The 70,339-nt window shown below is 33.1% G+C and overlaps 7 protein-coding genes across 7 annotated transcripts in view; 2 read left to right on the top strand and 5 right to left on the bottom strand.

Moving 5' to 3' along the window:
• LOC133676777 (serine/threonine-protein phosphatase PP2A-4 catalytic subunit-like) overlaps nucleotides 1-3,013 on the top strand; it is a 5,145-nt gene extending 2,132 nt beyond the window's left edge. The window contains exons 6-11 of the mRNA XM_062098512.1: nucleotides 280-320; nucleotides 1,300-1,366; nucleotides 1,966-2,157; nucleotides 2,278-2,367; nucleotides 2,462-2,569; nucleotides 2,655-3,013. Coding sequence (XP_061954496.1) covers nucleotides 280-320; nucleotides 1,300-1,366; nucleotides 1,966-2,157; nucleotides 2,278-2,367; nucleotides 2,462-2,569; nucleotides 2,655-2,720 — 564 coding nt within the window. The 3' untranslated portion in view covers nucleotides 2,721-3,013. The remainder of the gene's footprint in view (nucleotides 1-279; nucleotides 321-1,299; nucleotides 1,367-1,965; nucleotides 2,158-2,277; nucleotides 2,368-2,461; nucleotides 2,570-2,654) is intronic.
• Nucleotides 3,014-3,109: 96 nt separating this feature from the next.
• Nucleotides 3,110-7,646, bottom strand: LOC133676776 (lipid phosphate phosphatase delta-like). Its single transcript, XM_062098511.1, has 8 exons — nucleotides 7,243-7,646; nucleotides 6,998-7,093; nucleotides 6,841-6,915; nucleotides 6,562-6,692; nucleotides 6,034-6,137; nucleotides 5,813-5,941; nucleotides 5,009-5,124; nucleotides 3,110-3,636 (listed from the first exon to the last, which is right to left on the bottom strand). The coding sequence occupies exons 1-8, from the start codon at nucleotides 7,402-7,404 to the stop codon at nucleotides 3,226-3,228; spliced, it is 1,224 nt and encodes a 407-aa protein (XP_061954495.1). The 5' UTR covers nucleotides 7,405-7,646; the 3' UTR covers nucleotides 3,110-3,225.
• Nucleotides 7,647-17,025: 9,379 nt separating this feature from the next.
• LOC133676610 (fatty acyl-CoA reductase 2, chloroplastic) lies at nucleotides 17,026-20,265 on the bottom strand. Its single transcript, XM_062098316.1, has 9 exons — nucleotides 19,790-20,265; nucleotides 19,598-19,701; nucleotides 19,285-19,484; nucleotides 19,051-19,151; nucleotides 18,655-18,868; nucleotides 18,347-18,508; nucleotides 18,162-18,243; nucleotides 17,503-17,900; nucleotides 17,026-17,391 (listed from the first exon to the last, which is right to left on the bottom strand). Exons 1-9 carry the CDS (start codon nucleotides 20,193-20,195, stop codon nucleotides 17,226-17,228), a joined length of 1,833 nt encoding a protein of 610 aa, XP_061954300.1. The 5' UTR covers nucleotides 20,196-20,265; the 3' UTR covers nucleotides 17,026-17,225.
• Nucleotides 20,266-24,474: 4,209 nt separating this feature from the next.
• On the bottom strand, nucleotides 24,475-28,517 carry LOC133676620 (uncharacterized). The gene is made up of 3 exons (XM_062098330.1): nucleotides 28,214-28,517; nucleotides 26,508-26,846; nucleotides 24,475-25,271 (listed from the first exon to the last, which is right to left on the bottom strand). Exons 1-3 carry the CDS (start codon nucleotides 28,427-28,429, stop codon nucleotides 24,747-24,749), a joined length of 1,080 nt encoding a protein of 359 aa, XP_061954314.1. The 5' UTR covers nucleotides 28,430-28,517; the 3' UTR covers nucleotides 24,475-24,746.
• Nucleotides 28,518-34,265: 5,748 nt separating this feature from the next.
• LOC133677725 (serine/arginine-rich SC35-like splicing factor SCL33) lies at nucleotides 34,266-36,924 on the bottom strand. Its single transcript, XM_062099859.1, has 6 exons — nucleotides 36,767-36,924; nucleotides 36,328-36,495; nucleotides 35,910-35,987; nucleotides 35,118-35,282; nucleotides 34,684-34,794; nucleotides 34,266-34,563 (listed from the first exon to the last, which is right to left on the bottom strand). The coding sequence occupies exons 2-6, from the start codon at nucleotides 36,474-36,476 to the stop codon at nucleotides 34,440-34,442; spliced, it is 627 nt and encodes a 208-aa protein (XP_061955843.1). The 5' UTR covers nucleotides 36,477-36,495; nucleotides 36,767-36,924; the 3' UTR covers nucleotides 34,266-34,439.
• A 10,509-nt stretch (nucleotides 36,925-47,433) lies between these two features.
• On the top strand, nucleotides 47,434-65,226 carry LOC133677131 (rRNA biogenesis protein RRP5). The gene is made up of 40 exons (XM_062098966.1): nucleotides 47,434-47,742; nucleotides 47,928-48,145; nucleotides 48,244-48,384; nucleotides 48,517-48,687; nucleotides 50,018-50,117; nucleotides 50,264-50,382; nucleotides 50,482-50,604; nucleotides 50,761-50,832; nucleotides 51,237-51,329; nucleotides 51,856-51,969; nucleotides 52,095-52,217; nucleotides 52,504-52,689; nucleotides 52,819-52,893; nucleotides 53,159-53,295; nucleotides 54,407-54,541; nucleotides 55,001-55,146; nucleotides 55,230-55,295; nucleotides 55,832-55,938; nucleotides 56,097-56,177; nucleotides 56,540-56,614; nucleotides 56,698-56,799; nucleotides 56,957-57,125; nucleotides 57,230-57,378; nucleotides 57,583-57,666; nucleotides 57,746-57,846; nucleotides 58,136-58,289; nucleotides 58,431-58,505; nucleotides 58,646-58,793; nucleotides 59,970-60,618; nucleotides 61,415-61,475; nucleotides 61,629-61,774; nucleotides 61,874-62,057; nucleotides 62,291-62,386; nucleotides 62,695-63,071; nucleotides 63,189-63,365; nucleotides 63,506-63,602; nucleotides 63,684-63,839; nucleotides 63,939-64,169; nucleotides 64,477-64,560; nucleotides 64,665-65,226. Exons 1-40 carry the CDS (start codon nucleotides 47,553-47,555, stop codon nucleotides 64,770-64,772), a joined length of 5,820 nt encoding a protein of 1,939 aa, XP_061954950.1. The 5' UTR covers nucleotides 47,434-47,552; the 3' UTR covers nucleotides 64,773-65,226.
• Nucleotides 65,227-65,426: 200 nt separating this feature from the next.
• LOC133677132 (strigolactone esterase D14-like) lies at nucleotides 65,427-66,485 on the bottom strand. The gene is made up of 2 exons (XM_062098967.1): nucleotides 66,038-66,485; nucleotides 65,427-65,945 (listed from the first exon to the last, which is right to left on the bottom strand). The coding sequence occupies exons 1-2, from the start codon at nucleotides 66,433-66,435 to the stop codon at nucleotides 65,513-65,515; spliced, it is 831 nt and encodes a 276-aa protein (XP_061954951.1). The 5' UTR covers nucleotides 66,436-66,485; the 3' UTR covers nucleotides 65,427-65,512.
• Between the last annotated feature and the right edge of the window lie 3,854 nt (nucleotides 66,486-70,339).

Raw genomic sequence — 70,339 nt, 5'->3', positions numbered from 1 at the left:
GATATTTCTATTTCTTTTACAAACGCTACTGTGTGAACTTGTAAGTTTGATGTATAATTTTAAATAGTTTAGTGTATGATTGACATCTCATCAACTATATTTATGACCAAATTTCAGAGAGGTTGATGTTCAATGTAGGCTTCTTTAAGATGTGATACTTAGTTTTATTTGGACAGTTGAAGTTAAATTTTAAGTTGCACTAATTGTGTTTACTTCAGATTGTGGGCCATGTGCTGCATATGGAAACACTGATTGCTTTCATTATTTTTCCCCTTGCAGATTACTCAGGTTTATGGGTTTTATGATGAATGTCTACGAAAGTGAGTTTTCTGTTTGCAACCTTTTTTTGTTGGTTATAGGTTTTAATAGTTCCAATATTTTCTAATATTGGCACATTTGAACATGCAATCTTTATAATGCACATGGAGTATATGCTGACTTTCACTAGAATATTCTTTTTTCTCCTTTAGTTTTTCAATTTTTTTTTGATGATTTTATCCGTTGAAATTTATCAGCATAAAAGTTTGTAAGGTTGCATTGAAGTTTATTTTTTCTTGCTCCAGTGATGACTTTTTGATAGCTGCTTAGGTGTTAATAATAGTAGTGTTGAAGTATTATATTCAAGTTATGGCATTCTACCCCCCTATTTGGATTAGCATGCAGCTCTAGCTTGTTTATCTCTATTCTTCTTCATTTTTTTTTCTTCCATGTATCAAGCTCGTTTGACTGCTTGCTCAAAGTATATAGTAACTTATTAATGTGCGTCACTTTCACTTTAACTGATCATGTTTTGCTGTAGTTGGACTTGTCTTAATCCAAATTAAACGCTCCTTTCGGAATTCTGTTGCCGGTTTCTTACATCTTCATTGCTTGTGAAGTTTCTTGATTATCTGGTCGAAGTTAGGTGAACTTTTTCATTACTGTTTATTCTTGTGCATTCCATTCTGCTTCTGTATGCTAATACAGAACACTTCTATCTGTTCATACATTTGACATGAATTTATTTTTTACTACAGATAACTTCACTTCTTAAAATATGGAATTTAATTGGTAGCACTTTGGTATAATTTAACATGCACTAATTTAGTGATGGAAAGAGTTAATTAATTTATGAAGTATTGTTAATAAGTAGTATTAAAGTGGGGGACTAGTTTTAATGTCTGAGCTGCTGGTGGTATACCCTTCTAGATTCTCTTCAATGATTTGACATGCTTAACACACTATCATGCAGAACTTTTGTAAATTTTGCTAGTTTCTTGCAAATATCTGATATTGCTCTTTTCTCATGACATATTACAGGTATGGTAACGCTAATGTTTGGAAGATCTTCACGGACCTTTTTGACTATTTTCCATTGACTGCTTTGGTTAGTAAGACTTGCTATATCTGGGGCGTACTGTTGATTTTCCTGTAAAAAACCCTGGGTGCGGGGGAAAAATAAATAGGGAGACATTAACCAGCCTACTCTAATCCTTAGCTAGATATAGAAGAGATGCTTTGTAGCTGATTCATGTTCTTTTTTATTCCACCTTTGAGTTTCACCATTATCACTGCTATTCTCACTTTGATAATGTTCTTGTTAAATTAGCTTTTTGAGCTTGTATCATTTGGTAAATCATGACTGTGTTTGCATTTCCTAGTATTCCGGTCTTTGGAAGCTCCACCTCACATTTCTCCATGTTCAAAATGTTCCCTCTAAAACAGTCTTAATGGCTATTCACTAACATAGTTATAACTTAATTTTGCATTTCTCACTGAATATATCACAGAAATTGTTTCATATTATATTGAGGAATCCCTTGGGCGAGTTTTTCAGCCTTTTATGGTGTTGTAGAAAGCTAGATCAACAACAGTGTTGGGACAAGCCAGGGCAGTAAAAACTAATGGAAGTTGAAATGAATCATTGTTTATTGGCTATGTTTAGTAATTCCTGAAGTCCCTTTTTTCCATATTTTTTTTTTGTAGGTCGAGTCTGAAATATTTTGTTTACATGGTGGATTGTCCCCAACCATAGAGACCCTTGATAACATAAGGAACTTTGATCGTGTTCAAGAAGTTCCTCATGAAGGAGCCATGTGTGATCTGTTGTGGTCTGATCCAGATGACAGATGTGGTTGGGGTATATCACCTCGTGGTGCTGGATATACCTTTGGCCAGGTAACTTAAGCTCCATGTTTTCCACCTCTATTTGTACAAAGAATGTCATTTTTATCTAAGTTACCATGGTGATCTCATTTCTCCTGAATTCTCTGGATCTACTTATGTTATTTTATGCAGGATATATCTGAGCAATTTAATCATACAAACAGCTTGAAGTTGATTGCTAGAGCACACCAGCTTGTCATGGACGGATTTAATTGGGCCCATGTAATTATCAATCTTAAAATTCATGGATGTTATCTGCACTTTCATGTGTGGACGAAATGTCAGGTTTGGGGATGACGTTGTTTCTTTGGCACAGGAACAAAAGGTGGTTACCATATTTAGCGCACCTAATTATTGTTACCGCTGTGGAAACATGGCCTCCATATTGGAAGTCGATGACTGCAACGGGCACACATTCATCCAGGTATATTTCCCCAGCTTATATTCCTCACATGATCATACATAATTTTAGCACGTGCTTCTCATTACGGATTTCTGGTGCATTACAGTTTGAGCCAGCTCCCAGGAGGGGAGAACCTGACGTCACCCGTAGAACACCTGACTACTTTCTGTAAGCAGCCTTTCGTAATACCACTTCCACTTCCTCATCCGCAGCCCCCCCCATGCTCTCACATACAAGTTTTATTATGGAAGTTTTATTATGCCCAGCTGAAGGTTATGAGACGAGAAAAGCTTGTATTATAATAGGCAAGTTGAATGCCTCTTCTTTCTTGTCTTGTACTTGAAACCATGCCGTATTCTTTGTTGGAATCGGCTAAGCTGATGCAGACAGCGGTCTAACATTTGAATGTAAGATTCCTGTTTAATTTCCAACTTTCTTGATGCTTTACGCTGGAGTTTTTTTGAATGGTGCCTCATCTCTGTGCTGTGATTGTGCATGTGGATGCTTTGTTGAAAATCTTGCTGGCAGGATCAGTTGCCAAGCAAGAGATGTAATCATCGATGACAAAAATTATACCATCATATACAAGAACAAGATATGTTACATTCTCGTTAGAACACGTTTTTGACCATATGCCTATAATGACACGCACAACAATAACAAGGATCATTACAAATTTACAACCTCAGATACGAGAAGAGAGAGGGAACAAGATCCACCACGGACCAAGCGAGGCCCGCGTATTGGAGGAATCTAATACCTGTGTCCACGTCAAATGTGTCCTGAGATGAGAAGAAGAAAAGCTTCATAGCATAACCTGTCGGCTTATTCTTTTCCGATTTCTTCCCAGTAACCGATCCATTTAGCTTGGGGATGTAGCTGGTTGATTTTATAGGGATGCCCAAGGTGTTTGAGACGACAGGAAGGATCCATTTAGCCAGGGCCTTGCTGCAGTACTTCACTACGAGTATTGTTGGCAAGCCCACGAGCACTCTTCCAAAAAAAGCTGGGATGGTGAGTTGCGGTGTAAATATGTGCGGCACTGCTTCATGGTGGAACTGGTGGTAGGTTTGCTGGACGCCAGCCACCTGACAAATATTGCAAAATTTTGCTCACGAAAGTTATTTACGTAGCTTGTTTCATAACAACAATGAAAAGCTATTTCAGACTTAACAAGTGAAGTTTAACAAAAACCTCAACGACATGTGCAACTTGAAAAAAAAAAATCTCAACGACATCCATGTTCTGCTTCTTTAAGTTCAAATTCACATGAATCTTCCAGCAGGCCCAAAGCATAAAATGCAAGACTGTTCTTTGTTTAACCTTTATTTATGGAAAAACCATAGCATATGGGGGATCACACTACCACGCTGATAAGTGGCATGCCCATGCGATCCCAAACTCCACCTATGCTCATCAAGAGGCAGATTAAATCAGAAAATTTCATTTCAAAGGATAAGACAGTGCAGTCTGCATGCAGTTTCAGTGTGCCAGCAACCTCTATCTACTAGCTGGGAAGATTTCATTAAGAAAGAACGATGATGCATGAGAAGATTTCATCATGGCGATACAGGAGAGATGCACTATAAACAATTTTAGGAAGTTGATACTTCATATTTGGTGCTTCATTGTTGAACAGCAGGACTAGCCATATTCTATTCCCTACACATTCTACTTGCTGTCTCTTTGATCTTGGAATTCAAACGCCTCAAGCTTTTTCCTCTATTTTCTTCCCACCACATGCAACCAGACATGTTCTCACTCTTGTCCATATCCTAAATGACTCTCTGCTTGCCTTTAAAGAATTTACTTGGAGACGTGCATGGCACTAATTCCCAGCTTATCCTTGGCACTACGTGATTGCCGATATGCATTAACAATCTTTTATATTGTCATCATGGATGTGGGAGCAACGTAGATTATCCACTTACCTTATAACTTGTCCCTTTTTGTTAGACCATTTTACCCCCTTTTCCATGCTTGGGCAATTAAGTTCAGACCACCTCAACCCCCCCAGCTCTCTTTCCTGTTCCTCCTCTCTTCACTATCCTATTCTCGTTTTTTTGTTCTATGCCAAGATAAGTAATGGTCTTGTACCTTTTGCCTTCCCTTCTACAAATAACGAGCAGAAAGATTGTGGTAGAGTTAATTAGCTTCCTTCGCTAAATCTATTTTCTTCTATGCATGGAACATGGGTTCACCAATGAGATTTATTTTTCCAATATTTATCAAGGTTAATCAAAATGCCTCCAAGTTTCCATTATTTCTCCTTTCAGATGTTCTATCAAGTCTCAACAATGCAGGCTTTCATTTCTCCCTATTTCAAAGAAAGATGAGAATGAAACATATAAAAGGGCAAAAACATCCCAGTGCGCATGATCTTTGATATATTTTGGTGACAGAAAAAGGCAAACAAGCTAATACTATAATCCAAAGTTAATTGGGTGAGTGATTGCTTACTATTCCAAATGCAACACCAGTGAAGGCTGCATGGAACTCAAAGCTTGGAGTTGGAAGTTCTGGAGTCGGATAAGCAAACAGCAATAAAAAACTTAGGACCCCCCAGAAGGTCATAACTGCAAGTGAAATAATATATACAGAATGAGAATACAATTCTTGTGAATTTATCTAGATTAAAAGTTTCGATGCTAGATATCCATAATCTCAACCAGATCCCACCTTATGTTAAACAATACTGCTAGTATTTGAACAGGGATCATGTGTTCATAATATACCTCCTTTGAGCAAGGCGAGGTTAAAGTGAACACAAAATTCATAATTCAAGCACTAAGGAATCATCCCCTGTAACCTAAACAATCCCAATCAATTATTAACAATATCCTTAGTCATGATTCCGTAAAAAGATGTGTGTCCTAGAGGGTAGATAATTAGAACTCTCAAACAGCCTTCCTATTTGTCAAAAACTTAATGTCCTGCTCACCAACTTCAGATCTGATGTGCTATTAGGAAATTTCGACTGGCATTCAAAGCCTCACAAGAGTTGATCCCATGGAAATAGGAATTTGTTCAATTGTGAAAAGACCAGAAGAGGGAAAAGGACTTCAGAATTTTGAAAACATGGAAAGGATGGAAAAGCCTCCTGTGAAGGCTTCACCTAATCATACTCGCCAAACACACATTTCTTCCATGAATTTGTGACACTTGATTGGTCAGGAAACAATTTAATATTTATAAAAGTAGCTTCTGCAATTAACTCTTAAAAAATTTGAAAACCATGAATTCTAGTACCATGAGATTACATACCATTTTGTCCTGAGACTATGAAACTGTCGACATAATCATGGACAGATAGCCAAAATGCAAGGATTGCAAAACCAATGGCAAGACCAGCTGTGATATCGATTACACTGTGCATTCCGAGGTAAATTCTTCCTACCAAGGAATGAAACAAATTTCATTTTGGAAATAAAAACAAGGAAAAACAGATAATATGTCAACAACTTATGAAAGACAAAAACACTTACCCAAACCAGTGAGGCAGACAATCAAGCAAAAGATGGCAAATCCCGCAAATTTCAAGGAGGCATCTTGATTTTGGGTATAGGATAGGACATAGTGCAATAGGTATCTGGCAAATTATTTGAAGAGGGTATATTTAGGACAATAAGAAACATGCTGCAGAATGTTCAGGTGAAAATTCAAAACAATATAATAACCTCATTGGAGTTTTTGAGGAGACAACAACCAAATAATTAATATTATACTCATACAGCTAGAACCTTGACAAAATTCAAAATACGAGAGAGAAAAATAAATCAGCTTTTTACCAATAAGCAAGAATCAGGAGCTTTACCACGGAAGCATACTCACTATTCTTGACTAGGGAAAGAAACAACTTCACTACTTTCTCGGTATATGCAAAAAGTCTAAAAAATTAGCTGCAACTATTCTTCAATTACTAGCATAACAGTAACCGGTATGATGAGTAAATCCTATGACACAATTCAAAAACCACATAGCAAAGATGATCACAAAAGGAGGAAGATGAATACCCAGATAAACAAATTGTGTTAAGAGTGTGGGAAGAAGGCAATCCATATTCCAAAGCATTCTCCTCCTCATCTTTCGTGGCAGTCATTCTCTTAACAGGAGGACAACTGGGTCTAGGAGCTGATACCACATCCTATAACAAATAAAACATTAACAGCGAACCAATATAATTTATTAAAAAAAAGAAAGAGCCTGTAGCCTTATAGTTCATCTTCAAAATCAAAGAACACAACAGCAGGGGAAATGGCATGGATCAGGTCTGAAAGAAAGCAAATAAGTACCTTGATGCAGTTTCCTGCATAATCACAGAACGCCATTAATAGGGTCATTTGCCTAGCCAATTTGCCATGTCCACTCTACATGGTAAACCACCCAATTACCACCAAAACTACCATACAAATCCAAAATAACCACTAGACAAAAAGAAATAAAGCATACCCAGAAGAGCAAAGGAAGAAAAGCAGTGTAGAAAGGCACAGAAACAACACAGGACAATCCAGAGAATAAAGCATCCAAAAATCCATGCTGGTATTTCTGCAAACAAAAGCAAAAGGAGAGAGAGGGAGGGGGGAAAAACAACAAAAATGGGAAGAAAAAAAAAGTGAGAATAAAAAGAACACCTCACACACAGAATTCAAAACAAAAAAAGGGTTCTTTTTATGATGATGAAAATTGATAGAAACCTGGATCTGGAGAATGATAGGAGTTCCAGTGATGACATGGTGAGAAACCCAAGGTTGGACCAAATTTCTAAGTTTTTGAGTGACATTAAGACATGACGATATAAAAATCCATGAAACAATTCCACAAACTGTCAAACCTTGCCATAATGCTATGCTCTCCATTAATTAATCCCTCTCTTAAATTCCCTCAAAACGAGGGATCAGAGAAAGCAAACAGAAAGGAAAGAAAACAATGGTAGCAGCGGCAACAAAGACCTTGGACTTAGGAGGTCTCAATGTTTACTTTTCTTTGCTTAATTCTTTATTGAAAATAATGCATTTGGGGTTTGTGAATTTTTCCGCGCAAGTAGCCGACAGGGCATTGTTGGATTTGGGTGGCAAAAATACGAACGGCAAACACGGAAAAGAACATTCCACGGATGCCACAGTCCAAACGAAAAAAGTTCGATAAAAAGAAAGAATTTAGCAACACTAATAGCAATTTATTGGGTATTACTTATTAGTGATCGACCCGGTTTAAAATCTGAGTTATAAGTTTTGATCGAGTTACCTTGTTCAACCTTAATTTTTTTTTTATAAATTAAAATGATATTATTTTAGTAAAAATAAAAAAATAATCAATGGATTGCAATCATATTTTTAACCGGGTCTTGTCGGGATGCCGGTCCAACCAGTTGAATTTTTAACTACCTTTATTTTTTTACAAACCCAACCCGATTTCAATTCTGAATCAGTTAAATCTCAGATTAGGTTAGGTTTTGAAACTATGATATTACTCGAAGAGCGTGCGTGGCTTGTACATTTTCTCCCGAACACCTTCTTATTGATGTTTCGTTAAAAATTAAACCATGGTTTTACTCGCAGACTCTATTATTATCAAATTCATTTTGTGGTACCACGTACTGAATTTATTTCTTATTTTTTTTTAGTTTAACATGGGTGTCCGGGCCAGTTTGCGCGCACCTCGACTAATCCCACAGGTCCTGAAGTTAACGACCATAGAAGCTTCCAGTGGCCATCATATGAGCAATCATATGACTCGAACCTACGACCACAACACAGAGGGAACAAATCTCTTGGTCCCAAGCTCTTACCACTGAGCCATCACCTAGATAATTTCTTATTTTTTTTATTTTTTTTAATTATATGTGTTATAGCTTCCTTGCACACTATTACAAAGAAGCTGATCTAATCTGTTTTATTAGTTTAGCTAATTAGGTATCTATTTGGTGCTTTGCTTTTTGCATAATTATTAAGACTTATTAATTCTATTTTTATAAAAAAATTATTATTATTTTGTAAAAGATTGACTTAAATTCTCTCACTGCGCGCGCGCGCGTGTTTTGTGAATTGTATAGATAATCTAAATAAATAATTTGACATGATGTTATGGAATTATGTGAGATTGTGATGTAAATGATAATAAGAAAATTATGAGTAAATAAATTGGGGTATGCTTGAGACTATCATGTGTCGATAATGAAAAAAAAGGGATTTAAATTTTATATAGATTATTAAGTATTGAAGAACTGGAATGTTAAAAATTAAAAGAAAATTTTATTGAAATCTTATTAAAGTATAAGAATTTAATGGGTCCTTTGAAAAATAAAATTGTGGAAAATGAGATAAATAGTTTAAGATTTATATATAAAAAATTGCCTTATTTCTTGTATATAAATGCTTGGATGAAACATAACTGCAAATAGTGGGATGTTATAAAATAAATCATAGAAGAGTAAAGGATGAAATAAGTAAGAAGGAGAAACAAAGAAAACAAGGTCAAAAGTTTCTTGATTTTATATAGGTTGTCATTCTATTTTTATATTATGGACTAATATCAACTTTTTTACTTTTAAATTTGTCTTTGTTTAGCCCATATTTGATTAGAAGCTTGGTTGCTTTTAAATTATACCATATCATGATATGTGTCAAATAAAAATAGATTTGGAACATGTTTCATGATATGGTTTGATTTTGGTTCAAGGATAACATGAACTTCTACTAAAAAAAAATACTTGTAAAAGATGAATCATTAGGTTTGATATGAAAATACATGTACAGAACTATATATGTATGGCTATCAAACCTAGACAGACGCATATAAAAAACTAAATATATAATCATAAACATTATGAGTTACTTATAATCAATAAAGTACTATAATAACAAAAAAAAACTAAATATAATATAATATTATCTTACATCCCCCTCAAATTCAAGATGGTAAAGTTGATACGAGCTTGAGTTTGAAAACTAAATCTGAAAGCGACTAATAAATAAAGATTTTATAAAAATATCTGCAAGCTAATCAATTGATTCAATAGAGAATAGACATAAAATTTCATATGCAATATGTTGTCAGATAAAATGATAATCATTTTCTATGCATCTAGTATGCTCGTGAAAAATATTATTGTGAGAATCTAGATGGCACTTTGATTGTCATGGTATGATGTAATTGCATCATAGAGTGATATTCTTATCTCTTCTAGAAGCTAATGCAATCACAAAGATTCTATTATAATATCTATTTGCTTCAATTTGAGTTCTATCAATTACCATTTGCTTTTTGCTATATCAAGAAATAAGAAAGTCTTCTAAGAAGAAGTATAAGTAATTGATAATCTATTGATGATATATGAGATCTTCTACTTAATTTGTATCATAGTATGTATAAAGTTAAAAAAAAAAAACCTATTAAAATAGTGAAGACCATGAAACGAAGTACGTTACACGTAATGAGGTATATATAACACTATAACATAATGAGTTGAATATGGTGCATCCATGAATTGGCTAATAATATGAATTAAATGGGTAATTCCTAACCATATAACTATAAGGTATACTAGACATTCAATTAGTTGATGATAGTGTAATATCTTCAAGTAGTATACTATTAGCAGGAGTAAGTATTCAATTATACTCACATTATTCTCCAAGTGAGTATGTGGTGTTTTTCCATCATTAAAGCTTGGTTTTAAAAGAAAGACACCATTGAACTAGCAAAGACTTTGAGGCCTAAGAAATAATTAAAATTACAAAGATACTTTATCTCAAATTACTTATGAGAAAATATTGAATGTTGTAGATGCTTGAAATATCGTAATAATTATATCATTAATTTATATATTAAAAAGGATAGTTTTAACATCTAACTTATGAATTATTTAATTATATCATTAATTTATATATAAAAAAGGATAGTTTTAACATCTAACTTATGAATGAATAATATAGAATCATGAGTGCCAGACTAGGATTCGATATAAGAAATAATATTATTAAATAAGTTTGTTTAAGACCATACAAAGCTTTATGATGACATTAGACTTGACTAGGAGAGATGATATGTTTGAAGAGATTGTATGTATACTTCTATACTAAGATCACCGTGTAGGAAGTCACTAGATTTGTAGCCTGTGATATGCTGCGAGCTGGGCAAAGTTTCTTTCAACATAAAAAAAATGCTAAGAAAAAAAATTCAAATACTTGAGTCATTGATTTAATTGGTAATTTAAATTATATAATAAAAAAAAGCAACAACAATAAATAAACAAATAAATAAAAGAAAGGTCAAAAGAACTCAATATAAGCCAACCCGACAACTTAATGATGAAGGGAAAAATTAAAAAGAAAATAACTCAATTAAACTGGTTAACTCACAAACTTTGTGACCATAAATATAAGATTGAGATAATCTCATAGAAAAAAGTGCAGGAAAAAAGTTTAAATATAAATTTTTAATAAATCAAATGAGATCATGATAACTCTATATAGAAAAAAAAGATGAAGCTCAATCTCTAGTAAATAAAATATTGAAAGATGAGAATTAAGGAAAAAAATATAACAAAATCAATTTAATTGAACACAATTTCAAGATCCTCTGTAAAGTGAAATAGACTAATCCAAACCCTTTTAGTTCAATGAAGTATTATTTTGTGAAGGTTTCCTAGTTATTAAAATTTAAATTTATAGTGCTTACTAATTATTATAATACTGTTAAATATTAATTAAAAATAATTAAATATTATTTTATAAATCATGGAATATAAAATTGTAAGGAATAATATTTTATGATTAATAATTAAATTAAAATTTAGTAAGTTTAAGTAAGTTTAGATTAAAAATAATTATAAAGAACATATGTATGTATGTATGTATGTATGTATCTTTCTGTGAATAGAAAACAAAAATAAAAAATAAAAAAATTGGATTTCTAAGTGGCTCTCATGTACAAGTTTATCAAATTTGTTTTGTAGTTATCCTCATTTGATTACAATTTGTTATGGAAATCATTGACTATTTTGTAATGATAGAAGTAGAAAATGTTCTTTATGGAAATCATTGAATATTTTATGGTAATCAATATTTTCTCTGTCGGAAGGTCAAATGAGGGCTATAGTACTTGTCGATGCTGGTATGATGAGGTCTTTTTCTTTTTCTTGTTTTTTTTATTGGGAGCGGGCTGGGACGAGGGGCGGAGGAGACGACGGTATTTAAGAGTTTGATCTGCTAGTTTCATGGCAGCCCCCCGTAACGCAACAATATTATTAACTATGGTGGTTGGCTCTTAGGATAGGGTGGTTTTTGCCTTCTTTTTTCATTTTCAAGCAAAAAGCAGTCAATTTTATCTGGTAAAAGAGAAGCTAATTGTGAGATCTGTGAGAATCTCATGTAAAAAATTCAAAAGATCATTATTCAGGGCCGTTTCAATTTTTCACTTTTTAAAGCATAGTATATTTAAAATCAAAATTTCTTTAACTTGCGTCTAATTGTTTTTTTTATTTTTGTCATGTTTTTTTTATTATAATCAAGTTAGACGAGGGAAAATTTAGTATTTTAATTAATATAAAATATTATTTAAATAAAAAAAATTAATACGTGCAATACATATTCCAACATGTGAGAAGTTTATACGCCATTCGAGCAACACTTGAGGAGTTGTTTGATGGCCAAACGATAACTTCTATGGCGGCATTACAATCATCTTGGCGACCCCCTCCATACCTGGACAACATGTGTGACCGATGGATCTCTGATCTAGTACTGACGACTTTTTTTTTCTTTTCTCTATTCTCCTTGATTTTCACATTTTACCCTATAATATTTTCACAGCAACCCTTCAATTTTTTTTCCTTCAGATTTTGTCAATGTTCTTTTGATTACTATTGGGCTCTTTTTTTAATTTGCTTTCCATAAGATTTTTTACTAATTTTAAAAATAACATTAGTTATCTCAGGTTGTTTTTTTAATTATCAGTCTTTGTTAAATTTAATTTTTTAAAATTAAATTAATTTATTAAATATAAGCATGATATGTTCATTTTATGATATTTTGCTAGATTTGCTTTCTAGATCGTTGATTTGAAGCCACGTGCGGCCTTTCATATTTGTGTTAGAATTGTCTTAATGAGTTTTCTTGGAAGGTAGGTAATGTTTATAATAAAGTAACGATGAGTCTTCATTGAGCTTCTCTTCATTCTCCTTCTTAGTGTGATATTAATAACTTATTTTTATAATTAATTATTGTTAATTTTTTTATTTGTTTTATTTATTATTAGTATTTTAAAAAAATTATACTATTAAATTAATTAAGCTTATTGAAATCATTGAAATGAGTTACCTACGTCTCGGATCTTTTCCAATAGCAAGGTAAAGACTAAAGTCTAAAGAGCGCTACGATACTCATTATATATAGCATCATTTTGCTAGAATAGCTAGCCAGGTAAAAAAGCAACAATACTCTACCTTTTCTCACTCACGCTAGCTAATTATAGCCAAGTATTGGGCTTGGCTGACACGTGTACGGATGCTCTTATAGCCAGGCTTAAAAAATTCCAACTTTGACTTTTCTTGATATGTTTGACGTCATTTTTTTCAATAAAAGAATAAATTAATATTAAGAAGAGAAAAACAAAAAAAACTCCAAATCTCTCTCCCCACCTCTCTCTCTCTCTCTCTCATTGTTTTCTCTCCCTTTTTTCCAATGAAATCCCCCCCTTCCTCCCTCCTCGTCTCCCTTCTCTATATAAAAAGAGTGTGTTTGACAATGTGATTATGAGTGCTTTTCAAATAGCTTTTCGTACCGAAATGCATGCCAATGATGTTTTTTCATTTTTTAAAAATTATTTTTGAAATCAGCACATCAAAACGATCTAAAAAGTATAAACCGTACTCAATTTTAGTAAAAAAAAAAGATTTAAATTTTAATAAAATACAGTTACAAACGCAATGTCAAACGTGTCGAAATCTAAATGGAAATCCAAATATTGTTGTAAGCCTTTATAACCACGAGTAATAACGTGGGCCCACTGGTACCTTGCTAGCCCAATGATCCTCTGTTGGGTCTTGGGGAGACTTGGTCGCACGATACTTCCAAAGGTGTGCTCTCCTCGATTTGAGATTAAGGGAGTTTAAAGAATAATGGGAGTTTTTAACTATTTTTTTTTAAAATATTTTTTATTTTAAAATATATTAAAATAATATTTTTTATTTTTTTTAAAATTATTTTTAAAATTAATATATTAAAACATGTAAAAAAATAACTTTTAATAAAAAAAAATTAATTTTTTTAAAATCACATGTTAATCCATGTTTCCAAGCACACACTAAGGCTAACACATCCTAAGACACTTCAACCTCAAACTGGACGAGATGCTTTTAGTTAAGTAAACCCCAAGCATATCTTTCACATCAGAACACACCATATTTTAGTCAAACTTTTCCATTTATTCTAGACTAACTCAATTAATTTATCATTCAGAATATAAGATAGAAAATAATCCTATAAAAAAAAACTAAATAAATTATAAAGCTCAAAGTTTAATAAGTCAATATCAAATGAAAAAAAAATTTAAATTTTTTTTTTTAAAAAAAATACTGAACTCAAACCATGTAAATCATTGAAACTGGTAGATCGAATCATGAGACTAGGAGTACCTTATAAAACACAGACATGAAAGAATTACAAAGTAAAATTTTCAATTATACAAAAATAAAAAACAAACAATGAAGACTAAATCTTGCACAAAAAATAATTGAAAGAAAATAACCAATAATTAAATTAAAAATAAAATAAATGAAGAAAATAATAGAAAAAAAGTAATGAAAAAATTGAGGACCAAAATTTGAAAGAAAAATAAATTAAAATTTTAAAGAATAAAGTCAAAAAAATAAAATAAATACAGAGGATAAAAAACCTAACAATTAAAAGAATAAAGAGCGGATTAGATACAAAAAATAAATTAAATTAAATAAGGAAAAATAAAATTAAAAAAAAACTTTAAAAAACATTAAAATTAAAACAAATAAAAATTAAAAAAAAATCAAATCCAAAACAAATACAAAGTGAAATATAACTGAGTACCAAGACCCAAGAGAGAGGAACGAAGGGTAGAAGAAAAAAATTTATCACCACTGAACCGTCGCCCACCTTGCCAAACATGCCACCCCAGTAGTTATATACGCAGGAGAAATAGAGAATTGACTTGTCTTCAAGAATCTCCACACAACTGTTTATTAAGAATTTTGGCAGTGATTATTTTTAAATTGTTTTTGTAAATATATTAAAATAATATATTTTTTTAATTTTTAAAAATTATTTTTGATATTAGCACTTTAAAATATTTTAGAAACACCATTGATAAATTAAAAGTATGAAATCGTTCATCATTTTTTTATATGATCAACAACGTTAAAAACAGATGGAGGAATGAAACGAGAAAGAGTAGCACATATGACTTGTATACCTCTTTAATATCCATACAAAAAACACCATGATATTAAACTATTAAAGCATGATTGGAAGTATGATTATGATTATTTTTTAAAGTATTTTTTATTTGAATATAAAAAATTATTAATTTAAAATAAAAAAATAAAAAATTTAATTTTTTTAAAATATTTTTAAAATATAAAAACAGGATAGTTGCAACCTCCAATCCTCTTTAACATCTATATGAAAAACACCATGATATTAAAAAAGCTCAAGCTCAAGCTTGTGCTTTTTTGTTTTTACCAAGTCCACTCATGATTTATTTTTTTAATTGAAGATATGATGTGTCGTGCACTGGAGACAGATTTTAAGATAGATTTTTATTACATGTGTTTTGTTGGTTCAAATTTCCACCATCTTTGGTGATCAAAATCAAGGCTTATAACTATTTAGGTGATGTTTCAGTAATAAAAGTTTGAGATTAAGAAATTTATTTTTTCTGTGATCTTAGGTTTGACCCCTGTGGTTGCTTATATAATAGTCACTGGAGGTTTACATGGTCGTTAACTTCAGGGCCCGTAGGATTAGTCGAGATACACGCAAGCTGACCCAGACACCCATTTAAAAAAAAAATCAAGGTTTAGATTTTAAAATTTAATTTTCAACCTGTTTTAATTCTTTTAATTCAAAAACATAATAAAAACCTTAATAATTCTATTTTCATAACTAAAACACCTTTAATTAGACTAGATATCTAAATTCAAACCAAATAAAATAAAATAAAATTAGATTATAATCTACCTTTTCTAACAAGATTAAAGATTAAAATCACCTCCCCTCCTCCAAGACAAATTTATCAATGCCAAAATCAATTTTTTATTATGTTCAGAAGCTTTTTATCTCCTCTCCCTTTCCTACCAGTCCTCTGTAAATTCACAATGATCAAAACGTGAGGAAATTAAAATTTAGTACTAAAACACAAATACCAAGAACTACATGAATCAAATATGAAAATTCTAACAAATTGAGGGATCAAAACATATTTTTTTTCTCGTAAAACAAAGGCGCTGCAATGAATGACATTTTATTGTAATATTAATTGGAGTTATTATAATTGAATCTAATATGCAAAATTATTACAAAAACAATTTATCTCAATATTCAATGAAAATAAAATATATATTTTATTTTAAATAAGTTCTTACATAATTTTCTTAGATTATTTTTTTTTTCTACAATCGCATAAAACTTATTAAGTCATTAAGTTTTTTTTTATTGAAACTTGTTTTTCAAATCCTAATAAGTTTTTAATAAAGTGAGTTTTGACTAAAGAGATATATTTTTTCACTTCTTAACTGAAATTATTAAAAAAAATTCTGAATATTTATTTTAATTACTTTTAGTTTTTATTAAAAAAACAAGTTGCTAATAAGTAAAAAATATTTTCTTCAACAACAAAAAATACATGAATAAAAAAAATAAAATTTTTCTAACAAAATATATTTTCTCAGAATTTAAATTATTATTTTTCTTATAAATATCTATTTTAATTACTATAAAATTCAACAAAATTAGATTTCGAAAACTGACTCGCGCATCTATTTTCAACTTGAAGGGAAAGTCTATAGTGCTGGGTGGTTCCCTTCGCTACGATGTGGTGCATGCTAAGTACATTCTCTGCTTCCATTTATGGATGCTGTTTTGAACCTTTGATGTGGTTGCATGTTTGCCCATGGAGCAGCACTCCCGAGTGATCTAGCCACTGTTCTTATACTATGATACCAAAATTAAAATAATCTGATAAAAAAATTTTAAAAAATTTTAAAATTTTAAAAATATTATAATTGTTTTTTAAATTTATGATTCGGGTTATTAAATTTGAAATACTCAATTTAAATAAAATATAAAATCTAATTCTTAATCAAGTATTGAATTATGAAATTAAAAAAAAAAAAAGTAACAGTTATACTAGAAAAGGAACAAAGCAAATAAGTTCAAAGCTAAGTAATTTTTCAAGGCCAATTAGATTTCGTTAATAATGGATAATGTGGATATTGGAAAGGACACAGCAAATTTCAATGTGCTGTTTGGTTTACAGTGATGATCTTACATGTAAAAAGGAACAGTATACCTCCCTTTCATGATACTCTCCGTTTCATAAGAAAAAAGAAAAGAAAAAAGAAAAAGGAATGCTAAGAAGCTTATTATTACAATTAGTTGCAGTTGCAGTGAGTGCTTGACAAGGTTTTGACAAAGTTACATGGTATTCAGCCACACATTCCTCTCCCCTTCATGACATGCCTCCTCAAGCCTGGGATATGAACATTTGTAATGTAATCTCTCCAGTCAATACTTCCCACGTCGAATCCGAATATCCCCTTCTCGTTTTCTGACATTCTCTCCATCAGTTTCTGAGTGTTGCTATTATCAAACCTGCATTTATACATTTGTTTTCTGTTTTCAAATTGATAAATCTTTAAGGTAGAGAGTTTCTGTAATGTCTATGAGGGTAAAGTAAAGTGAATGGCTCATATATATCCTTACCTTCCACCATAGAAAGTGTATGGCTCATATATACTGGCCAGGTACTTGGCTTGTTCCACTGATTTTCTGCATATGTTTTCATGTTTTTGTGACAACTTCCTGTCCGATGTGGCCATTCCCGCTAGCCGACTTCGCTGGGTGACATATCTCCAAAGATGAGCAGAGAACTCTTCCATGGAGCTGAAGAGCTTCATTGATGGAACTTGGATTGGTCGGCCATTTGAGTCCATGTATGGAGAGGAATTGTAGTGTTCATGGAGCAACGTAGCCAGGTCCTGGAAAACAAGTGGATTTACAACAGATGAAGCGATTTGGTAGACATTGATGTCTGGTTTTTGCTCCATCCCATGCCAAGCCATTGCTGCCAATGTTGCATTAACCACCATATCTGCTGGAACCTTCAACCGACAATTTTGACAAAGCAACAACTCTCCGTGAGTACTTTCAATAACCCATCACAAAAACAGGAAGAAAAAAAAAACCCTAATGTCTAGCTACCTTTGATTTCATTTACCAAATAGGCAAGTCATTTGTAAAACTTAAAATAACCTTAATCATTTTGAGTTTCTGAATTGTTTGCCATGATCACATGAACTAAACTGTCGACCCAGGCCGATAAGAGAAACAGAGGATTAATTGTGAGATTGAGTGCTAATTACCACATCAAGGACCCCATTTGGGTCTACTAAAAAACCTGTGAGCTGCCCTTTCCCGTAGTACAAAACAATAGGATCCATCATCCTGAGACGAAATGTCGAAGAGAATGAATGAGACAATTAGCTCAGAATTTTAAATATTGAAGCATTCAAACTGATGTGGTGCTAATGGGTTGAATAAAGGCTACCTATTCCCTTCCATCCATCCAGGGAATGGCTCTTTGCAAGTGCTCTCAATAACACTAGGTCGAATGATGACAACTGGTATGTCTCCTCTCATGTTATCAACCACCATTTCCCCCATAGCCTTGGTGAATACGTAAGTGTCTTGCCACCCATATTTTCTTGCCCTGTTTTGGTGTCAACTATCACACTTCAAGTCGCAATTTATTCATTTCAACTTACCATTTATCCAATGATTAGATGGCCAATGGAGTTCATATTCTCCTTTCAAAAAATGAAGAGAAAAAAAAAACAAGAAGATGGAATCGTTCACCTTTCTAAACCCAACTCTTTCATCTTTTGAGCCACTTCATTTTCTTGAAAAGCTTCCTTGGAATCCAAGGCCAGATTCATTTCATGCTCGATATCCAATGCGGGTGCAAATCTTGGCGTGCTATCAGAGATGATTAAGTTTTCCCTAGCTATACAGTCTCCAAAAAGGAATGGCTTCTCCATAATTCTTCCTTGTCTTTGTCCATTAACATAAGCTGTAACAAAAAGAAAACCGAAATGGAACAAATTCTGGAAATTGGAAGCTCAGAATATTACTTGTCAAACACAAAATGAAAGGCTATGCAAGAAATTTAGATTCTTTAGGCAGGCAAGGCCATTAAGGATTGTCCAATTCATAATTAGAAATCCCTTCTGAAAAACAAATTTAGTACTTGACCTGTTGACACTTGTAAGAAAAGCTTGAGTTTCGGGCACTTCTTTGCAAAGCTCATGAGGTGGCAAGTTCCTCGTGTGTTGACATCAATAGCAACATCATACCTGCATTTCCACAGCGTCACAATGCAATAGCGGAATATATATATATATATATATATATATATATATATATATATATATATATATGGTAGTATTAGACAAGATTATCTTTGTAGAAATGGAAGGAGGCGATAACCTTTCGTCAAAAGTTGTATTAGCTGCTGAATTGACGATTATGTCAACTTCATTAGCGATCTTGTCAGCTAAATCTTCTTCTAACCCGAGATTGGATTCGCAGACATTTCCTACCACGGGGACTAGTTTGTTCAACATGAAAGATTGGTAGGATTTTCCATGGGTTTGTCTGAGACACTTGAATAGCTCTGCGTTTATTATCTAATTACAAACCATAAATTAAATTCTGATTCACTATTTGGAAAAGAGCCTCTGCAATTTGATGAAAAAGTTGGTGACCATTAGGAGGCATTTCCTGATCAAGAGGAACATACCTCGTTTTTCAATCTTGTAATTGCAGCTTCCTTGCTTTCTGCCTTAATCAGAACATATATCTTGCCCACATCAGGCATGGTCCTTAAAATCTTCTCAATAAGAACTGCAAGTTTTAGCACAAGCTACATTTTGATTATCATCAAAAGAAGAAAAAATTGAGGGCAAAGAATAATTTAATTATAACACTATACCTTTGGCTAGAAAGCCAGTTGCACCACTAATGAAGAGCCCTTTCCCTCTAAGAAATTTGACAATGCCAATACCATCTTGCATCTCCAACAAAGAAGAGCTAGTTGGTCCACCATAAGGCACAAAGTCCTCAACAGCAATTTCAGGTTGCCCCTTTTCATTTGGAGACAAAACCAAGCTTCCTGCATCCCTAACAGAAGCAATATGCTCCTGATCACTAACCACCGCTGATCTTTCTGTTAAAACAGAAGGAAACCCACTAGACCTTATCGCCTTTCCTCCACCACCTTGGCAATATACAACAACGTTCCTCTTCCTCCACCTCAAAAAGCACCAGTCGCACTTACTGGACACTCTTATCAGTTTATTGGATGCGGGTAAAGGAGAATTGAGGAACATGGACCCCATTTTTTCTGATCAAGTAACAAGAGAATTTGAGGTGGACAAGTAAAGGTGACAAACGAAAGATGTTTTGCAGTTAAAGAAATGGTTGGCTTGAAACCTTAGCTAATATCTATCAAAGCAAGAACAGAAAGAAAAACTAGTAAACTAACTAAGCTCTATAACATAAAGATGGCATACGTTTTGGCTTGGTTTGGTTCAAGGGAAAAGGAGAAGAGGGTTAGGTATATATATTTCAATAACAGTGTTTTTATAGGAGAAATTTTCCACGAGAGCTCTCTTTTTGCCACCCCTTCACATCTACCACCATTGGACTAAGATGGCGGGAGTTCTCTTTGATCCTTCATTTAATTAGTAATTCTTGTTCAGAAAATGTAGTTTTGCATTAATGTTGTTTTGGTTAAAGTTGGTCATAATTAAGTTCTTTATGAAAGAAAATAAAGAGAGGAAAGGGTGTGTATATGGGCAGTGAACAAGTGCTAGGCTTAGATTAGACCTACCATTGAAATTTTTGAGTTTTTTTTCTTCATTATACCTTCTAATCCAAGTCCTTGATGGTTAAATTAATGGTTGAATACGAAAATCTCAATATTATGGAAATTGTATTGAGCATATATAGGTCCACTACATTTGATATATTTGTTTAGTTCTATAGACCATAAACAACGGGCAAAGGCCAGACCGCTGGATTGTTCAGAATTCCATGCCTTCATTGCAGCATAGCTATTTGGACGCAGAAACTGAAGGTAGCTTTTCTGAACCCACATTGCCATTCAATCATTTCTTCCAAGCAATAGAAACAGGGGACATTTCAAAAAATATTTGCCTCCATATAGCAGATCCGAAGCTCTTCATCTGCAAAATACCAACAGAAGTTTGTCGATGATTTTAATGCTGCATGACTAGTTTGCCAGATTTTCCTATGAACAGTCAAGCCCAACCCATAAAATTCCAGTCGTATAACTGAATTTCAGGCATGATCTATGGAAAAGGTGTTATTATTAAAAAAATCCTCGTGAGTTCAGTAGGGTGGACATAGTATTATTTATTCCTTGTCAAGGATCAATATGATTTTCCAATCAGTGACTAAGATTTCTAGATTTGAGAAAAATAATCAATAATATCAATGAATAAAATATTGCGTAAAATAAACTGCAGGCTTGCATACCACAAATTGACTATGAATAGTCAAGCTTCCACAAAAACTCTAGTTACCAACAAAATCCATTAAAAGTGAATTAATCATCATCATTTTATAAATTAACAAAGTTTTCCTTTATAATCCAGCCTAGCATATGCCAAGAAAAGGGATAACTTGCCACAATCATGATTGTACATGGACGGAAGCATGTACACAGCATTTCCAGCAGCAGCAGCTTCAGTTTCTGTACAGGCAGCAGCTGATGACAGAAGATCATCAGATGATCCTACTGCCAACTCAATACAAAATGCATATATATGAATGCGTGCCAGTACACTGTTGTACCATTGCTTGGTTAGAACCTATAATGTCAAAGACAACTTCTCAATCAAAAGCTACAAGAACACGGCCACTTAAATTAAAAGATGGCGATAAACTATCCAGGATACAAGCCATCTGTTCAACTGAAATATTGGCCTTCGCAAAGTCATTCCTCAGCAAAGCAATGCCCTCTTCCATCTAACAATCTTCACACAACTGAATTGTAGTTATATCGTCAACAAAGGGAACGGAGTAAAATATACCAAGTTATTATGAATCAGAAATCATATTTGAAATCAAAATCATTGTAGTTATAAAATAATATTTGATTTTTTTTTAATTTCATCATTTAACATCAGGTTTTTTTAGAGATTAGGATTCATAACTTTTCTATTTGCTTTGTATAGGGTTATTATAGTCTCATAACGCAGCATGCGGATTAGTAGGTTAATCTGGGATGACCCGAATCGATCCAATATATTGTTTTCTTAATATTTATAAAATAAATGTTATCTTCAATATTTATTTTAAGTCAAACTATATTTTTACTAGTTATCCGAGTTGTTTTTGGATCGGTCAAATAAGCTTGGTCACATGGGATCAATCCACACATAGTTTGAAAGTATTTTCAATTAAAAAAAAATATTAGCAATGCCTAAATTTTTTTTATGTTAAAAAAAATTTTGACGTAAGCCACGACATAGAATGGGCTAATAAACGTTATTTATTGAAATAATATTATGATAAATTTGCTCCTAGCCCAAAAAACCAGTGAGCTACCATTTGGAGATAGGATAGTCTTTTTACCATGATCGATGTTATTTTTAAATTGTTTGGAGGTAGATTGGTCTTTTAAAATTTTTTTAGAATAATTAAATTACTTAAATATCTCGGGAAGAAAAAAAACGGTGGCTTAAGCCAGAATCTTTTATGTCTTTTTTTATTTTTTATTAAAGTTAAATTACTTAATTACCCTTGAGTTCAAAATTAACAAAATCATCCTCCATTGATGTTTTGTTTTTTTCATCATGGTTTCTTTGTTAATATCAAGTTAACTCAATTGTTTTTTGTATATCAATAAATCTTTAATATTTTAAAAAAATTGTTGGCACGTGTAGGGTCATTTCAGTCATCAAATGTCACCTTTCGTGGAGGCATTTGAAAAGTTTTGTCATCCCCTCTATGATAAGGCAACACATGCACCAAACGTACCTCCAGTTTAGTGTTTGCGGTCATTTTTTTCTTTGCCACCTTCTCTCTCTCCCCCCCCCCATATTGAATTTCAAATCGGCCCCTTTAAAATCTTAGACCAACCCTATCAATTTTTTTTCCTTAACATTTAGTCCTTGTCCTTTTGATTACTATTTCTTTTATTTTAAATAATCTATAAATTTGATTTTTTTTTCTATTTCACCCTCCTCCTTTTCTTTATCTTTCAAATTTGGTTTTTATTCTTTTGATTATTATTTGTTTTGTTTGTGATAATTTTTTATTTTTTTACAATTTCATCCTCCATGGAGTTTTTTCCTAACAAATTTGATCGTCATTCTTTTAATTGTTTTTTTTTATTTGGAATTTTTTTAAAATTGATTTTTTTTTCATGATTTCAATATTCAAAATTAAATTGGTTGGGAATTAAGCTTATTGATTCAAACTGAGTCAAGGATTTCACTTGTTGCGAGTTTTAGAGATTAAACCAGGTTTAGGAGGTTTGCGCTAGGTTTGCATGGTTTTTTTATTTGTTTTTTTTAAGCGTATTATTTTTCAATCTCATCCTTCAACATTTATTCAATTAGAGTCTAGGTTTTGTTTTCTTCATTTATTTGCTTTCTGTAGAATTTTTTATTGGTCTTGAAAACGACCCTGGTTATATCGAGTTTTCTTATTTGTCGTTCTTTTTAGGGTCACTCTTTTTAAAATTTAATATTTTTGTGCTCTGTCCTTCGGCATTAGGTTGTTTTGGAATTGAGTTGTGTGTTGTTTTCTAGTTGCCTTCTATTTAGTTGTCTCATTCGCATGATTTGGATCACAAAATTTGGTATGGTTGGTTTTTTTCAATTCTTGTTTTTTCAATTGATTTTTTTAAAAAAATTCATTCTTTAAATTTTTTTAAATTTTTTTATTTTATTTGTTTATCCTAGTTTCATGATCTGGCTTGCATATTTTGCATGCTCAATCAAGTCTTATTTTTTAATTTTTTTAAAACGTACTTGTGTTACTCAAATATTTTTTTTACTGATAAAAAAATATTTTAACTCACGACATAACACAAGCCAACAAATCTAGTATGTACCACTAACAAAAGGAGAGAGATCACGAATAAATGCAAACTATTTGGTCTCCAGAGACTTCGCGTGTTTGGAAGTGTGATTGCGGTTGCTTTTCAAAGTGTTTTTCACTTGGAAATGTATCAAAATAATATTTTTTTTATTTTTAAAAAATTATTTTTTACATCAGCGCATCAAAATGATCTAAAAACACCCAAAAATATTAATTTAAAGCAAAGAAAAAAATAAAAAATTCAAATTTTTTCAAAAGCGTTTTTGAAACACAAAAACTCAACAATTAATTTGATTCAAAATTGTTTTTTCCATAGAATATAATTTATTATTTATTTTACTACATGTCATATTAATTTGTGCTAATTACATGGGTTTGATTTTTTTTTTCTTGTGATATCAATATGAATTATTACTGTGAATTGGGTTTATAATTGATAACCTAATGTTCTATATATCTTGATTATCTATTATAGATGAGGGTTTCTAAGCGACCCTGCTGAAAATAAGAGCTCAAGTACATAAAAAAAAAAAAAAAACAAACAAAAAAAAACGAGGACTCTCCGTCGAGCAAATATGTATACAATTGTTGGTGTGACTTACAGTCTGCGTGACAAGAACATTCATTACCGGTGGACCTGGATATCGAGTTCTCCTTCAAGGAAACAAAACGTGTGCTTTAAAAGTACGTTACACGTTATGTATTTACACACATAGTAAAAATCATCTCTGCTATGCTAGTCGGAGTTAAAGAGTATATATAAACCACACTTGCAGGAGTATTTGGCTCTGCCATGGCGTAAAAGATGATGATCATCATTGTAATGGCGATCTCCAATCAAGATTCTCCTCCGGATAATCCTTCTGAACTTCTTTAGGAGGAATGAAACAGTCCATGGAGAGTCCAGGTACATCAAATGCAAGATCATCGATTGTCCATGTCTCCTCCATCCGTGTGATCGAAAGACCTTCCTTCAAGTTATCCCCAAACCTTGAGATCATTACACTTGATTGACCACCATGTGCTATCATCACACCCTCCACTGCCCGATAGTCTTCTATTTTTGTTGCCATTGTGGTTTCCCAGTATGTGGGGTAGGTTCCTGGAGACTGAATTCTGGTTAAGTACGAGTCTTCTAGATACACCAGGAGGCCATTTTTTTGGCTAAAGTAGCCAAATATTGCGTGCTTGATCATCTCTGCTGTGCTATCGCTTCGGTCAGCAAGGTCTGCTTGATCAGCAGACAATTTCAGTACAAAACAATCCATGCCTGAGATACACTTCTCTCCCATGTATTGTGATGGAGAGAATACAGCTGATATGGCCATAGGATCTAGTCCCTGCATGAGTTTTTCCATCTTGAAAGTCAACAAGTTGGGAATTTTATGGCGCTTTATATATATATATATATATATATATGGTGTTTTAATTACCAATACAAGTAATGCATTAACTTTTAATCTAGAGAATTGAAAGCTAAGAATATATACTTTCAAACGGTAACAGTCAACAATATGAATCTCATGAACGGTTCGAACCATTTAACTATATCTGCTCCAAGTTACACTCAAAACTTCATGTAAGAGGCCATCACCTCTTAAATGAGTGTCTTAGGAGAAAGAATTTTGAATACAACCCTAGCCTTCATGCATTTACATAGCTACGTTAAGACTAGAACATGAACTAAGTTTCTCTTTAGATTCCCAGAAAAAAAATATATGATGAAGAAAATGGGTACTTGTACTGTTTCCATGATGATCTCAAATGAATCACGTGCAGGGTGCTGCTCGTTGGTGCCTGCAGCTTGAGCATCATTGTCAAAACCTACCGGTGTCTATCTTCAATAAACAGCTAGCATTGGTTTAGTTTCTGACAAAATATGATTTAACCGACTCCATTATTTGACAAAGGGAACCAAGATCCGGCATCTTGGGGTAGTTGGATCTTGATTCTGGTAAAATTAGGAATGATATTGAACAGAGGCCATCTATAATCATCTAGTCGCATATATGCTGCACATGAATAGGGACGCTCTCTGTCTGATAACATCCACATGATGTTATAAAGAAAATCACATAAAATAATAAATTGAAGTAATTAACACAGGATTATTGTACTCTTTTTCATCAAACAATTCAATGTGTTCACACTGGTTGTTTTTTTGTTTTTTTAAATTGTAATTTTAAGATTTAAACGTAAATGAAAATATTTAAACCTGGGATAAAATAATTAAAGTGAAAATTAATTTCAAAAATCATACATGAAATTTAATGTCACCACTCATATTTATATGGTTGCCGTATGATATCTACACAAACAAAGACAATATTATAGCCAGGATCGAACTGGTCTTCCTAAAGATATATAGTCACGAGCCAAGATTCAAAGTTAGGTCACAATTTATTAATAAATAGCCAAAAGGGCATCGATAATTATTACTCTTATTTACTACCGGTTGGCTAGACATGCAAAGCAAAAATAGCCAAAAGGGCATCGATAATTATTACTCTTATTTACTACCGGTTGGCTAGACATGCAAAGCAAAAATGAAATAACTCTTGATTGGTACCACTTGCCTGAAGCGCTCGGCGTAGAGGCCGAACTCCACCTTTCGCAGCATGAGAGCCAAGCCAAGGAGTATGGCGCCAGGCCACATTGCCATCACTACCAGCTACAACTTTATGGCCATCAACGACCAGCTCAATTAGCCACTTGTTAGGGGCCATTTGCCACATTACAAAGCACCCTTTTTGTGCAGCTGTAGTGACTCCAGCCATAGCTGAGCCACCAAGCTCATCAACCATGGCCATTGTAACCTTTCCTGTAGCAAAAATATTCTTCACTTTGCCTTGTAGTTTTCGGCACCCGGTTGCTGCAGTGAAGTGTTGTATAATGTATTGAGCTGAGGAGGATACCTGTTGATTAAGGACATTAATTTGTTATGGTTGTCGCTAGTTAGTCTAAATTAATAATTATCAAGTTTATTTAAACTTGCACACCAAATATACACTTGTATATTAAATGATTACTTTTATTTGTTTTTTTTTTTCAATATAGCATATCTCAAAAAAAAAATCTTCAAAACTTTTTGAGTGACGAACTATATAAAAAAAAACTTGTTCTTTCATGGAAAAAAAATTGATTTATAATTTTAATTGGAAAAGACTCTCATACTTGAGAAATACTCAGGATTTTATACTTTATTTATTTAAAATAAATCATATGCATTGATGGATAGCCATAGTAAAAATACATGATATATATATATATATATATATATATATATATATATATTGAAAAAAAATTGAAATAATATAGTAAGATGAAAATAGAAATTAGATTTTTAATTAGTTCATGTGGCTAAATTAGTGGAGTGTTTCCATTTTATACAGACCTAGACGAAGACCAGCTTATTAATATAAAATAAATCCTAATTCTTATTTAGGTTGCTGGGTAGACTAATTAAAACCACATCAATAATGGCTGTGCATGTAATTAATGACCACCCTATTTAATTTTACCACTATAAATTAATTATTAACCCACTTTTCTGTTTTCTTTTTTTTATTATTATTCTCTAAACTTTTTTTTCTTGTGCCTTGAGAGGAAAATGACTCAATACTTTCTTTCGGACCCTCTTTTAACTAGTTTACAGTCCTTCTAACTTTAATGTAAAAGATTGAGACCCACTTTTAAATCATTAATTCTCACAAAAAGTCATCCAAACCTAATTAAATAATTAATTATCGGCTTAAACCCTAATACTTTTCCACATGTACTTGATAGCTATATTCATTACTTGACCCAGAAAATGCTGGGCGTAGTGTCCTTTCTAAGTTATTGTTGAGATGGCAGTGGTCCCACGAACACTGGGCCTGAACTTTTCTTTTTCCTTTTTTCTTTCTGATTCTTCTTCCATTGGCCTAGTGCCTGGTGGGGACTTTGAGGCATCTCAGTGGAGAGCCAGTGAGGGCACTGATCATCCACAAACCAAAACATCACCGCCATTCATTGGTTACTGTCCATTGGCCCAGTGATTCCAACTTTGGTTACTTAGGCTTGGAGCTCCTAAACAGCAAGAACAAAGCGAAAGGACCAAGAACAAATCTAGAAACCGATTACAGATTCTTTGAGAATAGAGCAAAAAATCTAGAGAAACCAGATATTACTACACGTTCCTTGAAAAAGTGCACCAAGAGATCAAAATGGGCTAGATTTACTTCCTTATATGCCAAAGAAATCTAAAAAGACATAGTTTTACACATTCGCATGCATGACATACCTCATTGACGGGCGATTTAGAATGGATGGAGACAGGAAAGAGAGGGCAGCCAAGAACACTCAAGAGGACTTTAAGGTCAGATCTTTTGTTGAAAACAAGATGGAAATGAGTCTTGAGCCAGTTTCTCCATGAGTGAACTTTCTTCTTTGAACAGTTTGTGCTGTACTCTTCATCTTCGTTTATGGGTTCTTCTGATAATGGTGCAAGACGACTCATTTGCTCTCCTTCTTCTCGTTTCTTTACGGGGGAGGGGGAGAGAGAGAGATGTGAGAGCGGTGGTTATTATGGAAGGAGAATTGGAAAGACGAGAGGAAGTTTACTTAAAGGCAGTCTTTCTTGAAGTATCACCTTTATGCACACGCTGTTTTGGTGCGTGTTGCTCAATTCTTTTAATTTTGGGATAAAATAAAGAATTAAGGATTAAAAATGAGGCCCCCGGAGAAGAATAATTAGAAGAGAAACACGTGGGACACTAACAATAATATTAACCAGGAAATTAAAATGAAGAGACAGTCTTATCATTTCAATCCGGATATCTATTATTATTATTATTATTATAAGTAGTTTTTTATTTAAAATATATTTAAATAATATTTATTTTATTTTTTAAAATTTATTTTTGATATTTATAATTAAGGTAGCTTCTTATCTTGGTTATATTGGCTACGTTAATTAATATTTAATGTAAGTTTTTCTGTCAACACTCGCTGATGTTGGTGAAGTCAAGATGGAAATCGGATTTTCGATTTGGATAATGAAGCCACCTAATTATGTCTGAACTACTTTTGTCTTTAATCGATTGCATTGCTTCATATGCAACTAACTCATTAACTAGATCACTTGCTTACAAAAGGAGATTGTGAAAAGGAACGACATTCGCTCCTTTAGTTCTAGGATACTAAATTTGAATTATTATCTATTAAGGATTTCTACTTGTGTTCAAGTGAAAAGATTTAGATATTGTCTGTCATTACGTTCAATCATGTTTTTTAAACTTTAAATTCTTTTTCAATGTTTTTTATTATTTTTATGTTCTAGTATCAAAAACTAAAAGGAAAAATTAGAAAAATATTATTCTAATATTTTTTTTATTGCTTTGTTGTGCTAATATCAAAAACTAAAATTTAAAAATAAAAAAAGTATTATTTTAACATATCTAAAATAAAAAATATTTTAAAAAACATTATTTCGATGAATCATCTCTTCGGACAAAAAAAAATTATATAAACACTTACTTGAAATCTCACTTATCAGATTTCATTATATCTTTCATAAATTTTTAAAAAAAATTCACCATAATATATCTTATCCATGTATAATATCATGAAAAATGGACATAAATTTTTATATATATAAAAAAAACTATTATGATAGTTTTGATAGAAAATTCAGTTTGAAACACGTAAATGATTAACACTTCGAAGAAAAAGCAGAGACGTGGAATGTGCATTCCTCTTTGTTGTTTTCCCTGTGGGTACCTGAATTAAAGATATGTCCTTTGAATTGTCATCATCATATATTGTTTGGTGTCCATTTCCCCCCCTTGACTAGATATTTACAACTTCTTTAATGGGATTTCAAGCAGTGTTGGAGCTAGGGGTTAGGGAAGAGAGACAATCTCCCCCTCCTAAATTTTCATACTTCCCACTTTAGTCCTTATACTTTCGATCATACATTTTCAAACAAAAAAAAACACTTCAAAAGATTAATTATATTTCTAGTTTGTTATACATTAATTGGTGTTCTGATAATAATAAAAAATAGAAAGATATTTATCATCAATTTAGGGAAACGAAGGATTGAACACAAAGTTGTGCTCGAGAGACAATGGAATTAGTAGAATTAGAAGATGGATAATGATTTTGTGTTGGGAGTTTAATTGAACTGAATATCAAACGTTCGACTAAAATTAATTTCCATCAATAGACTTGTAATTCATTGGTAATCTTGTAAAATACTAGGAGTGAGGATTCCATTAATTAGAAATGACAATTTTATTCAAATATGTTGTATATTGATCCAAACTAACTAGAATTGTTGAGTTTTTTATATCATAATCTTATTTGAGAGGTAATGGATATTGTATAAATATTGTCAAATCTAATCCAAACATAACGTATTATATATATTATTTTATGTTAAATAATAAATATTACAAAGATAATGCATGCCTATATGAACACTTGAAATCTAACAAGTAGGGTATAATTATCTAAATTATTTAACATTTGAATAATAAGTATAATATAGATATTTTACTAGTTATTTCACCTGCATTTTGTTATAGGCCAAATAAATTTTTTTCTCAATCCGACAATATTTTCTAAGTGTTTTCTAACATAAAAAAAAAAAACTTTAATTGCAAATCAAGAAATTTATGTAAGCATTTAATTAAATATATAAAGGACTATCTATGCAACAAAAAAAATATATAAAACTCAATTTCTAACCAACAAAAGTTAACCAATTAAACTCGTGACTTGGATCATAAACTTAATTGAGTTAAATAATTTTTTTAAAAAAAAATCTATCTAAAATAGACAACTATATATCGAGAATTGACCAATTATCAAGGCAATTGAAAAAAAATATCAAACTGAAATAAATTACGTTGTCTGATTAATAATTAATAAAATATTAAACGATGAAATTGGGACTACACATACACTCTAGTCCTCCAACTTTTCATATTATAAGTTTTCGGTCCCTAACAATTTATGAATTCAATTTGGGTCCCAAACTCCAATTTTCTTATTATTTTGGTTCCTAATTTGAGAGAGGAGAGAGAGTGTGGTTAGATTCATATGGTAGAGAGATAAAATCTCGGTTGAGATCGATTCTAGCTACGGAAATGGATGATTTTGGTTTTAATGGGTTTCTTTTAATGAGTAAAGTTTAGATAAGGTGTTGTTTTTCTCTTAAACTTGCCTAAAATAATGGATTTGAAACAAAAAAAAAATCTTTGTTTTAGGTTGATTATGGGTTTTCAAGATAATTTATTTGTTGTTAGAGGCTATCGATATGTTTTAGAAGGCATTTGGGGTATTTGTATGGTTTTCATGGGTTGAAATATGATTAAAATAGATTTTATTAGTTTGAAACATATTAGCCTAAATTTTTTAGTAGAGGCGATATTTTGTTTGCCTTAGCAAGACAGGTGACGCGTCGCTTTTTTTTTTTTCCAATCATTTTGATATCTTGATGGTTTTAAATTTTATAAGTGTCTATTTTAGATTAAAAAATTATATAAAAAAATTATTAAACTCAATTAAGTTTATTATTCAGGTTATAGATTTGACTGATATACTTCGATTGGATAAGGATTGGGCTTGATAATTTTATTTTATTTTTGCATAAATAATTTTTAGTTTATTTGATAAAGTATATGCATAAACTTTTCAAATTTTACATGGGATTCTTTTATATACAAAAATATAACGTAAAAGTCTGCATATATATTTTTTTATAAAAAAAATATTTGACCCGCGGGTCAAATAGCTTTCATCCATTGTTTTAGCTGTCTTGTTTTGAGTAATACGGTATAAGATGGTCCTTCCTCTTCTATAAATCTCCACCCCACCTCTCATGACTTTCGAGTCTGAACCTCTCATTTAGAAATCCCAATTTTAATCTAAAAAATTACGAAGAAATGACCTATGTTTTAACGAAATTTAAGCACATAAAGTAGAGTAAAAAAACAATTCCAGGTTATAATATTGTCCATAAAGTAGAGGGAATCGAAAATTAATTCCCAGGGTAATACCAAATTATCAATCAAGTCCCATAACAAACAATTTCATCGATCACATCCCAAATGTCTTAGAGATTTCTCAATTGGGTCCTTTTGTCCACTGTTGCTAATATTTCTATCAAATTCTTATTAAGATTACACTTTTTGTGGCATAAAATAGGAATTTTGGATGGAAAATAACCCAACTACAAAATCCTTGAAATTTCTGGAACTTAATGGATGAAATGTATTGTTTTGTGACTCATTTGAGAATATGTAAAATACAAAATGTAAATATATACATGTAAAGCGTTATTTGTAAGACTATGGGCGCGTGGACATTGTAATGTAGTTAGTAGTAAGGTAGACTAGGGGTCAGGAGAAGGAGCTTTAAAGGAAGGCAAGGCGGGCGACGTGTCTACGTCTGTTTCCTATATGCAATTATAGATTTTCTTGCAAGTTTGGTGCAAATTTAGGCACTCTATTGCTCTCTCTAGACTAGAGTCTAGAGTATGACTACTGCATATTGCTTTTCAAGTTCTACCAATTTTACATACAACTATTAGTAAACTACATGTCATGTCTTTGTTCTTTACAATGAAGTTATTTTTTGGTTGTTTTTCTTATGGAATTTCACAACTTATTTAACCACATGTGCCTTGAGGGTCATCAACGAGGTGCTTGCTCTCCTTTAAGAATCAAGTTTAAATTTAAATTACAAAGAAAAATAAAAATAAATAAACAAACAAACTAGCATGCCATGATAAAGATACTAAAGAATCAAAATACGAACAAATTATATCACACTTACTTGTTAAAACGCATATTAAACAATATTATAGAAGGAGATGATTATCGCAAGAGTAGTAAAAGAAGATGAATTTTGCTTGCCAATTGGTGGAGGCAGCAGATGTAAAATATCTCTCAGGACTTGACAATAGCACTACTTAGTATTTGATGTAATTCAACACTAACCTTCAGCAAACTTTTTTAAAGAAAATTGGCTTACTTCTCTCTAGATAAAAAATGAAATGATTATAGAAGATGAAAGTAAAGAAAAATAAATTAATTGGATTCCCTTATGATTGTGTTTTTTTAACTAATTTAAAGGTGTTTTAAGTTGATAAATTAGGTCATTAAGATTCTAAAATGATTGTTGTTATTACGTGAATATCGATTAAAAATAATTTTTTAAATCCAAAAATACTTAGCCTGATTTTTTTATGAACTCCCCGTTGATTAAAAACTCAAAAAATAAACCTTTTTTCGTTTTTTTCCTTTTAAGTTTTTTTCTATTGTGATTAAGATGCATAATAAGAAAAATATTTAGTATAATATTTAAATATTTATTTAATTTTAACATGATTCTTAAATGATATTATAGATTTTTATGAGAATATTAACTCTATTTTTCTATTATTATGTAACTTGTGAATATTCAATAAAAATAAAGTTTCCTCGCAAACAAAATATTTAAACATTGTTTGATAGTGTTTTTTTTACACTTGCTGAGATCATGAAAAATTTGAATTTAAAAACAATGCTAATAGTTAAAAACATGTTTTTATTAAAACAATATAATTTTACTAGATTGAAAATGATAATTTTCTCCTTGATAATTTTATTTATTATTTTTCATACAAATTCACGAAAATTATTTGTTTTTACAACTATTTAATTAAGCAAAGCGAGGTTATTTAACAAAGCTAAGTCATTGATTGGGTGGACTAGATAATTTGACTAACCTAAATCAGTCTAGAATGTCCTTTATTCAGTGCATTTGTTACGAAAACAAATAATTAAATTGAGATAGTATTTATTTTTAGTTTTAATAAAACTGAATTTAAACTAAACAAGTGTAGATCAGCTAAGCCAGACTAGGAAGTTTACCAGGTTTACTTTGGAACTCAGACCCGGCCTAAAAGTTGGGTTAATCAAGTTCTCATTTGAAATTACAGCCCAAACAAATATTAACTTAAATTTCAAGAAAACAATTAATTATTTTATATTTTCAGATTATTTAAAAAAAACAATATTATTTTAATATATTTACAAGAAAAAAAACACCCTTTAAAAAAAAATTACCACCACCATTCTAAAATCCCTATAAATAACATTACCAAAATTCCCCGCAGCTCCAGGCCAAAAAGTCCCTAAAACTGGAAGATATTTCTGTACATAGAACCATTTAACTTTCGTCTAGTTATGCGAACCTGTGATTGATCTACAAACTTGTGAATAGCAAAATGTGTAAGGCATTGGCATACCACATCTATAGATATCCCTTCACAAACCATTGGAGAATAAGGGTCAAAAGGCATATAATCAGAACAGTTATCAATGCTTAAACTGAGTTTATACGATACATCTGATAAAACATTATTCTATCTAGTTGCCAACTCTAGAAACTCCACAATCAGATCATACTGACACATCATTAACCTCCACTAGTAACTCGCGATAGGTCAGGTCTTACTTGCTGCCAATGTTTGCTTATCACCTAGAGTACTCCAGGCTCCGGCTACGGTTCCTAACTGGGCTCCTGCTATAGCTCCTTGAACCATAAGGAGACCTTGAGTAGGATTGGTCTCTATACCTTCTATCTCTAGGAGAAACAGGTCTGTATGGATTACCAAAATATTTATATTGGTAAAAACTGCTTTTCCAAATCCATCACACATTGCAGGAAAAAAGGTCCGACTTCATTAAACTAAATTGATAAAGAGAAGTGGGAGCTGACCTTGAATAATGTCTTCGCCTGGAGGAAGGAGAATAATACACAGGACTACGAGAATAACTCCGTCCATAGCGTGGTGATGGAGAGCGCCTGGGATCATTGTACCGGCCACCCCTGACAATTAATTGTGCACAGATTAACAACTCAAGACCTAGCTTTGCAGTCATCAAAACTGGCAGCAATACTAACTACCTTTAACTGTCATCTTTCTTTTTTCTTAAAAATTTGAAGTGGCACTTTATACGCCCACCAAAATGGGCAACCTAAAATTCATGGTGTTTGGTGTTTCAACAACAGCAACCATATAAAGTATAATAATAATAATAATAATAATAATCTCTTGTATCAGTCTGCATGAAAAGAAGGTTCAAATCCAAATTTCCATACAATGCATCAATATTCAATGAATGAGGACTCAGCTAAATAACCACAGTTACCTCACACGATCTCTTGCCCTCATTTCTGCAGGCTTCTTCCTATTTTCCTCAGCAAAAACAACTGTCAGTTCCCGTCCAAAAAGAATTTCACCATCCATATGATGCTTAGCATCTGCAGCATCAGCTGGTTCTAAATATTGGACAAATCCAAAGCCACGAGGTTCCCTACAACCAAATACATAAAGACGACACAACAAAGTGAATTCAGACAAATGAACGTAAACAGGTGTCCTGACTGCCAAAAGACAGGATCCAGACTCCACGCTTGATGTGGAAGATCATGATAAGCACTTGCTGACACTCATGTCATGGAAATAAAATGATCATATGGCTGCTAACCTTGTAGAAGCCAAATTTTAAATTGAGTTGATATTCTTCATCACTTGAACTTCTTCAGAACGTATTCAAACCCACCTTCCCCACAACCATGATGTACATTAACATGCACAGTACTCTCATTACTTGAATATGTCTTCCAACACTCTCATTACTTCCTTCTTGCCATCACTCTTACTACTTCATTCTTGTCTTCACTCTAATTACTTCATTTGTATCTTCACCACTTTCAATAAAAACAACCAAATTCCCATAAACCAATAGCACATAATAAGAAAAAATCCCAGACTAAATAGTTTTGAGATTCATGAAGATCAATGACACGCAGACCAAAATTGAACACAGAAATTGACAAAATTAAAGACATGATTACTGGATTCGCTATATCTTGTAGGCAAACTATTTAGTTCTTCTTTAGAACTGCCATGGCCCGGAGTGAAAAGGAGTTCATCTTACCCGGTATAATAATCTCGGGGCAAGTAAACGTCCTTCAGAGGGCCAAACCGACCAAACGGTCCACGCAAATCTTCAGGTCTGCAAAGAAAACAAGAAAAAGAAGCCGCTCACACATTTTGTTGGCATAAACTGATGAATATCCCCACTTTCTCTTCATTTTGACCAGCACAAATACAGCTGTAGATAAAAAAAAAAGGTAGCTTTGGCTACAATAATTTGAAGGCAGTGTACATGTTATACACATCTCATCCTAAGTGAGGCCACTATTACAATAATAACATGGATATAATTGACAACATTTACAGCGAGAAAAATTGAAGCAGAACCAAATTTGCGCAAAACATGAAGCAACAGATGACTACATGAACATCAAGAACGTGAATTCAAACAGCAGGAAATCAATGAGAAAAAGCCAAACCTGCAATCAAGACGAAGATTGCGAACCAGAAGACTAGTAGGAAGATCCCTACCACGACCTCCATGCCGACCCCTAGGGCTAGGACTCCTATGTTTCCTCCCATAACCCCTTGGGGGTGAGGGACTGTAACTGTAGCTTCTTCCCCTCATTTTCAACAAATATCACTGCCTGCAACAAGCAAAGAAGAACCCTATTTTACAACCACTAAGATTAAATACAAAAACCAATAGTTTTCAATATTCATAAATCTCCAATTCCTTAAAAAAATTTAAAAAAATATTAAGCAAAAAACAATTAAAAAAATAGTTTAAGCTTTTCCTTGGCCTCTCCTCTCATAATTTATAATAAAATTAGACTATAAAAACACGAAATGAAAGATTTTTTGAAGAATTGAGAGATAGATCAAGAGAAGTAGAAGCAGAGAGAATGAGAAAAGTACCTGAAACGATGCCGGTTTTGATTCTCCTTCCAGAGGTTTCCACAAGAAAGAATGCAACACGGGAAAGCAAGCTCTATGAAGGACGATGGGCCCTTTAAAAAATCGAGATTCGAGAACCTTCTTTTCCGTAGCCTATGTTAACATGCATCGCAGTGTTGTAAGTCCGCAACCGGTCTTCCAAAATCTAGCCGTCAATAGACGGTGTTGCTTCTCTCTTACTGTTTGGATTCCTTTAGACATCGTGAAAGACAAGGTTTCATTAGGGCCAGTCCATAGCTCATTAATTTAAATCGTTCAAAAGTAAAATCTCTTAGGCTCAGCCCATTAAAGAACACCCTGGGTTCATTCAGACGAGACTTCTAGGGTATGTTCTGCGCAGCAATTAAACTATTATTTTATCGATTTTTAAAAAATATTATTTAAATTAATTTTTTATAAGTTTTTTATTGTTTTAATCTCCTGATATTAAAAATAAATTTAAATAAAAAATTTAATATATTTTTAAATAAATAATATATATTATTATCAAAATCACCCCTAACTTTACTACTGACTTTGTATCTGTTGATAAATAAGAAGAGTTCACCGCCTTTTTATATACACATGGAGTGAAATTCATGCTACTCAAATCTTAGATTGATTAATATTTTAACTAAAGGAATGATAAACTTAATTACACTACTAGAGCATCACTTTTTTTTCCATTTCAAAAATATTTTAAAAAAAATTAATTTTTTCAGTACTTTAAATTAATATTTTTTATATTTTTACATCATTTTGATGTGCTGATATCAAAAATAATTTTTTAAAAATAAATAATTATTATTTTAATATATTTCCAAACAAAAAATATTTTGAAAAGCAACCGCTACTATATTTTCAAATACCTTCTTTATAAAATAAAGCTTACAAGAATTCTGATTAGTAATTAAGTGACTGTGAAGTAAAATCTCAAAAGAGTATCTATGAGAGTATGAGTCATAGTAGTTATTTTTCAAAATATTTTTTATTCGGAAATACATTAAAATAATATTTTTATTATTTTTTAAAAATTATTTTTTATATTAGCACATCAAAATAATATAAAAAAATTAAAAAAATTGAAATAAGAAAAAAAAATAATTTAAAAACAAAATATTTTTAAAATAAAAAACAAATAGATACCGTAATAATTTAGACCGATGGTTTATTTTGGAAAGGAAGGAAATGTTTTCCTCCGATATATTTTCTCAAGGACTCGGGAACCTCTACACCGTTGTCCTTCTGGTTGTCGTAAAAGTTGAATTCAACAAGTGACAATATTGTTTTATTTCTTTCGACCACTCATTATTCTGCAACCAAACACAAAAATAACCAAGATTTTAGAAGCTATAAAGCAATCGATCGGATCATCGATGCAACCATATGGAGATGGGTCATATTTGCCATGCAATTTAGTTATGGAAACTAACAAATTCTCTTTAAAATTATTCATCCTTCATGAAAAGATGAATTGTTCTACATTAGCACCTAATCATTTCAAGCACATCCAAATCAAGATAAACTTCACATGCTAAATGATGATTATGCTAAGCAAATGTACTTAGTTTTTCTATGACCGACGCGACTTATAAAATCTTGAAGTTCAGCATTATCGACCTGAAGTATAGAATACTATATATTGGCAAATATCCTCGATAATTAAACCCAATTGCATTGCATTAAAAAAAATGTCACAAGAGGCTAATTAACTCCAATCCATCTTATCTGTTATCTCATACAAATCCCGATAAATGATGTTCATGTTGTTTATACATTCACAAATCAAAAACCAACACATACATTACCAATTATTCCAAACACACTTACATGATAATAACATGCAAAGCTATTAGGACCAGAGTTGTTAATTCTGTTCCGTTTCGGCCGGAATGCCCAGAACGTCTCATACTAGTTAAAAAAACAAAACAAAACGGAACAAGTTTTACCTCGCTTAAAATCTCGGTCTGATCCAAAAATTTCGGTCAAATTTCGGCAGGAACGTTCCGGCCGAATTCCATGTGTTTCATTTCCGGTTAAAGCCACCGAGTCAAAGTCAAAGACTCAAAATTAAACCCGGTTCATTTTCATTAACTGCACAGTATACCCACACTCTTTTTTCTCTGAAGTCTAAAGTAAACTAAACCAAATCCCTAATTTCTCTCCCTCCTCGTAAACTCAAGTTCCCAACCAAAACAATTACAATCGACATCTTGTCTTTCAGTTTCACGAACTCCCCCTCCAATCTTTCCTCTTTTCTGTTGCTGTCTTGCTCTTGCATACTGCAATAACTGCACTGCTGCTACTGCAAGGTTGCAACCTGACTTCCCGATCGAAGCGGCTCAATCAACAAAAAAAAGGAGTCCCCCTGCAACCTGGCAAAGAACCAGAAGACTCATCAAACCTCACTTTATGACCATCCATTCCCTTCTCAAATAATTGTCTCTGCAGAGCTAAGGTATAATCTTTTTTCTCTCTTCAAGTTCAAATTGGAAATGGAAAATGCACGAACTTAAATCTGTTAACTTACACTGTTGGAATGTTAATAGTCTCAGGCTTGATATAAATTCAAAGGACAAAACACTTTAGAAAGTTGTCTTTTATGATAAATGGCTTTGATTTCTATGTTAAAAGTTTTTTTTTTTTTGATAAATCAAATTAAGAGATGGCTTACTGCAATGAATCCATTGTTTAGGACTTAGGTGGTGTGGAATATGATGTTAGATAAAAGAGGAGGATATGCCAGCTGAAAAAAAATTTAGCATAGAAAACCAACTTCTTTGAATGGATTGTTCAACGAATCTATACAATATGATATTGATCTACAGAAAACAATGGATATCTCACCGACTATTGTATAAACTTTATCATTTTTCTAAAATCATATGCAGGCAGAGTAACAATATCCCACTAGATACCCCTCCTAACTTAATACCAAATTTTGTATTTAATTTGGTCTTTCTTTGTATCTAATTTAATTCTGAAATGGAAAACGCATGTAATCATTTTCTTTGTACATAATCTTACTGTTGGGTTTGTAAGTTGTAACTTTGTATTATATTTATCATTTTATTACTTCACCGGGCTTGGCTAGCTAGTTTGAACTTTGAAGCTTTATCTGAAATTGAATCCTACTTTGATGTTTGATCTGTATTATGTGCATAAGCCTATACAAACCAAATAGCCGGATTAATTGCTAGGTTGCTAGGTTTGGTAGTTAATAATATAAGTAACTTGACCATGGTCGGATTAATTATAAGAAAGGATACATAATTATTATATGAAACCGAATGTATCAAATAATAAATTTAAAGTGCGAAGCCAACAAATAATATTTGTAAATCAACATGGTATCTTGAGAAATGTCATTTTTTTCATTTTAAGTTATTGGTATTATTACCATCCATTTTACTTTAAAAATCACGTTGATGTAAATTGTAATAGCTGAAATTAATTGTGTTTTATTTTTTTCAGATCAAATTACATGGCTGAAAACTCATCAAGTGGTGGTTCTTCTATGGCTTTAGCTCTAGCTAGATCAGATGATCCAGCATGGGCTTATGGGTAAGTGGTTGTTGGTGCAAAGAACTCAAGTATATGTGTTCATTGTAGCAAAAGGATCAATGGTGGTGGTATTACTCGTTTGAAGTATCACCTTGCTGGTATTAAGGGCCAAGTTGAAGCTTTTAAAAAGGTTCCTCCAGATGTGAAATGGCAAATAAAGCAATTGATAGAGGACTTAACAATGGAGAAAGAGAAAAAAAAGAGACTTAGAACTGATATTGGAAATTCTCAATCACTTTCCAATGATGAAGTCAAAGAGGGTGGTAGTGTAAATCCTACTTTAAGTGATATCAGTTCAAAAGTAAATAAGAGATTGACAATGCAAGGCACAAGTGCAAATAGAAAAAAATGACTTCATTCGTTCCACGAACTACCCCAAGTTCACAACCTAGCATTAAAAGTGCAATGGCTTCTAAAGAGAAGGAACATAATACAAGGAAGGTCATGGCAAGATGGTGGTATGATGTTAATGTACCATTTAATGGTGCTAAATCATACTATTATCAACCAATGATAGACGTCATAGCATCAATGAGACCTGGTTTTAAAGGACCATCATATCATGATTTAAAGGGACCACTTTTGAAAGATGTAGTTCATGATGTCCATGAATACCTCTTTGAAATCAAGGCTAATTGGAAACTTTATGGATGCTCTATTATGGCAGATGGGTGGTCAAATAGAAGGAATATACCAATTGTGAATTTTCTTGCTTATTCTCCAAGAGGTACCATATTCTTGAAGTTAGTTGACACTTCGGGTCTTCGAAAAGATAAAAAGACATTGCTTGAAATGTTTGATGAAGTTGTCAAAGAAGTGAGGCAAGAAAATATTGTCCAATTTGTTAGTGATAATGAGGCTGCATTCAAGGCTGCTGGGAAGGCTTTACAACAAAGGTATGACACTTTCTTTTGGTCTCCTTATGCTGCCCATTGCATTGATTTGATGTTAGAAAATATTTCTGATCGAGGATATTTCCCGATGATTGATGAAACCATTAAGAAGGCAAGAAACATAACCAAATTTATATATAATCATGCATGGGTTTTAGCTTTGATGAGAAAAGACTTTACTAATGGAAATGATCTATGTCGTCCTGACATTACAAAGTTTGCTACCTATTTTTTAAGCATCCAATGTTTACTTAAGTTTAAGAAAGAGCTTCGACAAATATTTACTTGCATGAAATGGGTAGAATTAAGTCATGGTAAAAGTAAAGTTGGAAAGGAAATAACTGCCATAATTTTACAAGATAAAGACTTTTGGCCTCGATGTGAACATATAGTCAAAGTTAGTGAGCCTTTAGTGCGAGTTCTTCAGTTAGCAGATAGTGAAGAAAAACCATTAATGTGTTATTTATATGAGGCAATGGATAAAGCAAAAGAAGCCATCAAGACAAGGTTGAAAAATAGAGTATCTCAATATGGACCATATATTCGGGTAATTGATGCTAGATGAGACAAGCAACTTCATAGTCCATTACATGCAGCAGGTTGTTTTCTTAATCCTGGAATCTATTTTAGGCCTTCTTTTTCAAAACAAAAGGAGGTTACTCGAGGTTTGCTTCGCACAATTACTAGATTGGTCCCTGATTGTGACACTCAAGATGTAATTAGTGACCGACTTAAGGAGTATAAGAAAACAACTGGTGATTTTGGCATGCCTCTAGCTATTCGTCAAAGAGAAAAGTTAAATCCAGGTAATAACATTTTGTTTTTTAAATATAATATTGTTTTGTATTTATAATATCTGATTTATTAAACTTTTATCTTATCTAGTTGCATGGTGGGAGCAATTTGGCAATGATACTCAAGAACTTCAAAAGTTTGCAATTCGAATTCTTAGTCAATGTTGTAGTGCAACTGGGTGTGAAAGAAATTGGAATATATTTGAATTCATTCATTCTAAAAGGCGCAATAGGCTAGAGCACGAGAGATTGAGTGATCTAATATTTGTTCGTTATAATTTGAGGATTCGACAGAGATAAAATATTGATATTATCATATTAATAATAATATTGAAAATGATTATTACTATTTTATTAACAATGATATTAATTTTTTAAAATTAAATTTATCACTAATATATATGTGGTTTATATTCATGTTGTTTTTTGTAGGAATTTAAGCAAAACAAGGGATGCTTTAGATTTCATTAGCCTCAATAATATTTATCTATTGAATGAATGGATTTGTGAATAACCTAGCCTTCTTAATGGAGATGATATAAGTTAGGAGACTATAGAAGCACCTTTGTCTACTTTGACTTTAGAGGATGAAGAGACATGTTTTGATGAAGAGAATGAGCTTGGTGGAAATGATCATCTATTGGAATGTCTAGTTGATGACTTTCCCTACATACCACCACAAGATCAAGATCCTTATTTTTATGTTAATGATGGAGATGATGTTTGATTTATGTTTCTTTTGTGTTAAAACATTTTACTTTTATAATATTTTGGTATTTTATTTAAGTTGAATTACTTTAAGACTTTAAGTTAAAGTTCTATTTAATCTTGACTATTTAGAAATATTTTAAATTTTAAAATTATGTTTTCTTGATATTGTGTTTGTACTTTGTAATGTATAATTTATAATTAATCTATCTTGAATATATATATATAGATGAATAGTACAATCTTGTAACGGCACGCTGAAATATTCGGAAACCGAAATATTCTGTTTCAATTGAAAAAACAAAATACTTGCTGAAACGATATTGACAACCTTGGTTAGGACGAAGAGAGACACAGGCACGTAGAAGACTGTGAATTGGGGACGTGTGTTTTCACGCTCCTCGCCAAAAACGAACAGAAATAACAAAATCTGGAGGTTGGATTTCGGCTTCCTTGATCGTTGCTATTTGCCCGCAATCTCCCAGTGAGTTTGGATCGGTGATGTTGTGGTTTGATACGGAGCTACGCTTTCCTGGAATGTCGTCGGTGGTCGATGTTGGGACTGCTACGAGAAGAGAAAGGTGAAGGGATAGCTGTCGGGGATATGGGTTGTGCAGAGGCTACTGCTGGTGGTCAGGGGGTTTAGGTTAGTACTGTAGGTGGGTGATGGGATGGAGGTCACGATCGGTGCAGCTGGAGAGGAAAGGGAAAGGAGGTTGCTGACATGGCATGTTGCTGTGATGAAGCTGTATTGGGAGAGACAGGGAGTCACGAGGTGTTTGTGTGGGGAGAAGATGGCGGCAGCTTTGAGGGGAAGGATGGTTTTTAGCCTTGGCGGGCTAAGCGGCTCCTTTGCGAGAGTGTCTTTTTTTATATATATACTGTTTGAATGTCTACTATCGTAGGTAAATTAAGAAAAACTAGGTTATTGTTTGATCTATGCTATGGATCTGAATTATTTATTTGTTAAAATATTTAAATGTTGGGAACGTGTTTTGAAAGAAGTAGAAAAGAAATTCAATAATTCAAGTTGTAATCTCGAACAACTAAATAAGTTTACTTTATAAAAATAATATATTATTTATTAATTTGGATTAAAAAATAAAATAATAAATAATAAGTTAAAGAAAAAAACTAATAAATTTTAAGAACAATAATCAAATTGAAAACACTAGCACATGATAAAAATTTAAATATGTAGAATTTTTCAAAGTGTTTTTTACATTGAAAAAATAATAAATATAAATAGAAAAAACTCATGCAAGCATCAAATCAAGTAAATCATAAACTATTTTGTAAATAAGGTTGGTTTACAAAAAAAATTATGAATGATAAATAAAAATGTAATTCAAAATATTCGAGAAACTAATGTAAATTAAGATATTTAATATCTCAACATAAGTTATTTATTTGGTTGTATTTAATAAATTTATTTATTAAAATCAATTTATAATAAAAATTGACACATTTTATAATAAAACATTACAATTGAATTATACTAACATTTTAAAAAATAAAACATCCAAAATAATTAAATAATAATCGCTGTTTCAAAAGGGCTAGATAAGACAAGAAAATCATAGAAAATGGGTATTAATTAGAACATATATTTAGAAATTATTTTACAAAATAATACATAAAAAAGTATTAATGAAAAAAAATCATTTTAAAAAAAAAAGAAATGACAAGGCAGGCGATGATGGCCTTAGAGAGCTAGCGCGTGGCCAACCCATAAAGGGCACACGCACGAGGGACTTTATTTTTTTTCCAGTTAATGTCGTCCAACCCAGTTGTATACAAAAAACATATGACAACGCGTCCACTATAAATGCCTAGAATTTGGTCACTAGTGTAACTAGAAAAAGAAAGGTTTTTTTTTTACTTAAAAACTTATTTTCGACGTATTGTTTACTCAAAACACCTAAGAAATACGTTAAGAAGCTTATTAAATCAATCAATAGCCTCCCAAAACCCAAAACCTAACACAAAACAAAAAATCTTCCAAAACTTAAACATGTTTTTTTAGGTGTTTTCGATGTAAAAAATATATAATCTTAACTCTCTTCATAATATAAAACCATTTGACATAAAAATAGACTATTTTATGGCCAAAATCTTCCTCAATAGCAACCTATTCTCTCTAAGCCAAAGTCTGACGAGATCCTCTCTCTCCTTCACCACAAAAAAAACTAAAAATAAAGGAAAATAAAGTTTGTTACTAAAATGTAATGTTTAACAATTATAAGAATTGAATATTTAATAGCTTGAAAAGATATGGACTAAAATGAATTTTGTAAATAAATTGTAGAGATGCCACCTATTTTATTTAAGTTTTTTACTTAAATCTTTTATTTTCCAATTCAACCCTCGTAAAAAAAAAACATAATTGGACTTTAATTTTGACTCAAAATATCTCAAATGTGAAAAAAAAAATTTAAGGATCAATTTTAAAATTTTAAAAAAATTTGCCAACCAAGAGCAAAAAATAGTTTCACTGTGCAATATGCACTAAACTCTTACAATTTTATATAGAACATAATAATATTAAGCAAATTATATATATATATATATATATATATATATATATATATATATATATATATATATATATAATTGTTAATCATGGATTCCTAATTAAATTTCATCTTCTTGATCTCTTTCAATAATTTTTAATTTTGATTGATTCTTTAATTTATTTATTTCTTCATTAGTATATTCTTCTGCTTTATTTATTAGTCTATAATCACTTTATTCATTTTTCTCTCTTTCTCCTCGGTCCACTCCTTTTTTATATATATATTATCACAATTGAATTAAATATCAAAAATTAAATTAAATTGAAAATATAATTTTTAAAAACACATAGAAAAGACTTACATTCATATATTATTATTTGTGAAAACATGAGTGTTAGTTAAAGCTATAAATTATTGTTCTATAAAATAAAATAAAATAACTTAAAAATTGGGTAAAAGTAATGGAAGAATTCATTATGAAACCAGATTTAGGTGTCCTATTCATATGAATGGTTTATTTTTTTTATTTCAATTATTAAATTTTTTTCTTTGTAATTTTATAATTTTAATTTACATTAGCATAGTTTTATATGTTTAGTTTTCTTTCAATTTTTATTCTCTTGTATATACAAAATGTTGATGAATATTATGATGATGGATTAAAAATCAGTTTTATAAAATAGAACTTTAGGTTAAAGTTAAAAAATAAATTAAAAAAATAACTATTAAATTTAACAAAAAAACCATTTAGATTTTGGCGCACAAAGCTTCACTTTGCTGCATGAAGTTTTAATTTATATATTATTTGAACCTGTTATTTTAGAAAATTATATTTCAATTCTAAATTTTATTTTTTTCACATTTCAGTTGCTAGATATTGAGTGAGGGGTCGTTGAAAAAATACTTGAGAGAAAAAAATGCCTAATAAAATTAAAAATCAATAAAACTTTAACAAAATGGTAAAAGAAAAAAATCAAAAACCAAAGAATAAAGATGAGATTGGAGAATCTAATATTTGATAATTTGAGTATGAAGATAAAATTAAAAACAAATAAAACTTATACAAAAAAGCCAAGACAACAAATTAAAAATAAAAAGAATAAAGACAAAAATTAAAATACTAACAACCAAAATGGTCAAGCTAAAATTTTTTTAAAAAGAAAGGGAAAAAAGAGAGAGGACACAATGATATTTCGAAACCAGATCACCATAAGGCTTCTAACAACATTTAAAAAAACATTTTTGGATGTCAGGAGGTGCCACACATGCAGCCTCTCACGTGCCCCTAGGTGTATCACGTGCTTTTGTCCTTTTGTTTTTTTTACTAAGTACTAAATTGCTCTTGGTTTGATATGTTAATATAAAATAAACTCTTGTGAAATGACAGAAAAGCCCCCCGAGGCCATGCTTAATTTTTTGACTTCCAAGAGCAATTGGTCATTTCCCCGTGCTTTTGATTTTCTTATTATTTTTTTATTATAATGAAAATGTAAAAATTATCCCTTGCCTTAAATGATAATAATGAAAAAACCAATTTAAAAATACCACAACTCCCTTAAACATTGAATTTTTAGCTTTTAAGGGCTTTTTGGTCTTTTTAGTATGCTTTCAAAATGGAAAGAGACACATGCCCCGATTGCATTGCGATCCAACTGTGCTTTTAAATTTTTTTGATTGTTTTTATTCAAATTATTTTTTGATTTTTTTGAATTATTTTGATATGTTGATTTTAAAAACAAACTTTTAAAAAAATATTATTTTAATACATTTCAAAACAAAAAAATATTTTAAAAAACAACTTCTATCACACTCACAAATAATCCCATAATTGCCACTAATTAATTTAAAAGTAACTGTGAAAAGATATTAATACTACTAATAGACAGTTATAAGTTTTTTGATGCTAGGGTAAAGAATGTATCCAGAAAACAATGCCAATGAATTTATATATGTAGGAATTTCACAACCAGTTTTTAGCTTTTGTTAATGATTAATGATATGAAGCTACTCGACCCGAATTGTAAAATGAAAATGGGATGGAATAAAGCCCACTAACTTAAAGTCGACCAACTAACATCCCACGGCCCATTAAAAACCACGCCCTGTCGACCCGACCCGACCCGACCCGTAGGCTAATTTGCTAGGGCTAAGTAATAACTAGCATCGTCACTTCGAAATCCAAAAACCCTTTCAAAACCCTGATTCTCTTATCAGTCACCGTCTCCATTCCAACTCAATTTCGAAAAACCAAAAGGAAAAGCGCTGCTGATTATTTTCACGCAAGTAACGGAAAATGACAGCTCCTTCGAAGAAAAAACAACAGAATCCAAAACAAAACGACGGTCCAAAATTCAACAAAGCATCACAGAAGCAGTTCAAAGCGAAGCAGACGAAAAATAAGAAGAGTTTTTCAAACGACGCCGTCGTAAAAGATGCGTCTATTGCTTTGCAACTTGAAGATGACGTCCCTGACTTCCCTCGAGGTTTTTCAACAAAGTCTCTCAATCTCCTAAAATTTTCTGCTTGGTTCCCGAGAAAAATTGAACGTGTATTTCGAAATGAGATTATTGAATAATTAATTAAGCTTTGAATTGATTTTTTTTGGATAAATTGTTAAGGAAAGAAAACTATTTCTGTTTTACTGATTTTTGACCTCTTGCCTTTTAAGGTGGTAAGAGTTCGTTGAGTCAGAGAGAAAGAGAGGAAATTAGAGCACAAGTTGATGAGGAATTCGAGGGGGAGGAGAGGCGTTTGAATAAGAAGAATAAGAAGGGGAAGAAGTTTCAAAACAAGAGTAGTCAATTATCTGGAGATGATTTAGGTTCCCTTTTTGGCGATGTTTTAACCGGAAAACTGCCTCGTTTTGCTAATAAGATCACAATGAAGGTATGGACCGAAAATTTAATCACTGTGAAAGTGGAAAAAAGTTATTTTGTTCATATTATAGGTGGTGTTTAAGTTTTTCATGTTTAATTTGTGCACAGAACATTTCTCCTGGAATGAAGCTTTGGGGAGTTGTTACTGAAGTAAACGAGAAGGACCTTGTAATTAGTCTTCCTGGAGGATTGCGTGGATTAGTACGTTCTGTGGATGCAGTTGATCCTGTTTTGAATGATCAAATCGAGGTATTATAAGCTTGTATGAATTCACAATTATTTTCTTTTTTTCTGTTTTCTTTTTCTTTTTTAAATCTTAGTTCTGGTATTATTATGCTTTATTCAATAATTTGCTGTCATTGTTATTCTCTTCTTTACTAGGATGGTGAAGGTAGCCTTCCAAGAGTATTCCATGTAGGGCAGCTGGTTTCTTGCATTGTGTTGAAGTTGGATGATGATAAGAACGATAACAAGAAAAGAAAGATTTGGCTTTCTCTGCGCCTTTCGTTATTGCACAATGGCTTCTCATTAGATGCTGTTAAGGAAGGGATGGTAAGACAACTCAATGATTAGCATGGACCATGATAACCTTTCTTTGCTAGATATTAATATCATTTTTTTAAATGAGAGTGCTTTCTAACTTAAACTGGATTTGAAGCAGGTTCATTTAGGATATGAGTTTACTTAAAAATATGTAAAGAACAATCATTGATATATTTGTTTAGTGGATTACATGTTTATAGATGTCTCACTAAGATTTATCTGCTCTCTTGATGCCGGGTGGGCCTCTAAATATTTGTTCTCATACCTGGGACGGTACTGTTACTATCTCAACAATCTAATCTGGCTAACTGAATCAGCAGTGGCAAAGGCCTGGCTGCCTGGTTTAGTCCAGATTTAATTTAATTTATGTGTTGACGAGGGTGGATGCTGGGGCCTAATTACCTAGTCTCATATAACTAGCATAACTGATATAAGCTTAGAGTGACTTGGATAGCCCTACGATGTTTCTCTAAGATGATGTCCTGCCACAACTATGCAACAGTCACACTGATACCCAGTCAAACATTCCATTCAATGAGCTCTATTATCACCCTGCAGCTGTTCTGATTAACTTGGTGTTTCTTTTTTCCTTAACTTGTAATTACTAGTGTCTGAAAATGGAGTGGTAAAGCTAGGATTTACATCAAATTGATATATTTCTTGTGAAAAACTTATGTTTGCTAACTATTGTCCATTACAAGTGATCCCCCTTTTAGTTGGGTCTGTGTAGGGAACAAAGATCTTGAACAACAATGTGTAATCGGAAAGATGGAAAAGATATCGTTATCTTTTGTGTTCATCCCAATTGGGGCCAAAATTTGTACTGATAATTTATGTACATGTAATTAGATATATATGATCTATGGTTCTATTACTTGGTACATTTTCTTCAACTAGAAACTATTTATTGGGAAAAGATCCCATGATTCAGAATCAGTCTTTTGGGTACTATCCACTCAGGATTATCATATTGTTGGACCAATAACCAATCATTTTGGCATAGGGCTTTGTAGCGTGGAGTGTCTGCAGTTCATGGACTCCTTAGTAAAATCTGCTTGAGTAGACATCACGTCATTATTTTTGGTGCTACTCAAGCCAAAAGAAAAGAAAAGAAAAGAAAATGATAGCTTGAACTACATTATAATATTCTACAAAGATATTCCTGAACCAAAATTTTGTCTTTGAACAAAGTGATCACTGGCATCTATCTCTACTAGTAGGTTATCACGGTATGCATCTTTCAAAGGTATCAAGGATGTAATGAAACAGTGTTAACTTGTTTGCTTATATGTCTTCTATAGATTGGTAATCCCATCTGCCCACCATTTTATGATTATAGGTCCTCACCGCATATGTCAAAAGCATTGAAGATCATGGTTTCATCCTGCATTTTGGTTTGTCATCGTTTATGGGATTTTTGCCAAAGAACAGCCAAGCTGGTAAGTACCAGTCAAGTTGCTCTGCAGCATGTTACATGGTTGCAAGTCATTCGCCTCATGCTTCTCTATTTCCCATAAAATGCTTACTTTACTGTTTTAATAATCTTTACTGTGACACCTTATTCTTCTTTTCTTCTTGGTTGTAGAGAGCAGGGATTCTGAAGTGAAAACTGGGCAATTTTTACAGGGGATTGTTACAAAGATTGATAAAACTCGGAAAGTTGTTTATCTGAGCTCTGACCCAGATACAGTGTCTAAATGTGTGGTATGCTAAAGTTATCCCATCACCTTCATGTTCTATTATCTCTTTTTTTCCAATGGATTTAGTGCTGTTTTAACATTTATTTGTTGCACTCTTATGCAGACTAAGGATCTTAAGGGCATTTCAATTGATCTTCTCATTCCAGGCATGATGGTTGATGCCCGTGTACAGTCGACCCTTGAAAATGGGATAATGTTATCATTCCTTACATACTTTACTGGAACTGTAAGTTTGCTGCTGTCTATTCGTAAAGGTTATTATAACAGATGGATAGGACAAGGACTAGCCATGGCTACTATATTTTTATATTTTTATCCACTTGGTTATGCATTAATTCTGCCTATACATCCTATATTTTTATATTTCATTTTCGTTTTACAGGTTGATATGTTTCATTTACAAAGTACTTTCCCTACTTCAAATTGGAAGGATGATTATGGAAAGAATAAAAAGGTGCGTATTCGAAGTCTACCTTCAACTGATCTGGACACCTTTAGCTCTGTTGATTTTCACAGTATTGACTTCTCACTCAATCCGTCAGTGCTTTTGTTCAGTACCCAAGTTCAGTATTAATCTCCTTTTGCACTGCCTTCATGCTTTGAGTCATCCATTGGACAGACCAACATAGTAAAGAGTACATATTACCATAGTGTATTGATTTGTTGCTTTGCATGAAGAGTATTGTGGTTTCTGTCAAGTGGCACTTTTTTTTTGCTACTTGTATTTCAACATAATGTGAATGGTATTGCAGCTCTAATTTGTACCTGCATGTTAGCCAAAAATGTTTCTGCCACACCACCATTGTTTCTTTTTTCTGTTTGTTTTTGTTAATATACAGTGCTATTATTTTGGTTTAGGTCAGTGCTCGTATATTATTTATCGATCCCTCAACTAGAGCTGTTGGTTTGACTCTCAATCAACATCTTGTTCACAACAATTCACCGCCATCTGTAAGTCTCTTTGGACGTATGATTATTATTTTTGCACTCACAACTTTGGAATTTGAGTTTTTTTATTACAGACTTTTACTATATGTTCAAACTCTTTGTTTATTGTTTGTTGCATTCTTCAACCTTTTCTGGGACTGAGTGAGCTGGGATGTCCAGAAATAGGTGTCCGCTTATAGGCATGTGAACCAAATGTAATAGATCTTAGCACTGCTTCATATCTGGGCTTTGCAATGCTAGAGGTTTTACAAGTTATATTATAGGCTTGCCTTGTGTGCTTTTGGTCTGCGGCATCAACATTTACCTTCTTGGTCCCATTGATAAAGCAATAAAGTTGAATATCACTGACTTTAAGGCTGGGCATGATAATGCATTTTTTGTACTTATATCATCTTGATTTCATAGTGGAGCTTCTCTTGATAATGGTGGCACATGCAATTATGCTCGACTTGCTTTACTTGGTATTATAATGCTCATCTTCTGATTGCTGCCTTTCTCCCTCTAGATCTAATTTTTGGTTTAAATGCAGAGTGTTAAAGTTGGAGATATTTATGACATTGCAAAAGTAGTCAGGGTAGATAAAGGCATGGGACTTCTACTTGAAATCCCATCTACTCCGCTGCCAACTCCAGCATTTGTTAATGTATGTTCTTTGTGCATTTATTCACATATTCAATGCCCTTTTCTTTCATGATAAATATATTTATATTGTTTACTTATCATTAAGTTCTTCATGGTGGTAAATGCATTAAAATTATGTTGATACAGGTATCTGATGTGGCTGAAGATGAGGTACGGAAGCTTGAAAAGAAGTTTAAGGAAGGAAGTAATGTTCGTGTTCGAATCCTTGGGTATAGGCATTTGGAAGGGCTTGCCACGGGGATTTTGAAGGTTGCTTTTCTATTTCATAAAGTTATCTATGTTTTTTCAAATGAAATGAATGTATATTGCCTGACTTGCACTGCTGTAATATATTTTTCTTGGGAGCAAACTGGGTTGCTTTCTATTTGCATTGAAGTTATTTTTAGTTATTTATTAACAAAGTGCATTTGTGATATTGCATAGAAAGGCGTCTAGCTTTCTTCTTATCTTCTATGTGACTATATCTGTTACAGCTCAAAATAAGGTTGCCTTAAGTGACATGAGAACATTTGTCATATTGTTTTTGTATATGCAGGCTAGTGCTTTTGAAGGATCTGTATTCACCCACTCTGATGTCAAGCCAGGCATGGCAACAAGGGCTAAAATCATAGCTGTTGACAGCTTTGGGGCTATTGTGCAATTTCCTGGTGGAGTGAAGGCACTTTGTCCGCTTCGACATATGTCTGAATTTGAAATTGTGAAACCTCGGAAAAAATTCAAGGTCACGCTCTAACCAGATTTGCTTTTTAAGGTGTTTTTGCGAATTGGATCTTAGATTAGACATGAATCATCTTGTCCATTGTTTTTGGTTCATGGTAATAACTTATAGTTGACCTGTGTTATTATGCAGGTTGGAGCTGAGCTGTTTTTCCGTGTGCTGGGTTGCAAGTCCAAGAGAATAACTGTGACACACAAGAAAACTCTTGTATGTTATATGACTTGAAACTTATTTTTCATCAATGTGCAGCACTTTTGGGAGTGCTCAAATGTATTGTCATAGGTTGTCTCTTTCACTGCAGCGGTCTTTGTGACTGTCAGTTTTCATATATATACCACGTGCTGTCTTTGCTACCATGTTTGACGTTTCACATGCTTCCTTGCAATCTGTTGTTAATAGTTGCTTTTTCATTTTTTTCAATGATTTATGTAGTTAATTCTCTGATGGACATTGTTGGCTTATGGTTTGACAGGTTAAATCTAAACTTCCAATTCTTAGTTCATATTCTGATGCAACTGATGGACTAATAACACATGGTTGGATAACAAAGATTGAAAAGCCTGGATGCTTTGTCCATTTTTACAATGGAGTCCAGGGATTTGCCCCCAGGCTAGTCTTAAAAACTCAAGATTGCATTTTTTTATTAACTTCTTGATCTTGCCAGCATGAGAACAACACTTTCTGTTGAATTGTTATCTATATAGTCCGTTGTTTTTTTCATTTCCTCAATATCCTGTATTCACTGGTGTTTTTCATCACAACTTATTCAATCAACCCAGGAAGGATAATTTAAGAATCTAGATGTTCTAGGCTCAATAAAGATAGAATTTAGAGTTGTAAAACAAATAGGATTAGCAGCAAGGATGTCCAAGAAACAACTGGGATTACAGGTTTGAATCTTGAATATGTTTCTTGCAGAAAAGGTTTGGAGACATTTCACTTTGAATTGAATACTTAACGAGATGATAACTTATACAATATTTTGTGAAGGGTTTGACAAATAAGGAACATATAGAAATGGTAGTTCAGCCAAAATGAGGATTAGGATAGAGACAATATCAGGGAATATAGAATAATGAATTAATGTCTCTTGAGATGGTACATTTATTCTTTCCTGACTACTAAATCTTAGATATAGTCCATACAACATTGAGAATATTATTGGTGTCCCTGACTTATGGGGTTTATCAGCTCATGCATGTTTGTTGTGCATTGAAGTCAAATTCTGCTCTGTGAGTGCAAGCCCTCATCCATCTTCCAACTAATATAACTTTCCTCTATGTTTTGGCCTTAGATTTTGGATGTTGACTATGGCTGTAGTTGTTCTTACTCTGCTTTGTGATATATTTTCACTGATACTCTGCTTCAGTGATGTATCAATGTTTATCAACGATGGCTCTATTGGGCTTGAGGATCAGGGTGAGAGCTAAAAGAATATGCTAATTTGGAATTGGATGGCCACTGCTTAGCTTTTGCTTGTCTTTTTTAATTAATCCATTGCAAATGCTGTATACTCTTTTCTTGTGTTCTGAAGTCCTGTTTGATCATTTTTGGGATATCTTTTGCCCTTCTTATTTTCTTGGATCTCTTCTGTGGGAGCATTCTGCTTTTAATATAGTGAATGGCTTTGTTGGTCTATTTGAACTATATGGCTAGGATTGCTTTCTTTTTTGGTTTGATTGTAGAGGATGCTGATTGTTTGCTCTTCATTTTAAAGCAGATCTGAGCTTGGATTGGAACCAGGAAGTGATGCAATTTCAACTTATCAAGTTGGGCAGGTTGTCAAATGCAGAGTAATAAGTTCTATTGCTGCTTCACGCAGGATCAATCTTAGTTTCATAATGAAGCCTCTAAGGTTTGCTAGTTGATTCATCTTTTCTATTATCCTGTGTCAAAATTAAAGCCATCATGAAGTAACTTCTTCATTATTTTACCTGCAGTATTGTGCCTCAAGTTGACTGTTAAATGGGTCTTTAGGGGAGCTCTAGGGTTAACTGCAAATTTGCTGTTTCATATTTGTCTGATAGGAAGCAGTATCCAAGTCCCAATATTGTGTGTTTTTTTGAAGCTGTTTTCTCTTCACCCTGCAAGAACAACTTATGAATTGAGTTTCATTTCACAAAGCAATGAAAAAGGCTATTGAATTAATTTTCTATCATTATCCCATCCCCCATGATCCTTGGGTAAAAAGATAGGAGTAAATTGACAATGGAAGATATCATATCAATTTCAATGGCAGTTGGAGTCTCATTAACAAAGAAAATACTAGTCTTTCTGCGAAATTATTCAAGTATTTGCGATTTCAAAATTACAGGTTTTCTGAAGAAGATGGCATCAAGATGGGTAGTGTGGTTACTGGAGTTATTGATAAAGTTACCGCCTCTTCAGTAATAGTTTATGTTAATGCAAAAGACTACTTGAAGGGGACAATTGCTACCGAGCATTTGTCAGATCACCATGGTATTGATCTTTGCTTTTTATACATGGCAAAAATAGCATTTCACGTTTTTCAATTATACCCTTGTTTGTCTTCAATTATGCAGAACATGCTGCCTTGATGAAGTCAGTCTTGAAGCCTGGATACGAGTTTGATCAACTACTGGTCCTAGGTATTTTTTTAGCTTTTCCATTTGAATGCTTTACCAGATCTCTAAAACTTTCTTTTTCCTGATTATTTTATTTTATGTAGTCTAAAAGGGAAAGGTTCATTTAAGATGTTCTCTGACTGCACATGCTTTTTCAGTAAAAACCAGAGGTTTTTTGGAAGACATTTTCTGATTATTTTATATAGTCTAAAAGGAAAATATTTATTTAAGATATTCTCAAATTGCACATGCTTCTTAAGTAATAAAAAGAGTCTCGTTAGAAGATAAGTTATGCAAAGCTAATAACCTAGCAAAATAAGCGAGTTACTGCATAACGTGAAGCTATGTAACGTGAAAAGGGTCAGACTGAAAATTTGTAGCTTTGCCACCCTTTTGGACAAATCTTCCCAGTCTACTGCATCTTGTCACATTTTTGGGGCTTTGGGTGCTCTGACATAATTAGAGTCTGGCCGATCATATATTTTGTCAATGCAGTATGCAAATTTGTTAACATTAATTATGAACTAGCAATTGATTACCTTGAATTTGTGTTGCTGTAGATATTGAGAGCAACAATTTGGCTCTCTCTGCTAAATATTCTCTTATCAAGTCTGCTTCTCAGCTTCCTTCGGATCTAAGCCAGATTCGTCCTCAGTCAATAGTCCATGTAAGTATGTCTTGCATCCTACTTGCATGACCAGTTTTATAAATATTTTTTTTGGGAGAGCTCTTGCAGTTGTGATGTGTTTTGAATTTTGACATGATCTTCGGAAAGTGTAGTTATTTCTGCTTTTTCATGCATCTGAACTTGTTTTTGCAAATCAGGGGTACATCTGTAACATGATTGAAACTGGCTGCTTTGTTCGCTTTCTTGGGAATTTGACAGCTTTCTCCCCTAGAAGCAAGGTGAACTCTTAATATCTGGCTTTTAAGATTGTTGTCTAAGGATGCTTTTAGAGTGGTTTTGGAAGAGCATGTACTGCCAGAACCTCTAGAACCATATTTTATTTGCATTTTAGCGGGTTACCTGGAAGGAACAGAAGTCCACTTCTTTTTTCTATCTTTTACGGGAACTTTTATGGTATAGAATGTTCTTTAAGCTTCTCTCTCATCTCCAATTCATGGGGCCTACAAAGGAGTCTCTTTGTCTGATATCCAAAGAGACTGGAAAGCCCCAGTGTGTTTTACTTGTTAGAAAGTCGAATCTCTTCCTTTTTTGTGCTTCTGGCATTTTTCTTCTTTATTAATTCTCTTATACTTGATGTCAGGCAATGGATGACCAAAGATCTCAGCTTTCAGAAGCCTTTTACATTGGACAATCTGTTCGTAGTAATATACTCGATGTTGGTGAACTATCCGAGACTAAAATTTCTCAGATTGTTGTCATTGGACTATTCATTTATTATTTATTTATGGCTGTTTCCAGGTTAACAATGAAACAAGCAGAATAACAGTGTCTTTGAAGCAGTCATGCTGCTCATCTACAGATGCATGCTTTCTTCAAGAATACTTTCTCTCAGAGAACAAGGTAAAATTAAATGTGCTATATTTAATTTATTGTTTTCTGTTCCCTTCAGTTTCAAAGACAAAATATTATTTTGTTGTAGGATCCCGTTAACCTCTGATTGCCATGCAAATACATAGTATTTCTCACATTCTGCTTGATTGTCTAATCCCCCCCCCAGATTGCTGATCTGCAATCTTCAGATTCTAAAGGTCGTGACTTGAAGTGGGTTGAAGGATTTCATATTGGCAGCACTATTGAGGGAAAAATTCAGGAGTCAAAGGAATTCGGTGTTGTTGTCAGTTTTGAGAAACATAATGATGTTTTTGGTTTTATTTCTCATCACCAGTGTAAGTTATTTATTTCTTTTCATTACCATGTGAATGCTTTTCTTGATGTGTGTTGCTTTATTAATATATACGAACTACTAATCCTTTCATTATAATCACTTTAGTAGGTGGAGCAATGGTGAAAGCAGGTGCAAATGTTCGAGCTGCTGTTCTTGATGTTGCCAAGACAGAACGCCTTGTTGATTTATCTCTAAAGCTTGAGTTTTTGGATAAATCAAGAGACAAGAGTTCTAACAGCCTAACTCACAAGAAGGTTGAGTCCTGCTTCAAGTTTCTTTCTGGTTCCGTTTCTTTGCACGCCCAAATATGTACTAAAGAAGTTTAAAGAATAAGCTTTCATGTCATCTCCTTTGCATTTCCATTTGTGGTTGGTTAAGGCCTGTATATGTGTTTCTTTCCTTGCTTATTTTTTGTTTTTGTCATGTTTGAGACTAATACACAATATTCCTGATTTTAGAAACGAAAAGGAGAGATGTCTAAGGACTTGGAGGTGCACCAAACAGTAAATGCAGTTGTTGAGATTGTGAAAGAAAATTACCTGGCAAGTACTGTTAAATCTGATGATATATTGTGGTCAATAATATTTTTATTTTTACTTATTGTATTCCCACTGATTGCAGGTTCTGTCAATTCCTGAGCATAACTATGCCATAGGTTATGCGTCGGTATCAGACTATAATACACAAAAGATATCTCAGAAACAATTTCTGAATGGACAAAGGCAAGTCTGATTTTGGCGATTAATCCTTACAGTATATATTTGCCTGTCATCATTTTTCTTTTTCTTAGAAGTTTGGGCATTTGAATGGGTGGAAGCTCATAATAAAACTTTGTAAAGCTTGACAAGTGTATAAAATTTTATTAAACTTTTTAGCTGGATAATAGTCTTCGAAACTTGGCCGTTGCCTGTAAGATTCAACATTTGCATTTATTTTCTAGTTTATACTCTACAGAAGTATTATGATTGCTTTGTTTAAACTTCATGATCTGTCATGGCTTATGTGATGCAGCGTTAGTGCCACAGTTATGGCTCTTCCAACCCCTTCTACTGCCGGGAGGTTGCTTTTGCTTCTGAAATCTATTAGTGAGGTGACTGAGACATCCAGTTCAAAGAAGGCCAAGAGAAAGTCTAGCTGTAATGCTGGATCCCTGGTTCAGGCAGAGGTACTTCAACAATAAGACTGACCCACACATGATTCTATCGTTTATGGTGGTGGTTTTTTTCAAATGCACTGTTTATATTCAACCCTGTTCTGATTGTGTAGGCTTAAATATATGTTTTACTTATTTGATATTGTTTTTTAGATTACTGAAATCAAGCCTCTTGAAATGAGATTGAAATTCGGTATTGGTTTCCGTGGAAGGATTCATATAACAGAGGTGAATGCTCTGAATAATTTGATTTCAACATTTTTATTTTCATTTATTTGGGCAACCTTCACACGCAGCTTGTTTTGGTTGTTCTCTAATTAGTGGGTGAATTTTAATTTGCTTTTCTTTTTTCTCAATCTCATGCACAGGTCAACGATACTTGTCTTTTGGAGAATCCATTTAGTAACTTCAGAGTTGGCCAAACAGTGTCTGCGAGGATTATTGCTAAGGCTGGTCAATCTGATAATAAAAAAAGTCAGCTGTGGGATTTGTCTATCAAACCAAAAATGCTTGAAGGTAGAATGATTTCTGGAATTTTTTTTCTTAAGCGTGTCTCCTTTGAGCCTGCTACTGGCTTGCACTAAAATGAAGCTGTGATGGGAAAAGGAGGGGTTCGTGTAATCTAATAATGACCTTTTAAGTAAAATCTTGATTTTGAATAAGCTTAAGACACATAGGATTCTCACTGCTTGGCATTTCTAATGTCAAGGCCAACTTTCTATGGTATCATGTGCATTGCACTGTTCCTTGTATTGAAATTTCTTAAAGGTCACAATATGCTTGGTTTTTGTCTGATTTGTTTTGGAGAGGCTTGAATCCAAGACCTCTTACTGGGGCAGGGGGCATGGATGCCACTTGAGCTAGAAGCTCATTGGTATTATTTTCTTGACAGATTCTTTTTTGCTAATCAAATTGTCTAAATTTGATCATATCAGCTACAGCATTACAAGGACACATTTCTCAATCTTGCAGCTCTGTGTACCAAAGCATTCCGTACCATGTGTCAAACTTTAAACAAATTACTTTAGGCATGGGTGCGTGTGTGTGTTGTTTTAGCACGCCATTCCAGTTATCATGTGAAAATACGCGTTAAAGCAATTAATAGCCATAGTGCCTTCAGATCACATCCTTTTTCTCAATCTTATCACGAATCCCTTAACTACTGCTTCCTTCTGCTCTGTTTCATTGAATGACAATACCTTGTGGCTTCAATCCAAACATCAACACTATGGTGCTGATTATTCTTGAATACAGGATTTGTGAGGCTGCCTAGCAACATTTCATTGTTAGATGGAATTTTCTATTTTTATTCTTTGTAGATGCTTTGATACCCATGGAATTTTCGGGGACATCAATCAGTTTCAATGACTGTTTTACAACCACTTTGTTTGCACAAATGTCACTGTTCTAACTCTACCTTCCTTTCCTTTTAATTCCTTTTTTTTTCATCACTTCTTTTTCTTGGTCTTGCTACTCTCTGAAGCTTGAAACTTTGGTTGGGTGAGTGATTTGTTTATATCTATTGATTAGAATTGTCTGCTTAACTGGCTAAGACTGCTTCTTCTTTTTTTAGCAGTAGTGCTTTGGAGAATTATCTGTAGCATTAGCTGTACTTTTTAACTTTGTTTTATTGCTCTGTTTGTAATCAAACCTACTCACCTCTCATGGATCTGAAATCCAATTGCATTGCAGATTCATGCATGATAGAGGATAAACTTGTGCCCAAGGAATATGAGTTTTCATCTGGGCAACACGTCTCTGGTTATGTATATAAAGTGGACGGTGAATGGGCCTGGTTAACAATATCTCGACATTTGAAGGCAAAGCTTTTTGTTCTCGACAGTGCTTGTGAACCTAGTGAACTTCAAGAATTCCAAAAACGATTCTATGTTGGGAAGGCCGTGACTGGTCATGTTTTGAACTATAACAAGGAGAAAGCATCATTACGGTTGGCGCTCCATCCATTTGCTGCCTCTCAAACTCTTGTTGATGGGGGAGCTCCAATTATGGATGACCTACAGAGTAATGCTCCCTGGGACAATGTTACTGCTCATATTCGCGAAGGAGATATTGTAGGTGGTAGAATTTCCAAGATACTTCCAGGTGTTGGTGGATTGCTGGTGCAACTTGGTCCTCATATACATGGCAGGGTTCATTTTACCGAACTTCAAGACTCGTGGGTTCCTGATCCATTGTCTGCATACAAAGAAGGTCAATTTGTCAAATCCAAGGTCCTAGAGATAAGCCATCCAGTCAAGGGTACCATTCACATCGATCTGTCTTTACGTTTATCTTTGATTGGCATGCCTGGTCAAAATTCAGCAGAGCTCTCGAATAATCAGTAAGTCTTGGAGCTTTATGAATTCCTAATATTGCTCTCATCTTGTTAGTATTAGTGTTGAACAACTGATTAGGAGGGGGCTGCTAAACTATTTTGTAATTTTTTCTGGCTTGTCTAGGTGTTGAGGTGCCTTTCACTTAATGAAAATGAAATGATGAACTCAGTACTTTTATTCCTTGCAAAATAGGAACTCGCTTTGGCTTGACTGCTGTGTCCAATCTCTGCATGTTAGTCTATTTAGAAACAGTGGGCCATGTTTGCATGCATCTGTAGAAAACTAGGAATAATATCTTCAGCTAGGTTCTATATTTGATAGGGACCACTTTGGTTGATTTTAACACAGAAAAATACTATGTCATGATATTGTCTTTGATTGAAGCTGAAAAGCTTTGTGATGCTGCTACAATTAATATAAGAGTACACACATAATTCTATAATTCTTATTCTATCCTCGTCGTTTCCTTTTGTTTAAAGTTGAATCTAGTGCATACCTCAACCCTGCTCAGCTAGTAGCCTACATTTAAGTTCAGCCATTTCTCATGCTCATAAATTTCAACACTCAATGCCCTAGCTGCTGAAATTTCAGTGACTGGAACCTAGGACAAATGTCAGCATGACAAACCACAAAAGCTTCTGATTCTGCAACACCGCCAAACAAAAGTTTCTGTTTAAATTCACTTATGTGACTAAACATGCAGGGGGACTAGGCCTTTGTGATTTTAGATTTCTTAATAAGCTCCTATTCTGGTCTTCTCTGCAATCTCCTGTTTTTAATACTACATTACATGTTTGACAGGGATGCTCCCAGCAAACATGTGGATAAGATTGAGGATCTACAACCTGACATGGTTGTGCAGGTAAGAGATAGGTTCCACTTCTTAATATGCTCTTGTATTATGTTCCTTTTCTTTTTCGGTCTCTTGATTACTTTTCATTGATTTGTCCAGTGAGTTCATCTTGGGCATATTGCTTGTATCATGTTTGTTTAATCCATTTTCTAAATCTGGCAGGGTTATGTTAAGAATGTTTCATCAAAAGGATGTTTCATTTCACTTTCAAGGAAACTTGATGCAAAAATTCTCCTCTCAAATCTGTCTGATGGATATATTGATGATCCTGAAAAAGAATTCCCCATCGGGAAACTTTTAACTGGCCGGTAAGTTTTTCTCCATTCTTCCTATTTTGTTGGCTGAAAAAATGCGATGTTTTATGATGGATTGTATGCGAGGAAATGTACTAAGAAGCTTGATTGCAGGGTACTATCTGTGGAGCATCTATCAAAGCGAATTGAAGTTACCTTGAAGAAATCGGGCGTAAGCAACGCGTCAAAATCTGAAAACAGTGATCTGAGTCGCCTACATGTTGGGGAAATAATTTCTGGCAGGATTAAACGAGTGGAATCATATGGGTTGTTTATCGCACTTGACCACACAAATTTGGTAATTACTAACCCATTTCAAAATTTCTTTTATGGTGGCCCAATAAATGGATTTAAATTGTCCCTATTTGAGGGGTATCTTCAACTATATCTTGCGTGTGTTTGCTGGTTCTTATTTTGTTTTTAAGAAAAAAACAAGTTTCTTTTTAAGCCAGCTATGATGCTTTCATCTCTGTGTATGATCTCTGACCTCATATGCTTATGGTTTTAATTTTATCCTATTCATTTGCATAGGTTGGATTGTGTCATGTGTCACAGCTTTTGGATCATATTGGTAACATTGAATCGAAATATAAAGCTGGGGAGAAGGTTACAGCAAAGATTTTGAAGGTAGATTTCCCTTTTCTTGTAATAGAAATTGTTGATAAATAATTGGGTTTTTGTTAATTATATTCTAGTTAGACCGGTAATTACTGGATCAGTATTAATATCATTTCACAGATTCATATGACTGATATAAAAAGTTTCTTTTCCAGTTAGATCATGCAACTTTGCTATGGACTTCCAACAAGCTCTTTTAATAAATTATTTTAGTGTAACAAAAAAGAATTGTCTTATTAAGCAAATCCCGCTGTATTTTTGTTTGGAATGGAATTTTCTCGGTTGACATTCTACTTTCCATATACTGCTTTCCTCAGGTGGATGAGGAAAGGCGCCGAATCTCTCTTGGAATGAAGAACTTGGATGTTCGGGATGATATGAACTCTTCAAAAGAAGAATCTGATGAAGAAATGAGTGAAAATGAATCTATGGATGACAGCAATGCTCAAATAAAAATAATTCCGGAGAGCAGTTTGCTTGGTATCCATAACATTGATGTTGAATGCCAGAATGAACGTTCAATTCTTGCCCAAGCAGAATCCAGGGCCTCAATTCCTCCGCTTGAGGTCGCACTTGATGACACGGAGCACTCTCATCCAGATGATGTCCTTCTTCAAAACCAAGGGCATATTGACGAGGCAGATACTATGGTTAAGAAGAATAAACAAGAAAAGAAGAAACCAAAGAAATTGAGGTCCATTTAAATGACACACTAGTTCATTTCCCTTCCATAATAAAAGGCTAGTTGGCTGAATGTTTATCATTTTCTTCTGCTCAAATTTGTCTTTATTCTTGAAAACCATCTGTGCAGTGAGCAAGAAATTAGTGCTGCTGAAGAGAGACGGCTAGAGGAAGATGAACCAAGGACTGCTGATGAATTTGAGATGGTGATTCGAAGCTCTCCCAATAACAGTTTTCTTTGGATAGCATACATGCGCTTCATGCTCTCTTTGGCTGATATCGAGAAGGCTCGCTCTATTGCTGAAAGGTATTACTGAAAGGTTTCTAGAAGCTTATAGGCAGTGAGAAACTGGAGTTTAATAGAAAACAAAATTTTAGTGAAAATGATCATTGTTCTCATATGAAATGGTATTTTTAACTTTTGTGATGCCTTCTTGCTTTTTGAAGGGCTTTGAATACAATTAATATTCGAGAAGAGGATGAGAAGCTAAACATTTGGGTGGCTTACTTCAACTTGGAAAATGAATATGGAAATCCTCCTGAGGTATTCAAGAGAGTTTAATTTTTTCTTGCTAATTTTATTATATATAATCTTTAAGTTTGACAATTTGGAGTTTCTCTTCAGGATGCTGTTAAGAAAGTATTTCAGAGAGCATTGCAATATTGTGATCCAAAGAAGGTCCATCTGGCACTCTTGAAAATGTATAAGAAGACTAATCAGAATAAATTAGCTGAGGAGCTTCTTGACAAAATGATCAAGAAGTTCAAGCATTCATGCAAGGTATATTTTATGCTTTTATGAATCTTACCTTTAATTTTTTATTTTTTTTTAGATTCTATCCTGGCTCTTTATTGAACATTTAAGCTATGGAAATTCTAGTTTTGGTTGAAACGGGTAAAGTGGCTTCTCAAGCAAAAGCAAGATGGGGTTCAGTCCGTTGTGCAACGTGCTCTTTTATGCCTTCCTCGCCATAAGCACATCAAGTTCATCTCTCAGACAGCTATCCGTGAGTTCAAATGCGGGGTCGCTGATAGAGGGAGAACCCTGTTTGAAGAAATTTTGAGAGAATACCCAAAGAGAACAGACTTATGGAGTGTTTATCTTGATCAGGTAAGATTCTTTAGTTATTTCCAAATATAAGAATTGATTTTTAGTCATTAGGTAAAGGCCAAAGATAAGACTTCTACTACATCTTTAGCACATCTTTCTAGTGATAAAATGCTGGAATGGATACATATATTGAGCAGTTGCCAACCACTACCATGTTTTTCAAATTAATTCGCAAGTAACCAGGGTATCCAGGGTTTGAATTCTGATTGCTTCGTCAAATAGGCTTCATTATCATTTTGATTTTTATATCTTAATTAACAATATTATTTCACTGTACACACCTTACATCCTGGTGTCAAATTGACAGGAAATTAAACTTGGAGACGCGGATGTGATTCGTTCACTTTTTGAGAGGGCAATTAGTCTGAGTCTTCCACCTAAAAAGATGAAAGTATGTGTTATTTGCAATTGATGGACTCCATTTTGCATAAATGTCCTGGTTTTTCCTTTCATGTTGGTCCTCATTCATGTATGCTTCCTTATCTGGATTTGCAGTTTTTATTCAAGAAATATCTGGAGTATGAGAAGTCTTATGGTGATGAAAAACAGATCGAGTCTGTGAAACAGAAGGCCATGGAATATGTTCAGAATACCCTTGCCTGATGATACTGACCCTTGTTTCCAGCCTCAGTTTCAATTTCAACCCAACATGCACTGGGTTCAGTTCATAGGTCTAGGTGTATTCCAAAGATGCTACCGAATGCGTGGTCCGGTTTTGCTGCTATTTTGATGGGGGAAAAAGGGCACAGGTTATATGCAGCTAATTGGATCTAACTCGGGGCAATGATGTCGGTGAGGTCATGCTAACACAATTTATCATAGCGCCATTTTTCCACTGCACAATAGAGTTGCAGATGGGCATTGATGTCCAGATTGGTTATTAATGAAGGGTGTTTCGTTATAGTGATTGAAATTATTCCGGCTACAACAGTACACTTATTCGGGATCTAGCCCTTTTTGCACGGGCTACTTTTCTGTTAAGAGGAGTTGCATTAAGTAATGTAAAACTGATGGGGAAAAAGCTTTCCTATTTATCATAGATTTTCTTGATTTTCCATTTTTTGTTTAATTTTATCATTTTGCGTTTGTTGGGATGTTCGCACCCGAAAAATAGAGGCCTTATGGCAAGCAGCTTCGATTAATGGAGGTAAAATAGAAAAGAGAGCCAAAAGGAACTATTTTGGCTACCATCAGAAGGTTTACAGAGAAGTTAAATGGGGAATACTCCCTGTAAATTCCTATCAACAAACCGCAGAAATCTCTGGAATTGTTTCTAGCAAATGTTTTTTATTTAAAATTAATCGAAAGCTGTTTTTTATTCCCTACAAAACCAGAGTTCTTAGCTAGTTGTTCAAAAGAAATCTTTTCAGAACTTTCATTAGCAAATTGTAAGCTGTAAGCTGAGGAAAATGGCCTCCAGTGTCCAGTATTTTAACCCTGGCATGGCCGTTAAGATTTCTCTTCATGTAATAGGCCACGGAGTTTGGAACTATAGGATCTCTTTTGGACTGGATTATAGTGCAAGGCACCAAAACTTCTGGAAGAATGCTTCTCCAATCACTTAAAAACACTGTTTTAGCCACACTGAGCGCAATCCTGGGTTTCATTCTCCTCAGGCTGTTTTTGAACTCTGTTGTTGCTCTAGTGTTGTTCATACCAATAGCTGTCGGAGCAAAAGCTTGAACCCAGCTCGTGTAATTCTGATGCATGTGCTTAAAGATAGCGTTGATCTCTGATCTCGTAAAGCCCCCATTGTATCCTTTTTCATCAAGGTACCTGCAAATCGACAACATCATGGTTCAGGCTACGAAGAACAAAAGATTGTGGTTGAAGGAAGAACATATAGCTCTAGAGAAAAGAGAAGACACCTCGGAGAGCCACCGAGTAAAACAAGGTGCCGGAAGAGTTCAGGACGCTTAATTGAAGCAACGCATCCGATCATGGCAGACATGGAATGGCCTACGAAGATTGTCTCGTTCACTCTCAGTTCATCAAGAAGGTTCACCATGTCACTTGCATACCCTTTGAAACTCGAGTATTTCTTTGGATTATAAAGGCCTGGGCTAACATTTGCAGAGAAAACCAAGTCAAAAACCACCACCTTGAAGTAACAAGCAAGATAAGGTATCAGGTGGTGCCACACGCTCTGGTCTGCACCATAACCATGAGCCAGGACCAGGGTTTCAGTGCCATTGCCGTAGATCCTACCATTTAGGGCTTCAAAAGTACCTCCTCCATAACCATGCTCATGATATAGCACATCCATTTCTGTGTTTTTGGATGAAACAGCGAAGCAAGGCCTAAAGACTAGAAAGATTTGTCGAGGTGTTTTGTCTTCAATTTCCTCTCCAGTATAAATACTAAAATATATATGAAGTAGGCCTTGCAAAAATAATTGCATATGCACGCTTTTCTGATATTTTTTTTTGTACATGCAAAATTCTAAGGATTGATCGAAAAAATCATGCATAATCAATAATTATATATGGTAATAAATAAAAAATATTATTAATGATAACTAAAAAATAAAACTGAAAAAATCAATAAACAAGTATATATAAATCAAGTATCTAATCTTACAAGGCAATATATTTATCTGGTCATGTTTACTAAATTTTTATTCATTAAATTTTATTTTTATTCAATCAAACGATACTATAAATAGATACACATATTAAATTGATTGAATATAATAAAAAGAAAAAAAATATCATGCAACACTACATATATACATTAAAAATATTATCATAAAATAAATATTTTTTATTTTCTAAAATAAATTTTACCTATACAAATTTATATAAAAAAATAAAAAAAACAATTATAAATGAATCATAATAATCTTTTTAAAAATTAAAAACAACTAACAGCCTAGAGGTCCACTGTGTTAAAAAGTTTTTATCTAATAACTTTCTTATCCATATATTTCTTTCCTTTAATAAGACTAGGTTCTTCATCCATAATTTAACACGTTCTATATAGCATAAGTAGGATTTTGCGAATGCGGTGATAAAATGGAATTTAATAAGATTCATTGAAAATAACATCAACTGATAATGGATAAATAAAAAAAGTTAATTTTTTAGGGTGTGAGGCGTAAATATTCTCTGACAAGAGTATTAAATTCAAGGGTATATTTAAAATGTTTTGAAAGTTTGACTAGCATGTTTAACAGTCAAATTTTGGGAAGTGGGAGACCCAGGGCCCTGGCCGCAGCGTGAATCCGCCACCAGACGCACCATGTCTGCACCATGCATCCACACTCGGAATGCCCTGTCTCTGTAGATATTTGTTTCTTTGCATTTAACCTTCGAATCTATTCCAGTCCAACGAGAAACAATAGCATAAATCGAAAGGTGTAAATCTAATTTGTTTATAATGATAATAACCATTGGTATGGAAGATTCAAGCTTTTAAAAATTCTTATTGTCTAGGGTTCAACTCCCCACTCTCGATGGGAATTAAGCCTTGCTCATGCGAGGTGTGAGTAATGGCGTGTGAGCTTCAGGGGATGCTAAGATACTATATCATGCCCTATAATCCTCACAAAGTCATCAAGTTTTTTCATACATATGGGATGGAATTCAGGCTACTCAATCTCCCAAGATTAGATTGGTCGAAATGCTGACTAAAGGAATGGTACGAATTAATGAAGCGATCCCAGATGATTATGGACTAGCTAAGGGATTTGATGTTTTGGTGAACTTTTTTCCAACAACTACTCCATTTCTTGCTTTAATTTGATGTTATGGCAGTTTCATTTTCCCTGCAACTGCACCACCCAAGAAGACAATGTTCATACGGTTATGTACGTATACTTTTCTCATGCACAGGAGATACATAGAGTCACGACACAGCAATTAAAGAGCAAAGGAGTTCGCCAAATTTATTGGGCCTTCCATCTGCCCAGAAATATGACTGTTGAAACTCAAAATGCAAATGAAAACAATTTATGGATGCTTTATGCAGCATATCAGTTGCAAAGGCATTTGGATCCACCAGAAAGAAATGGAGTTTTTCTTCTGGGTTGTTTCCTTTCCCCATTTACTATATATCCAGCTTATCTGCACCAAACAACAATTGAGCTGTGAAAACCATGCCTCAACGAAACGATGATAAGGACGTGTGTGGACTGATTAAAATTGCGAGTGAGTGACACAAGCAATGCTGTCAGCAATAAGCAGTAGTTGTGCTTTGATGGGCATAAGAAGAACACCATAAATACAACCCAACGAACTTGCCGCCCCAGGGTTTACTTCTGGCTGTTGTAAGAGCTTTTTGAATTGAATGACGCTGCTAGTAAAGGGCCGCTTTCTGCTACCACTGTACCATCCTCATTCAATATCTTGGGTATACAAGATCTTTACATTTATTTCTTGGTGGCTACGTGCAACAACCAAGACAAATTGGCAACTAGTATTCAAAATGAAAAGAAATGGAGAGTTAATACTGCAGCAATAACATACTTTTAGATTTTATGTTTCTCAACTGTATATTTAATTGACGTTGTTGTTTACATTAATTAAAATTTTATTAGTGAGGCTATTGTTTCTCCTAGTACCAATTAAATTTCATGGCATGTCTGATTATCGTTATTTCAAAGTATGATAATTATTTTGTTGCATTTAGAAATAACAATATTTAATAAATATTGTGCTGTAATAAGGTAAAAATATGTTATTTTATCAAATCTTTTTTAAATAGTATTATTCATACAAAATTTTTAACCTAATTAAAAAGAAAAAACCCCAGCAAACAACCTCATCACTATTTCTTTCTTTTTGCAAATGATCATCAATAATAAATAAGATTTGCTTCAATGTTAATGTCAAATTTGTTAGCGGTTTGGCGTTGTCAGTTATCTTGATGGAAGGAGAAAGCAGCGTTGAAAGAAGCCACTTGAAGCTGTATCTACCTAGGAAGATTGGTCCAAACTGTATCCATATATACAAGTCTCCAACTGTCTTTTATGGTATTAAAGTGTTTGGTGTTTCAAAGTGTTTTTAAAAAAAGTTAATTTTTTTTATTTTAAATTAATATTTTTTTTTATTTTTAGATTATTTTGATATGCTAATATCAAAAATAATTTTTAAAAAATAAAAAAAATATTATTTTAATGTGTTTTAAAATGAAAAACACTTTGAAAAGCAACCGCTATCATACTGTGAAATATCCTTATATATATAAAAATTAGAGGACACAAAATAAATTTGTACAATTTTTAATTTTTCAATTTTTATGTTTATTTGTAGTTGTTTTTTTTTTAAATATTATATATTTTTTATTCATTCCGGTTGTCATAATTCAATTTTGATCTCCTAAAAAAAAAATCACTACCAGAAAACCCGAGAAAACCAACGGAATTACCGACGGACTTTTTCCGTCGGTAATATATACTGACGAAAATAATTTTGTCTCAAAATATGTCGGTATATACCGACGGAATAAACCCGTTGGCGACACCGTCGGTATATACCGACGGTGTCGCCGACGGGGTATACAGTTTGTCTGGAAATATGTAACGGCGTGGTGACGTCAGACGATTTTACCGACGGAATTACCGAGGGATTCAAACTGAGATAACCGTATAGTGACGTGTCACTTTCACAGACGACATCATCGACGAAATCACCGACGGATTACTGCCGTCGGTGATTCCGTCGGAAAAAACCATTATATACCTACCGACACGCTCTTCCTCTGTTTCTCCTTCTTCTTCTTTCCCATCCCACCTCTCCCCTCCCAAACTACAGCTCTGCTCCCAAACTGCAACCAAACACCAATCCCAACTCTCCACTATTCTCAACACGAGCACTCAAGTTTCTTATATCTTGTACGTGGTTACAATATCCGTTTCTTGTAGATTTTATCATTTTTTTGTAAGTAAATCTATCCTTTTTAGTTTTAATATTTAATTGTGAATTTTATTGTTTTAGTATATGTATTTTGTTAACGTTTGTGCTTGTTTAATTGTTATTTGTCAAAGAAACTTGTAGTATGAATGTATAATTTTGTAGTTGTTATAGTTTGTTTTAGATTTTGTCAAATTATATTTGTTTGTAAATTGTTGAAATTTTGTTTGAATTACACCAAATTAAATGTGTCGTTGTGATGAAATAAATAATTAATAGCTTGTTTAACGAGTCTTGTTTAATTGTTATCAATTCTAT

Source organism: Populus nigra, chromosome 17 (assembly GCF_951802175.1).
Source record: "Populus nigra chromosome 17, ddPopNigr1.1, whole genome shotgun sequence".
NCBI lineage: Eukaryota > Viridiplantae > Streptophyta > Magnoliopsida > Malpighiales > Salicaceae > Populus > Populus nigra.
This window is presented reverse-complemented; position numbering and strand designations above follow the sequence as displayed.

What these genes read in the sequence shown, in the direction of transcription:
- LOC133677131 (XM_062098966.1), top strand. Translation starts at nt 47,553, where the DNA reads ATGACAGCTCCTTCGAAGAAAAAACAACAGAATCCAAAACAAAACGAC. An exon ending in ATGCTGTTAAGGAAGGGATG is followed by an intron (nt 48,688 to 50,017) that starts GTAAGACAACTC and finishes TTATGATTATAG; the next exon opens with GTCCTCACCGCATATGTCAA. An exon ending in ACAGCCTAACTCACAAGAAG is followed by an intron (nt 57,379 to 57,582) that starts GTTGAGTCCTGC and finishes TCCTGATTTTAG; the next exon opens with AAACGAAAAGGAGAGATGTC.
- LOC133677132 (XM_062098967.1), bottom strand. Translation starts at nt 66,435, where the DNA reads ATGGATGTGCTATATCATGAGCATGGTTATGGAGGAGGTACTTTTGAA. An exon ending in TTACTCGGTGGCTCTCCGAG is followed by an intron (nt 65,946 to 66,037) that starts GTGTCTTCTCTT and finishes GTCGATTTGCAG; the next exon opens with GTACCTTGATGAAAAAGGAT.
- LOC133676610 (XM_062098316.1), bottom strand. Translation starts at nt 20,195, where the DNA reads ATGGGGTCCATGTTCCTCAATTCTCCTTTACCCGCATCCAATAAACTG. An exon ending in TTTCTTACAAGTGTCAACAG is followed by an intron (nt 18,869 to 19,050) that starts GTCAAGTACTAA and finishes TTTTTGTTACAG; the next exon opens with CTTATGTTAATGGACAAAGA. An exon ending in AAAGAGTTGGGTTTAGAAAG is followed by an intron (nt 18,509 to 18,654) that starts GTGAACGATTCC and finishes ACACCAAAACAG; the next exon opens with GGCAAGAAAATATGGGTGGC.
- LOC133677725 (XM_062099859.1), bottom strand. Translation starts at nt 36,476, where the DNA reads ATGAGGGGAAGAAGCTACAGTTACAGTCCCTCACCCCCAAGGGGTTAT. An exon ending in AATCTTCGTCTTGATTGCAG is followed by an intron (nt 35,988 to 36,327) that starts GTTTGGCTTTTT and finishes TTTTCTTTGCAG; the next exon opens with ACCTGAAGATTTGCGTGGAC. An exon ending in AGGCGAAGACATTATTCAAG is followed by an intron (nt 34,564 to 34,683) that starts GTCAGCTCCCAC and finishes TAATCCATACAG; the next exon opens with ACCTGTTTCTCCTAGAGATA.
- LOC133676620 (XM_062098330.1), bottom strand. Translation starts at nt 28,429, where the DNA reads ATGAGTCGTCTTGCACCATTATCAGAAGAACCCATAAACGAAGATGAA. An exon ending in CTAAATCGCCCGTCAATGAG is followed by an intron (nt 26,847 to 28,213) that starts GTATGTCATGCA and finishes CTTAATCAACAG; the next exon opens with GTATCCTCCTCAGCTCAATA. An exon ending in CTCTACGCCGAGCGCTTCAG is followed by an intron (nt 25,272 to 26,507) that starts GCAAGTGGTACC and finishes AAACTCATGCAG; the next exon opens with GGACTAGATCCTATGGCCAT.
- LOC133676776 (XM_062098511.1), bottom strand. Translation starts at nt 7,404, where the DNA reads ATGGAGAGCATAGCATTATGGCAAGGTTTGACAGTTTGTGGAATTGTT. An exon ending in CTATCATTCTCCAGATCCAG is followed by an intron (nt 7,094 to 7,242) that starts GTTTCTATCAAT and finishes TTTTGTTTGCAG; the next exon opens with AAATACCAGCATGGATTTTT. An exon ending in CTGGTGTTGCATTTGGAATA is followed by an intron (nt 3,637 to 5,008) that starts GTAAGCAATCAC and finishes AATATTTGTCAG; the next exon opens with GTGGCTGGCGTCCAGCAAAC.